At 33.9% G+C, this 67,592-nt stretch overlaps 1 protein-coding gene across 1 annotated transcript; it reads right to left on the bottom strand.

Annotated features, from left to right (window-relative positions):
• Positions 1 to 59,654: 59,654 nt before the first annotated feature.
• LOC140452756 (uncharacterized) lies at positions 59,655 to 60,557 on the bottom strand. The gene has a single exon (XM_072547082.1). The coding sequence runs from the start codon at positions 60,555 to 60,557 to the stop codon at positions 59,655 to 59,657; it is 903 nt and encodes a 300-aa protein (XP_072403183.1).
• Positions 60,558 to 67,592: the final 7,035 nt, after the last annotated feature.

Below are 67,592 nucleotides of genomic sequence, written 5' to 3'. Positions count from 1 at the left end.
TATTGAGAGAAAACAGCTCATATGGTATGGGCATGTGAGCCGAATGGGGGACCAAAGATTGCCTAAAAAAACGATGATGTGGCAACCCCCAGAGAAGAGGAAACGAGGAAGACCACCACAGAGCTGGAACCTGGGAGTTAGGAAAGCGATTAGCGCTCGAAATCTGGACGAAAACCTAACTCAAGACAGAATACAGTGGCGTTTGGGAGTCGGACAACGTCGTAAGACGTTATAAAAAACCGAATATATATATATATATATATATATATATATATATATATATATATATATATATCTATTAAATTGGTCTCTTCTGTTGATTCGCTTGTATTTTTTCTTAGCTTGACGAGTTCTTCTTTTTTCATTCTGTGAACTACTAGTGGGTTCTTTTTACGGAATTTTTTCATCACGTTTAGGTAATCATCAACGGTATATAAACGTTGTTGAAATTTTAGGGCATTTTCAAAATCTCCAAAATCACTACCATTGGGTAAAAGCTATGACTAGGAAAGAAATAGCGTAATGTAATATTTTCAATGGTAGGATGAGTTTCCAAAATCATTTTCAGAATCAAAACTATTTTAATGCTGCGGTTTTGGCCGCCACAAGAGTCTGACCACAAAATTACATGTTTTTCAGAAGTAACATTTTCTTCAATGTGTTTCTTAAGACAAATGCCTACGTCCTGGGCTCCCTGACCAGCTTCACCTTCTATCCAAATATAACAATGACTTTTTTATCCTTGGCGCTATGGACACAAAGGTTGTAAATACATAATTGACGCTTATAATATACAATATTTATTAGAATTCTCGAAAGGGGAAGAGTTTTTCTTTAAATCAAAACAAAAGATTTCCACTTCTGGTTGATCGTTGCTTATCTTCATGTCTAGCTTTCTTTCTTCTAAGTGCACATTTTTTCTTTTTTTAACGCTTAATTGTTCGTTATCTGCGCAATTTTTAATTTCTAATTCGAAACAATCACATCTACTACAGATATCTCTTTTCAACTTTTTTCTTTGAAGATTAAATCGTGTTAAAAACATTTTTTTGTAAAACGAAAATTTAACAAGATCATTGTCTGCTTCTTCAATATACAATTCATACATTTTACTTAATGTTATGTCTTTTGTTAAGTATTCTCTTTCTGTGTTAGCTCTTCTGTAATGTGAATATTATAGAAAAATTTAAGCAATAACTGCCACTACTTCTTAACCTAAACGCCTCAACAAGTTGCCAACGTCACCATTGTTAACCACGTTTATGTACATATGTTGCCAAATATTCGATTTACAATCATTAAAACGCTCGCAAGAGGCGCTTGGTCCAAAACTAATACACAAAAATTAGTCGCTTGCTCTAGTTATGCAAAATTCAAAATCCAAAATAAAAAGAAAGGTACTTAATCTTTTTAAATAAATCTGGTTATCCGTTACAAACAGGTTAATGGGATTTATTACGTAGATAGTTTATGCCTTTTTCTATCTTCTTCTTTAAGTTCCATCTTCTATCGAAGGTTGGCAATCATCATGGCTATACGGACTCTGTTGACTGCCGCTCTATAAAGTTCTGCACTACTGCATTCAAACCATTCCCTTAAGTTTTTAATCCAGAATATTCTTCGTCTTCCCACATTTCGCTTTCCTCGGATTTTGCCTTGCATAATAAGTTGTAATAATGCGTATTTTTGCCCTCTCATCACATGTCCTAAGTACTCAAGTTTTCGTCTTTTGATAGTTAATAATATTTCCGCCCCATTTCCTATCATTCTAGTTACTTCCACGTTTGACATTCTTTGAATCCATGATATTCGTAGGATTCTTCTGTAACACCAAAATTCAAAGGCGGCCAACTTATTCAGATGGACTTGTTTTAGTGTTCACGCTTCTAAGCCATAAAGAAAAGTAGAGAACACGTAACATCGAAGCATTCTCAGGCTCTAACTTTATATCCCGAAAACAAAGAAACTTTTAAAGTTTAAAAAATAATGCACGTGCTATTTCAATGCGTGTCCTAATTTCTTTTGTTTGGTCTACATCTGATGTTATCCTGTTGTTCCTCTTTTCCACCAGAAAACGCCATAATCCACAATTTAAGAAATTGGGGCTGGGTCTAGTGATGCATAACGCCGTTCATATAGCAATTTGTTGTCACATGTTTATAGTTTTTCAAAAAATGAACTTCGATTTAAAGATTAAAACTTAAAACAAAATATAAAAACCTATTGAACCTTATTCAGAAAATTTCAGAAAAGAATAACTTTTGTGAAAGATTGTGGGACACAGTCATATTTTAAGATAAAAACTTCAATTCAGAGAGTGGACATTCTTAATAAATGTATAATCTAATATGGAAGCATGTTTATGTTTTACAGACTTAGAAAGCACTGAGCACACAAGTATTTATTTTTTTATGTACTAGGTCGTAAAATAAGTATACTCAAAACAAATAAATATTATCTACCAAGTATTCTACTCCACTTTAATATCAATGCATCAGATATATTATAAAGATTTCGTCGTAGTTGTAAATTAATAGGAGATAAAGCCAAATGTAGAGCATGTGAAATCTGAATATCTTAGAATAACTATATCGAGCGGGAACATTATTGATGAGCAAAAGGGAGACCCATCGCTGAGAAAGTTACAAAGCAATTGACAAAAGCAAAGGGTACTTTGTACTAAAGTACCCATACTCTAAAGCATAAGCAGGTCTTTTCGTAATCTTTTAGTAAGTGATAGATTCGACCGTTACTTGATGGAAATTCATTTTATCTAACAATTAAACAGGTATGCGTTTACACGTCATATTTTGTAACTGAATAAGTTGAGGAGGGGATAACTGTTTGTCTCAAGTTGGTCATTCCGAATTATGTCTCTATTTTTTAATTTTCTAATTTCCATAGATTCTAATATTCATGGAATCTACAGATAGCTTAAGGCAATGAAAAAGACAGAAAAGATTTTATTTCACGTTCAAAGCGTCTATGTATCTATTGATACGTATTTCGCTTTAATAAAGCTCATCAGAGTAGTTATTCATAGAACGGCTATGAATAACTATTCTGATGAGCTTTATTAAAGCGAAATACGTATCAATAGATACATAGACGCTTTGAACGTGAAATAAAATCTTTTCTGTCTTTTTCATTTTCTTCGGATCTACTCTGTATGAGTACGAGAAACAAATTCGTTAGGATTTCTGCCTAGATGAATAGACATGTCGTGGAATGCAAATTTTAGATTCCCCATGTCTTCTTTAACATATTTATCATCGTCTGGTCATGTCTTGCAATTTTTAGAAGGCTCCAGATTAAAGCAGAAATCTGAATTTGTTTCGAAACTATCTTACCGATAGCTTAAGGCCTTTATTATAAATACACTTTTTTAGTAATAAAAATATATAAATAGAACCTAGAATACGCCTGTAAAAGTATGTAACCTTTGATCTTTGGGATAAACCCATCTCCTGAACAATGGTGCCGATATATGTAGGTAAAATTTTCTACACCTATTTTAACCTGATTATTTCCTCATTATCAATATATATGAGTTGTAACCGATACCACAAACTCATTTACTTATAGAGACTATATATTGACTATAGTTATTACTATACAAATCTGACTCGAAATATCGTCTTAAAATAACAGTAACAGAAAAGTGAAAGATTAGTCATTTTTTATGAAGTTTAAAGTAGAAGCGTTCACGAAAATTAAAGTACTAATAAGACCACCGCAATCGGGCGTACCCTGGGTAATGAATAATTAAGTAATCGTTAATTCTTAAATCAACCGTTTAATATGTTTTTTGTCAAATTGGTCCTTTTTAGGACCAACTATTCTAATTATGTGTATAAATATTAAGAGTATATCTAGAGATAAAGACACTCCACTTTATATATGCGCTTAACAAAATGCAGGAAGCACGTAGATGGCCAATCCTATGGTATTTGGTATTAAGCTAATCGCTATAAATTACATATTAAATGCAGGCAAAAAAGCAAAGAAAAACTTATAATGAGAGAAAACAAAACCAGTCAGCTGAGATAACCTTTCAACGATGTTGAGCTTGGATCCGCTATCCACGTATATAATGAACAATATTACGGCTCCTGGCTGAGGATCTGAGCACAAAACTAACTATAAAATTGGAACTAGAAATACAACAATGGCTAATATTCAAAGTCTTTAGACAAGCAAAGCAAAGACAAAGTTGTTGCCTTGGTTAAACCTGGCAAAAACTCCAACGACCACAAAAGTTATCGGCCAATATATCTATTTATTTTGTCAGCTATACAGAATACTTCTGTACATGATCCTTAATATAAACCGATAATAGAAGAAAAACTCAAATTAAAAGACAAAAGTGGCTATATATGACAGGTTAGATCATATATGTCACAAATACTAAATCTTGCCCAACACAGCGAAGAGAAGTACGAAAAATATCAGGTATGAGGAGTGGTATTTGTTAATCTAAATGCCGCTTATAAATAGTTATTTAAATAACTTATAAAATATTTAGTTATAAATTAGTCAGCCAAATTCAGGGAATATTAAGACTCACATCCATACATAAGCTCTACAATATCGTAGCTATCAATCCACCTAATATCCGAAGATAAGTAGCTAGAGAGCAAAAAAAAATAAAGTCCAGATTCGTGACATCCACTCCACGAATACCAGCCCATTTTATGACTAGAATCAAGGAAAAACTGGCTATATCAACACATCTGCAAGATATACAAACAAAAATAAGCTGCTCCTCTCCATCTGATCCCTCGAACGGAACTTCCTTATGGTAGTTATCTTCCTTAAATCTGCCAGGAGGACTCTTGCCTGCAAACACCGGTTAACTTGTGTGCATGTGGGGTGGTACAAGACTTATCGCACTTTCTTAGTTAACTTTACCGTTCAAATCGCTCTTTTTGAAGGGACAAGGTTTATTTATGTGAACTGAACATGTAAAGTACTCACTTGAACCTGAATTTTAACATGGGCGGAGTCCACTTCATGCCGTAGATATATATATAGATATATATATATATATATATATATATATATATATATATATATATATATATATATATATATGTTATGTATATAATATAGGCACCTCTAAACTGAACATTTGCTTCAGAGAACTAACGAACACAGAGAAGCGACACTTCTTTGAAGTTGCGTGGGCCTTCAAAATATTTTTTTAATGGACACTGTAGCTTAAAAATTAACGGAGTTATTCTAAAAAGAATTTGGAGCATGTTATTTATATTTTGGAGCCTCAACTTATTTTCTGTATATATAAATGCTTTATTCAAGTATATTTGAAAAACTGGTAACAGACACACTAACACTCACACAAATATGTATATAATATATATATATATATATATATATATATATATATATATATATATATATATATATATATATATATGTTATGTATATAATATAGGCACCTCTAAACTGAACATTTGCTTCAGAGAACTAACGAACACAGAGAAGCGACACTCCTTTAAAGTTACGTGGGCAAGCCGCCAATGAGTGCCAATGACAGGAGTACTTCAGATCTCGAAGACATTTTAGAAGCTGGGAGATACTGTACAATTTTGCTGTATGGCCTTGCCAAAGACACCCACATGAACAAAATGAATAAGGTCGAAGATTATTCATCATTACTTGAACAAATGCGATACGAATCGTTTATTAAAGCCACAACTAAAAATAGTGCAGTTCAATTATCATCTCTTGTACCAACTGTAAGTGCCCTGAATGAGCATATCAAAAGAGTTTATTTACAAACTCAGATATGGCTTGGAAACAAAGAGATTGATATAACGGATTGGGGATGGTTCAAGAGTGATGATATTTTACAACCAATAAAAATGAAAAGTTCAGCTGCACCAGAAGAACTATTGAAACTGATTTTTTGCAATTGCAAAAAGGGTTGCGGCTCAGCGTGTGGCTGTCGTAGACTAGGTCTGTTTTGCAATGCTACGTGTGGAACATGCTCTGGCGACAATTGTCAAAACTGTCCTGCAATAGACGAAGAGGTGGAGTTATTTATAGAACACGACGAGAATGACGCTTCAGACAATGAATAATTTGATAAATTGTAAATAATTTTTATTTTTGTAAATATATTTTGTATACTTTCTAATGTAAAGTATTTTCATGCATAATTTTTTACAATAAAAACATCATCAGTATACTTAATTTTTTTATTTAGACATTTACCAAAGGGGAATTTGTTTCGTGAGCATAGAGGTGGTTTTTAAGGGTTGAAAATAAGCAATCAATCAAAAAATATTTTATTGATAAGAAAGGAATTTTTGAATATAAATGTACATTAAAAACGTTTGAAGTTGTTTAAAAAGATTTTTTTATATACTTTGACATAGGGGGTAGTTTTTAAGGGTTGAAGTGTTGCAATTAACCAAAATTATTTTATATAAGCAGAGAATTACATTGTAGATGATATAAATGCACTACAAAAGCGTTTGAACCTGTTAAACGATTTTTTACAATTATTTTTATTAAAAGGGGTGGTTTTTAAGATTATTTAAGGGTTGAGAATGTACACAATATCCATTAATATAATTGACAATATTTCAATTACCTAATTTAATACGATTTAAATCCATAAAATGCTTTAATATAAATTTTTTTCATTATTTTCAATAAGTGGTGATTTCACCCCTTAAAAATAAAAAGCTCACCTATCGCATATATAACTTTTAAAGAGGGAGGTAAGATAAGCCTAATTCCAAATAATTAGCAAAATCGATTCAGTTATAAAAAATTTAGAGGTATTGACCTCTTTTCCTCCACAGTCACTGGAGTATTGCCATTTCAACGATTTCATTATCTGTCAGCAATCGATAGCCGTTTGCGCCCTCATCACAAATTAAATATACGTTCATGTCATCTTTAGGCAACGAAAACAAAACAGTTGATTCAGCCATAACTTCATTTGTTACCGCATCACGCTCGGTTGTCACGGGGGCATTTTCATCTTAAGTTGATTCAGGCCATAATTTATTCCACGCTCTTTTCAGCGTTACTTCCGAAACATCAGCCCAAGCATCCACAGTATTGTCGACTGCGTGCTTTAAATTGGATGCTTTCCCTTATTCTGGCAAAGAATATTCCTCTTCCATAACTAGGTTTTGAATAAAATTTTTTCTGTATCTTCTTTTGAATGTTTTAATGACCGACTGATCCATTGGCTGTATCAATATTGTTGTCTTCGCAGGCAGAAAAGAGCACGTGATATTTTCATCGTCACTTCGTAGCATACCGGCTTCAGGATAGGCAGGTGCATTGGCCAACATGAGAATCGCCATTGGTGGCAAATTTGTTACTTGCAAGTATTGTCGAACATCCATTATAAAAACTTTAAAAACAAGACGTTAGAAAAATAGATAAACAAATTTTGGTTTGCAGTAAATACCTTTTTGAACCAGTCAGCGAATATTTCCTGGGACATCCATGCATTATGTTGTGCGTAGTAGTTAACGGAAAGCGCGTTCATATTAATGCCGTTGTAAAAACGTGGTCACCACTTGCATTTGAACATATCACTGCTGTGATTCGTTGCTTTTGCGTTATAAATCCTGGTTTATATTTTTCAGCCAGTGCAGTGAGTGTTTTCGTTGGCAATGCTTTGTAGTTTAACCATATTCATCGATCATATCTTGAAACTTTCTTTTATATTCGTCAACGACTTCAATACTTGCGACGCCCATGTTTTCAACTTAAATTTTCATTTCCCGTATACCGTGGCGATTTTTGAACTTTTCCAACCAACCGCTGCTTCCTTTGAATGAAGGATCGCCATTCAATTCCATGTTGAAAAACAACGCTTTTTCGGTAACAATTCGTCCAGACAAAGGAACACCTTCGCTTCTTTTTTGAACGAACCACAAATACAGAGTGTGCCGTGTCGAGTGATTCATTTGTTGCTTTTTTTCATTGTCTATGTTTCATCCGGCCATCCAACGATTCCATTTGCGAAGCATACTTTTCAATTCCTTCAGCATTTTGCTTCAAATCATTGATTGTTGTTCTCGGAACATCATATTTGTTGCTCAATACGACTAAGTGACACAATCAATGTTCGAATTTGAATCAAACTGAATTATGTTGACACACAAATAATAACTGTAATAATTACTGTGCTCTGCGTTTTTATTTTCGGCTTGCGATTCTAAAAATGAAACCCAGAGCCCTAAATAAGAACAATAATTATTAACATCAAAAAATGCGGTGGTGGCATAACTTCACGTGTACATTTCAACGAATTTCGATTGACTTATCGCAATGCTTAAACAAAATGAATTGATGACTAAATTTTTACTTATGTTGTCAATATAACTTATGTATGGACCCTGACGGTTAACGAGATTCCACTGTATATATATATATATATATATATATATATATATATATATATATATATATATATATATATATATATGTGTTCGGATAAATTTCCGCGGTCAGATTAATAAAAATTACTTAGTTCTCGGGAAGAACCGCTTTGAGAATTTATTACTCGACGTTTCGGCACCCATTTTGGAGCCATTATCAAGAGTAATACGGTTCGGTTCGAGTTCGAGGTCTCAATCTGCCTACTCCCCTCACTCGAGACGCACCAGTATCGTGTTCTGTATTGCAAGAACTGTCTCTCGGCACTGAAGTCTCAATCTGCCTACTCCTCTATCTGTTTTTCTGCTTAATTTTAAGCAGAAAAACGTTAAAATACATTAAAAAATATGTCTTAATTTTTGACAAACAAAACAATTGTGTTACTTGGTTTTTGGCTGAAAATTAAGCAGTTACTGCTGTTGACCATAATAATCAAGTTGTTTTCTTAAGCAATAAAAATGTAGAATTTTCATGTTTATGTACTTAAATATCGGTTATGAAAATAAAACAAAAATGTAGATTAAAGCGGTAGTATAATCAAATTAAAAATAAAATGTAACTCACATTAATGGAAAAGAAAAAAAATCGTAATTAATTACATAATATTGAAAAAACTATTCGAAATTTATTAAGTCTTCTACATCATCTTCTTTTAATGAATGCCAAAAATGCCGTCTGTTTTGAGGCATTGCCGTCTGTTTTGAGGCATGAGGGGGCACTGTTGCGAAATTATACCTTGTTTCTTTTGCGTAGGGATACCTCTACAATTATCGCGTAGTTTACTAGGAATTTCTAGTTTACAATTTTTTTTAAGAAAATTATATTCTTTAAAATTTTCGTCGTTAATACTATTTTTATTTAAAAGTAATCGGCTGCTTCGTCTGAACTGTACTATAGATATATCGCAAAGCAAAGGTCTATCCGTTTTTTTGGATTTGGATTTTGAACCTCCAGATTTCCAATTTGAAACATCTTCGTTTTTTAAACAAATTACGTTCAGTTTTTTCCATTTGAATTTTCTACAGCCTTAATAAAATCTTTGAAATCGTAAATATTTCCTTCGTTTGTGATCTTCATGCTCGGTTCCGCACCATGATGAACTGAATCCTCACTCATGAAGGTGTGGCCTGTCTCAAAATATTTTAGGTTAATTTAAGAGGTGGCAATCATTTTTTTATTTACCATTGTAACAAACATGGTAAATAAGCACCAATTTTTATTTTGGGCTGAGCAATTGTCTGTCCAATACAATACTTTAACGGCTTCTCTTTCTTCAACTAAAGCTCTACAATCATCATCATCCAGCCTCAAGAGTCCACTGCTGAACATAGGCCTCTTCCTCATGTTTCCAACCCCGTCTATCTTGCGCCGCTTTTATCCAGTTTTTATTGAGTCTTCTTAAATCGTCAGTTCATCTTGTAGGTGGTCGACCGACGCTTCTCTTGTCTTCCCTTGGCCTCCATTCCAATAACCTCTTTGTCCATCGCCCATCTGTCATTCTGGCTATGTGTCCTGCCCATCTCCATTTTAGTCTGGCTATCTTCTCGATGATGTTAGTCACTCCGGTTCTTCTCCTGATGTCTCCGTTGGTTATTCTGTCTCGCAGAGTTATTCCTAACATGGACCGCTCCATTCTTCTCTGCGTGACTCTCAGTTTGGTAGCTGCTGATTTTGTTAAGGTAAGTGTTTCTGCTCTACAATATGCAGATGCAACTTCCTCTGCCTTTCTTGCAGCCACTCCTTCATGCCACAAGACCGATATGTTTTTTACCCCTTCTACTCTTCTTGTCTGCCATTGATGCAAAGATTAGATGAAAAGCCACAAGTCATCTTGTAAAAAATGTCTTCTGGCTTCCGAAAATCCTTGGTAGCATTATAACTTTCTGTAAGTCTACACTCCTTACTATTTCAGTTTCCACTTTTTTCTGTGCAACATCCTGTTTGTATTCAATTCTTTTTTTTTAGTCTTTTCAGAGTGCTGTAGCCATTTCATGCAAGATGTACAACATGTTTGAAACTTAATGCCTGCAGACTCAAGAGACAAGAGACTTAGTTTAGAACCAGCTGTTGTATTAATAATATTTGTTCCGTGTATTTTTTTATCTTCATTAAAACCTTCCACAATTTCAACAACATTTTCACCTGTTATGGCTATTACCTCATTATGAGATTTTACATGCTGAACATGCAACATACATTAGGCGTACTCCTCATTTCCTAATTTTGTAAAGCTAATATTCATGTCAGACACCACTCTCCGATAGGTGTAATAGCTAACTTTATTTTCCGAATATTTCTGAAGGTAATCAACATGCATACTTCGAATTGGGATATCGTTAGATAAAAACAAACGGTTAGGAGCATGTTCTCTTCGGTAGTGACTTATACATGGATGAAACGATGAAATCTGATGTACCAAAATTTGACGATTGCATTTATTAGATGGTGTTGCTGATCCCCATCTATCTTAATTTGGGGTATTGATTCCGGTCTTGAATTGCGTAACATCGTTGTGATAAACTTATCGTTTTTTTTTCGTCATAGCCAAGGTTCTTAAAAAAAAAATTTTACATATATGCTTTGTGTATGTGTGTTTTCATCTGGTAACGTGTAGATTAAAGTTCTACTTCTCTTTCTTACTTCCACCTTAGTGGTTTCACGTGCTTTATCTTTTTGAATAATACCACCATGTATCCAAGCTCTTCTTGCATTGTAATCCATTTTATACAATTCATTCCTAATGGCTACTCTTCTTTCCTCTTTTATTTTTTCTCTTTACCTTTTTTTGTATACACATGAACTCCTTAACTGATGACTTTTCTTATCTCTTTCTCTCCTTTCTGAATGTCTTCTTTCTTTTTTTCCTTTTCGGGTACGAACTTCATCACCTATGTTTTCAGTTTCATTACTTTCGGTATTATTTTTGTCTTCTGAACAGGGAGATAATTTGGATCATCAATTGAATTGTCGGAGTATCCACTAGTTTTATCTAGTATTTTTCTGTTGTCTTGTGCCTTGTTAACCGATGAACCAGGTGTTGAAAGGTCTAAAATATGAAAGTTATGTAGAGTTAAATCCGAATTTATTAAAAAACCAATGACTTACCTTCTTGATCCGATGCTTTTGGCACATACGTCTTAAAAACGAGTAGTTGTGCTTTAGTAGGTCGCTTTGTTTTTTGATAGCCGATACTGATGAGTTAAGTGCTGAGAGGTCTGAAATATGAAAGATATTAATAAATAAATTTGCAGTATTTCACGAAAAAAAAGTCAAATCAATGTTTTTATTTAGTTTAAATTAATTTAATAATTTTAATAATAATAATAATATTAATTGCTTGAAAAAACATCAAATATCAAGGGTTAGAAAAAACTGACTAAGACTAATAAATAAAATACAATTAACACAAAGAATTAGAGACAACTAGATATTAGACAAAAGTAAAAAAGAACAATACAATATACAACATCATTATTAAACAACAAAATAAAATTATAAATATAATAAAAATTGGTACTGTAGCAAAAACTGGTGTAGGCATATTACTCTTTTATAACAAAAAAGCGTTAATTTTAAAAACATATAAGTATCTACCGTCTTGAGCTGATACTTTTGCTTGTGTTACCAATGACACTAAATATTTATGCCATGAGGTAAATATGTTATTTAAACAGTTAGTGCACTCCACAAAATACACTCCAAACGGTCCTTTACTAAGTAGATACTGCCGTTTACATTCACATTAAAAATTGTGTTCCAGGTCTCTGTGTAGGCAAACAGCAGTAATTAGTTATTACGTTAGATACTGTCTGTTATTATACCATCACATTGAGAGATACTTTGGTAGTTACTGCTTTTTGCCATTGCTATTTCTGGTGTAAGTTGACTATCAATGTGCACCAAACCCTTTGTAAAAGCAAGAGCAGTTACTACTTAGGTAAGCTATATTAAAATCTCATTTTTGACAATTAAAGCCAAAAGAATCGCAGATGTGATTGTGTGTCTCAAGTTAACAGCCGAAGGTATCGGCTGTGTGCTGAACTCGGTACTCGGTACGATAATCTCTTACTCTCTCAAAAATGCGGTGAAAAAGTGCATTTAGTTTTCTCTATATTCGCGCGCCCCTAAAACGCCGGTATAAAAATGAACAATGTATTAAAGCGAACTCTTTCATTAGTAATAGTGCTTTTGTAAATATTCCAGTTATTAAATGTGTAGATTCGATTAATTACGCTTTATTTTTCTTTAAGTACAACCCCTATAAAACCAAACACATACGGAACCATCGCCGTGAAGTCTGCTTGCATATATCGAAGGAAACTCTTTTACAGTCCATGGTCCTAAAATATTTGGTACTGTACACGCACAGGGGAAAGAAATTTAATAAGCTTTCCCCCGAACAATTGGTGGAGATCAGTCGAAGTTCCACCATTGTTTTTGGTTAAGTTACAGTTATTAAACTGTAACTTAACCAATACGATCAAATATCTTAAGGACATTAACCTATTTCATAAAATCAAATTTTTCTTTTAGTTGATAAATTTTTATTTTACCTAACCTCATAATATGTACACTACCATATATATTGTAATAAACTTGTAAACGGTTGATGCGGCTTTTTGAAAATAAAAAAAAATGCCTTTACTTCTATACAGTTGACGCATAACTAAATAGCACTTTTTTACTAAAAGGGTGACATGCTCTTGAAAACGTAGCGTACAGTTATATATGACTCCTAAGTTTCCGCAAATATTAACATTTTTTAGAGGTTCATTTTTTATAATTAGTTTTAAGTTATCCTGAACAGTGGCTTTATAATTTTTTGAACAATATAACAAAGAATTATATTTTTTAGCATTTAGTTTAAGATTATGTAAAGTGGAATAAGTACAAATAGATTCCAAATCCTGATTTATTTTTTGTGACGCTTGATTTACAGAGTCAGATTCAAAAGAGAAATACAGTTGTGTGTCATCTGCAAAAGAGTGCAATTTCAGATTATTTAAAGATTTATACAGGTCGGAAATATATATTGAAAAAAAAAGAGGACCAAGAACCGAACCTTGAGGCACCCCTGAATTGACAGATGCAAATTCTGATGAACTATTATCGATTATGACCTTTTGATAACGATTTACCAGATAAAATTTGAAAAACTGTAAGCCGGTATCATCAAATCCAAAATATTTCAATTTAGCACACAGAAGAGCGTGATGAATAGTGTCGAAGGCTTTAGAAAAATCAAGCAAGATGACTGAGGTTGCTTTTCCTTCATCAAATGATCGAAGTATATTATCTGTTAAGTCAAGAAGCAGAGTCGTTGTACTAAACTCTTTTCTAAAGCCTGATTGTATATATGTAACTACATTATTTCTAAAAATATAATTGTATATCTGTTTATAGATAACCTTTTCTAAAATTTTTGACAGTGCCGGTAGAATGCTTATTGGTCGAAGATCATTATGTGATTCAGGTTTATTTGATTTGGGCAGTGGTTTTACCAAAGCGTATTTCCAAGTGTCCGGAAAATAACCTACCTCCAAACAACAATTTATAATATGCGTAATATAAGGAGCAATAATAGAAAGGGAGAGTTGTAGCGTCTTTGCAGAAATATTATAACATCCAACAGCTTCCGAAATTAACCCTAATATAAGTGATTTAATTTCATCAATAGTGGCCATTTTAAACGAGAAAATAATATCTGGGTTGAAAATATTTGACTAATACCATTGGGGTGTCTCAGAACAACAATTTACAGGACTAAAGACAGATGTAAAATAATTATTTATAGATATAGGATCTTTAAGCTCCTGAGGGATCTCTATAACTGGTTTATTTACAATTTTGAATAACCTCATAGCTTTCCAAAGATCTTTTTTATTGAAAGAAGCAGACCGATAATTTAAGTAACTATTCTTCTCCAAACGGATTGCGTTTCGAAGATCTTTATAGTAACTATAGTCTAAGACGGTTTTAGTTTTCTTATATTTGGCTAAAGCAGCATTACGAGTTTTCATCACATTCTGTATTGTGGGTGTTAGCCAAGGAGCAGGTGGCTTTGTAATTCTTGATTCAACATAGGGAGCATGTTTATCAAACAGCGAAACTAACATATCATTGAAAATTCGAATTTTATTATCTATAAAATTTTCGTACAGTATATTATCCCATGACATTTTTTACAGATCTGATTACAGATTACAGATTAAAAGAAGATATTGAAAAGTTTTTGTAATTTCTTTATATCTTTAAAAAGTTTGTTTTGTAATTATTAATATCTAAATCAAATTCACAGTAAGCTGCTCTATGGTCAGATAGTTCATAATCTAAAACGCCTGAATGTCTAATGAGTTCACTTTTATTTGTATAAATAACATCGAGCAGTGTTTGTGAACTGTTAGTTATGCGCGTAGGTTCCTCTACTAATTGAACAAAATTATAAGACTGAAAACAATAATTTATTTGATTATCTACTACCTGATCAACATTGATATCACCAGTTACAATAATATTATTAAATTGAGGTTTTATGTGAGAAAGAGTATCATCACAATACTGTATGAAATTTAGCATCCTGCACGCCTCAGTTCTATATATAAAACCGACTAACAATGTTGTTTTCTGTATTTTCACAGAAATCCACATTTGTTCGATACCTAATGGACAGGGAAGGTCAGCAAGTTCTGACTTTGAAATGATTGAATCGCGTACAAAAACAGCGATTCCACCACCTCTTGAACCACGGTCTTTACGAATTATTTTAAAACCCGAAATGTATACACTCTGATCTGAGATATCCGACTTCAACCAAGTTTCGGACAGGCAAACAATATCAAAGCTGTGATCATTTACCAGATCTAAGAAAACGTTAAATTTTGGAAACAAAGAACGTGTATTAAAATGAGCTAAATTTAGCTTTTTGTTAGACATACTGAATTCTAGTTTTAAGTTGCTCAATTTTCCTTAATAAATAACCACAAACTGAACTGTTTGCAATATGAACTGTATCTAAATTTATTTTGTATCTTAAGTTTAACGTTTTACAATTATTACAGCACATAGTCTGACCGGTACAATCTTTTATTTCATGAGATTTAGAACATTTCGGACATATTAAATTACTAAGACAATCTTTTTTCTGGTGACCAGCTTTGCAACATTTAAAACATTTTACAATATTAATGTGTTCACTAACATAACATTTCAGCCAGCCTATATACAGGAAACCTCTTTCTATTACCACTTTGTATAAAGCTGGTGAAACCTCCATCACGACGTTGAAACGCTCCTTAAACTTACCATTTTTATATCATCTTTATTTACGTTGAGATCATTTAAAGTAATAGGGTCTTGCAAAAAACTTGTTTTTTACAGAGAGGCAGCATTTACGCCACGAATCATTAATTTCGGATTTACCTTTTTTGGTTTAGTAACAGAATAAGTATTTCCTAGTTGTTTGGTAAGGCACTCTTTTAATTTTTCTAAAGACATTTCGTTGTTACAGTTAATTAAAACTCCATTTTTTTTCAACTTAGTACTATCAACAGTAGCTTTTGTAGAAGAAAGATTAATTTTCGATTTAATATCGCTATCTACCTGAACCTTAGCAATATTTTGGTTCGTTGACCTTACAAGCAAAACAGAATCACAGTCAGTTTTATTTACTTTCAAGGCACCCGAGTAACTTTTTGCTGGCCTATCACTAATTGGCAAAAATAAGCTGGTAGAATTAGAAGGTTGTGCTTGAAAATCGTCACTTACCGTCGTTTTTGATTTAACCAGTTTATTTGTGTATTCCAATTCAGCAACGTACTTATTTAAAACTTCCCTTTCTCGTGACAGACATTCAATCTCCTTCTCCAACACAACTTTTTCACATGATAACTTATCACACATTGGAGCAGAACAATGTCCTTTATTAACCGAACAGTTACGACAATAGAACGAGTTTTTATCGACAAATACAACTTTCGAAATTGCATCAAAATATTTGACGTACAGAACAACATCACAGGTATTACCCAAACATTTAATGTCATTTGTTGAAGTAAATTTAGCACAAAATTTACATTTGTCAGGAGGTTCACTGCTCGAACCACCTGCCATCGTGATCGAATCGATTAGTTCGAATCTAGCATTAAATGAGCTCTAGGCTCTTGTCCGCGCTAGCCGCAACTCAGAAGGTTTAGCACCGTCGGTATATTAATAGGTTTTACTCAGTTCGTATCAATATTGTATCACCGACAAGTTATCTAGTTTTATAGTTTCATAAATCAGCTATTGGCGGCAGCAAGTTATCGGCGTCCAAAATACGTTGTTGTAATTGTTTTAATAGACTTGTTAAAACGTTCTTTTCTAAACTTTCATTTGTCCTAGTTTCCTGGGTGGTCCTTCAAAGAAGTAAAGTAAACATATTTCCCTAATGACAAAACTTGTTCCCCAAGGAAAAAACCAGCGACCTATGACTGGTTGGCGAAACAATGGCATCAGGACAAGGTGTAAGGACAAACACACCTGCATCTTCGCTCATGTTCCTTCGAACCGGGTATCTTCACATTTCAACTTCAAATTAGAGATCTTCGCATGTCTCACCTTCAAGTTAGACATCAACGCAGCATCTTCAGGGTCTTCCAGTAGAACGCCTCCAGACTCCTTCATCCTGGTAGCTGATTTAACGCCTAGCATCACACTCACAACAAGCTGTAAGTTTTTTAATTTTAGTAACATTTGTGAAATGCATACTATAAACTCTTTTTGGACATTTTCGTTATTTCGCTATTCTTTTTATAATTATTGGACATTATCATATTTTAGAATTTTAGTGGGAATTCTCAAATTTTCGCTATCTCTCTGTGTTTATTACTATTCTTCTGTTTTTTAATTTAAAGATCAAATTGTTTCGCATATTTCTCGCTCATCATATTTTTATCTAATTCACTCAGCTAGTCATGAATAAAACGGTTGATGATCTTGTTAAAGTAAAAGATTACCTTGTTAAGGCAAGAGGTCGAAGTAAAGCTTCGAGAACTAGATTGGAGAATTGGTTTAAAGAAAATGAAAAAATTAATATTTCAAAAAATGAACTGATTTCTAAAAAGACTATTTATCAAAAGGTTTTGACAAATATCTCGAGGTTCAAAATGAATTAGAAACAATAGATGATGCATTTGCTGTTGACATGGCAGATGTAGAAGACAGATTTTTAACCTTAGAATCAGCTCTAAAGGATAAAATCGATAAAATTTCAGTAAGCTCTGTTGTGAGCACCTCAGCTCAACAAAATCATTCAAATAACCATCATATCCGCCTACCGGAAATAAAAATTCCACATTTCGATGGAAATATAGCAAATTAGCCTAGTTTCATCGAGATGTTTACAAAACTTATCGTAAATGATTCAAATTTTTCAGATATTGAAAAACTAATTTACTTAAAATCAATTCTCAAGAACGAGCCTTTACAACTAATTGAAAATTTGGAAGTTGTAGGCTCAAATTTTTCCGTTGCTCTCGATACACGTCACTTAAGAATAGATTTAAAAACAAATGTTTAATAATTAACACGTATTTAAAACAACTTTTGAACGTTCCTTCATTAGCAATAAATACTGCTCAAAACTTGCAAGAATTCTTAACTCACATTAAAAAGAATTTAAGTGCGCTAAATAATTTAAATATCTCCAACAATCTTACAGATTTAATTTTAATTCACATATTCACACAAAAATTAGACTTTAATATGAAACGATCCTTTGAATTGAATCCAAAAGAGATTTCAACGAACTTCCTACAATATATGAGTTTTTAAATTTCATTGAAAAGAAATGTAAGATATTGGAAAATTTGATCTTTGAAGAAAAAACAGTTTATAAATCAAAACCGTCTCTTCATACTACTGTAAATAATAGGGATACACCTTTTAAATGTTTCGTATGCAATTCTAATAGCCCAGGGAAATAAGCATTTTTTCATGACACTCGTCCGGCCAGGCAAACGACAGTTGTTTTGAGTAGTATGGACCTCTGTAACAAAAACCTATATGTTTCCTGCAGTCGATTTTTTGAACTTAATTAGTTATTAACAAATTAAGGTCAAAAAACGGAAAATTTTTGCTTTTTTCGTCCATCAGCAAAAAGTGAAGCATTTTAAACGAATTTTAGAAGAGAAGAAACTTATAAGTCTTATAAAAATCTTCAAAATGGCGTTTTCTAAATGTTTCTATCCTTATTTGTTGCTTGGAAAGTTGCAAAATAAGTCAAAATGTTCGGTTTTTTATAAATGTTAATAACTTTTTTGAAAATAAACTTATAACATATATATTTCATGGAATGCTGTGCCTTCTAGTGCTTAAAAGATGGTCGAAATTTCAAAGTAATAAGTCAAATAGTTTAAAAGTTATTTTATTTGTTATCCCAAATTAATTTTTTTTGCAACAATATAAGTCAGAAAATTATATAGTTTTAGCAATTGTAATGATAGTTTCTGGAAGAAGAAGACTTGTTCTATTATCAACATTAAAAAAAATTCAGAAAATTAATTTTAAATATTGCAAAATAATTTGGCAAGAACATGTCGCTTTTTTGCTTATAAACAATTAGAATAACTTTTTAACCATTGTCTGCAAAAATATTATTTTTTTATATTTAAGAAGCCTGAATTATTTCACAAATTAAAAAAAAAAAATTTTGTCCTAAAATAATTTGCGACAAAGTTAGCCTCTTTTTTTATTTTATTCATAGCAGCTTTGTTTATAGCAATTAATAAATCTAATTAGCGTTATTTAAAAGACCATACTTTATAGTTTTAACGTACCAAATTCTAAAAAGATTGCCCTTCAATAAAATCGTCCACAAAGCTTCAAAATGTGGTCCTTAAAATCGGCTGGCTTTGAAACTCACGGGAGCCGAAGGGAGGGGGAAAGGAGCTGTTATCTGTGTCTCTGGTTCTTATTTATGGATTTCGACGTTCCTTTTTTTAATTTGTATGTACTGTTTGCGTACATTACGAATATGCATTATTTCAATAAATAAATTGTTAAATAAACTTTTTTTTTATTTTTATTGTAATATTTGAGATAATTTTAATTTAAAAACATAAATATTTATAATTAATTTATACCTCTTTAATAAAATTGAAAATAATTTATTTATAATAGATTTTATGAAAACAACAAATTGTCGTAGTCAATTGTTTCTAAAAATAGTATTGCTTTGGAAATATTAATTAAAATAATTTTTCTAATGGCTATTCTTTATTATTTTATTATTATTCTTTTTAAGTTAATTTCATGTTATCGAATGAACTATCCTACAATAAAGTCGTCCCAAGAATGCAACTCATTAATATTGGGAATATCATTTTAAACTCATCTATATCTACCAAATTAGTACTTTGATGGAATAATAAAAATATCTAGAAAACTATTAACTTTAGGTACTTTATAAAATTTGAAGTACGATATTATTACTTTTCGATAATGATATAAAATACAGGATGTTCTATTTAAAATTACCAAGAAAATAATGTACTTGCATTTTGACTTACCCTGTATTTGATTTAACGAATATTATAAAAACGAATATGTTTTAAAATTTTTAAAAATTTTTAAAAAACTACGGTTGCAATAGATCAATGTTACTATACTCCTTTTTAATTATACAGGGAGTTAAACTTAATACGATTTTCAGGTAATATTGGTTATAACTTTTTAAATCCCCGGTATAACATAATAAAACTTTACATTGTTGTGATGTGAAAGTGAATCATATTTCAAATTTAAAATAAAATACAGGGTGTTCCATTTAAAAAAACATAAGTTTGGTCTGCCACCATCTTATGGAACACAATGTACGATTTTAACTATTTATAAAATGTGGAGTTTAAAGCTGCCTATAATTTTTGTTAATAACTTTTTTTTGTAATTTTTACAACAACAGATATCTTAATTGTTATAAACAAAGCTGCTATGAATTAAATAAAAAAAGAGGCTAACATTGTCCCAAATTATTTTAGGACAAATTTTTTTTCTTTTAAATTTGTAAAAAAATTTAGGTTTTTAAATAAAAAAAAACAATATTCTTACAGGCAATGGTTAAAAAGTTATTCTAATTGTTTATAAGCAAAAAATCGACATGTTTTGCAAAATTATTTTGCAATATTTAAAATTAATTTTCTTAATATTTTTTTTAATGTTAATAATAGAACAAGTCTTGTTCTTCCAGAAACTGTCATTATAATTACTAAAACTATATAATTTTCTGACTTATGTTGTTGCAAAAAAAAATTAATTTGGGATAAACAAATAAAATAACTTTTAAACTTTTTGACCGATCACTTTGAAATTTTAACAATATTTTAAGCACTCCAAGACACAGCATTTCATAAAATATGAATGTTATAAGTTTATTTTTAAGAAAGTTATTAACATTTATAAAAAAACCGAAATTTTTAACCTATTTTGTAATTTCCAGCAACAAATAAGGATAGAAACATTTAGAAAACGCCATTTTGAAGGTTTTTATATAACTCAAAAGTTTACTATGTTGTAAAATTTGTTTAAAATGCTTCACTTTTTGTCGATAGACGAAAACAGCAAAAATTTTTCGTTTTTTGACCTTAATTTGTTAATAACCAATTAAGTCCAAAAATCGACTGCAGGAAACATATAGGTTTTTGTAACAGAGGTCCATACTACTCAAAACAACTGTCGTTTGCCTGGCCGGACGAGTGTCAAAAACAGGGTACTTTTTTTGCTTATTTCCCTGGTCTATAACTCACACAAAGTATACTCTTGCCAACAATTTTTAAATTTGTCTCGAATTCGAATTAAATTCGAACAATCTACAAATTTTACTCACAACTGCTTTGGTAACTGTTTACGATGTTCAAAATAATCCTATCTCTGTTCGTTGTTTAACAAACTCTGGTAGCCAAGTTTCGTTCATAACAGACAGGTTAGCCAAAAGAATTTGTTATTCACCCTATACAAGAAATCTTCAAATATCAGGTATAGCTCAAACTTCTTCTGTTTCAAACAAGATGGTAGACCTTAAAATCTATTCAAACACATCTCCTGGTAAAAACTTTAATCTGTCCTATGCTGTCCTCGAAAGCATTACGTGCCAGCATCCACAAGTCGCTCTGGATTTAAATTTATTAAAAATACTAAAAAATGTAAAACTTTTAGGAGCTGATATTTATTTCGACCTAGTTACTTATGGCTTAATAAAATTAGGCCCCAACCTTTCTATTCTTCAAAACACTCATTTGAGTTATATTGTAGGTGGAAATATTCCATACGCTCGTTATGCAATGTTAGGATCAAACGCAACTCCTTCAACGAACAATGCTCACTCACATTATTCAAATATTTCATTACACGCACAAACTGTTAATCTTGATTTTCTTTTAAAGAAATTTTGGGAAATAGAAGAGACTAAACCACTCACTTCTATTCATGTAAAAACATTAACTCCCTCAGAACAGCGAGCTGAGGACATATTCAAATCCTCGCTTACAATTCTTCCTAGTGACAGATTTCAAGTAGACCTACCTCTGAAGATCCCTAATGAATATCAGAAATTAGGTGAATCATTTCATTTGGCAAAAAGACGTTTTTTCAATATTGAAAAAAGGCTCAATAGGCTTCAATATTGAATTACGGCATCAGTACACTGAATTCATATCAGAATATATCTCTTTAGGTCATTTTAAATACGTTCCTCTTTCTAAGATTAATGAATCGTCCGAACATAAGTTTTTTCTCCCACATCATTGTGTTTTCAAGCATGATAGCTTAACTACTCGACTCAGGGTTGTATTTGATGGATCAATGAAATCAACCTTAAATGTGTCTCTCAACGATATTATGCTCAAAGGTTATACTGTACAACCTGATTTTTTCGAAATTCTAATTCGCTTTAGACTCTACAAATATACTCTCATCGCAGACATCGAAAAAATGTTTAGGCAAATGGGAATTAACCCGAAACAAACATTTCTATTAAACATTCTGTGGCGCAATTCCCCGCAAGAAGAATTAAAATGTCTGGAACTTCAGACCGTGACCTACGGCACAAATTCATTAGCATTATCGGCATTAGCTGCTGAATCTCTAGAAAATTCTTGTTATGTAGATGATATTTTAGATGGTGCAAATGATATCAACACTTTGTACAAGACTTATAAGCAATTTTCTACGAGTTTAAATTCAGCTGGAATACTACTCCATAAATGAAGTTCTAATTCTTCCGAGTTTCTCGATTCTATTTCCTCTGAATCTCAAAAATCTAATTATGTAATAAAACGCGGTAATTCGTTAAATAAAGTTCTTGGAATATGTTGTAATTCTCAGTCTGACATATTCTCTAGGTCTAATAAATCCGATTACTCTATCTGCAAAGTTGTTAATGCAAAAAATATGGATAAGCAACTTAATTTGGAATGACAAAATTACAGGAGAAACATCATCAGAATGGTTGAATTTTTTAGCTCACATTCCTGATCTTGCAAAACTTACAATCTCAAGACCTCTGCTCAATCCGCTTAATATTTTTCGAATTGAAATCTATGGTTTCTGCGATGCAAGCATGAAGGCATATAGTGCTTGTATCTATTTACGGGTTTTACATAAAAATGGAGCCGTTTCGTGCAACTTAATCACTTCAAAGAGCCTTGTAGCTCCGCTAAAAACCATTTCCCTACCCAGGCTTGAATTATTAGGGACTGTCTTGTTTTCTACCCTGATTTCAAATACCGTTCTCATTATTTCACCAAAGGTTTCTTCCATAGCTTCGGTTAGGCTGTGGACAGACTCCCAAATTGTACTCGCGTGGATAAATTCTCATCCTTCTCGTTGGTCAATCTTCGAAGCAAACCGTATAACTCAAATACAGGAGTTAACGCGAACTTATTTATGGAATCACGTAGGTTCTAAAAATAACCCAGCAGATATTCTGTCTCGCGGTACCACAACGGCCCTGCTGGTAGACAATACATTATGGTGGCATGGGCCCCACTTTCTAATGAACAAAGCCACTAAATTTAATGAATTTGTTCCAAATGTTTTTTTTTTGTTTTTTTATTTAAACAAATATACCCGCATCAACCACTAAGGGTTATAAGCGGGGGGACATACACAAACAGCAAGATGCATATTGTTACATAAAAAAATATTTTTTACAATCTGGTATATAGTTTAGTCATTTTAAGATAACTTAATAAAAACTGTAAATTTGACGTTAGTATACTTTTTAAATTATCACTAAGGGCACACGCGATTCTTTCGTTCTGGTACACTGGACACTCAACAATTAAATGGGTCTCTTCTAGGCATATGACTAAAGGAAGATATTCGTGTATAAGAAGCTTAATGGATTCTATATGTGTAAAATAACCGTTGGGGTTCCACTGTAATATGAATGTGCTAGCCATTAACTCTTTATGTGTTAACTATATATTGTTGAGAACTTGATTCTTAGTCAGTTTCGTCAGTAGAAGAAGAACTGTTGAGAAGCAGTTTCTTCTTCAATCTGGTGGTATTGTTTTTTAAAGTTTTATTTTGTATTTGAGAATATATAAAGTTTAAAATTTCTTTTATTTTTTGGCTTGCATTTGAATAATTTTTAACAATGCGTTCAGGATGTTTTGAGTGAAGGGAATTTGCCAGAAAATCACGTATTTCATGAAAAGTAAGTGTAAAGGAAGGGTTTCTATTTTTAATTTTTTCTTTAATTTGATTTAGAATAATTGGAATATCTTCTTGGGTTTTAGGCTTTTTCTTAGGTTTTTGAGTATCGGGAGGAGGTAGGTCATTTTCAAGAATTTCAGAAGAGGATATTTGTCTTTTAGTTGCAGGAGTAATTTCAGTGGTTTTTCTATCGCTTTCAATTACTAAGGAATTATCTTGGAATATTTTTGGTTGATTCAAGATTTGTAATTCATTGTTTGTTTGTGAGGAAGTGGTTTGGTCCTTTGTAGCTGATACGTGATTTTGTATGGTATTGGGTTCTGGTTCCATTAATGTTTCGGTATCTTCTTAGTATTGGTTTTGTGGTTGATCTTGTAGCTGATTATATTTTTCATTGGTAGAGTTATGTATATTCACGTGATGGTCAGTTTCCATTTGATTAATTGAGTTACTTGATGATGATAAAGAAGGACAGTCAGAATCGTGATGTCCGACAATCTTGCATCTGGAGCAGTTTAGAACATCTATGGAAATGTATAGTCGATATGATGTATTGTCGAATGAGATTAGAAATTAGTCAGGAATTGATGCATTTTCTAAAGGACTTATGAACATTTGCCTCCTAAAGCTGAGTACGTGGCTGTATTCTGAGTCTTGCATACCTACTCGTAGAAACGTCATGTTGGAGGCGGATTTTATACCCATAGTTTTTAAGTGCTCTTCAATTATGCTATTAGGTATAGTAGGACATACATTAGATATGATGAGTCTCTGGGCAGGGGTTATAAGTCTTCTTACTTCAATCTGGTTACCATCAATATTTATATATTTGTGGGAGCTAAGAAATTGATCAAATATATATTTAGAGGAGAGGTAGATGCAGATGCGGTTGTTTGCTATTTTGGATGCCCAAACAACATTTTTGGGCTGTACTATTGATCCAACAACTTTTATGTATTCGAAAACTTTTATTCTTTGTATGGTTGAAAGTAGTTCACATCGATACTACAAACCGAGCTGACGTTAGGTGGTTCTCCGTTATCAACGTGCGACCGGTTTTATCGAATTGAACAGATAAGTAAATGTTAAGTGATTAAAAAGCAATCAATTAGTAATAGACTTAAAAACAATAAACTCATCAAATTAAATTTAAAAACAATTCAGTAATTTAATTATAATGTTTCCAACTGGGAATGGACCAGGATTCGACAACTACATAGTTAGCCAACAAATGCAAAATGTAAACAGCCAGCCATTACCAATCCAGTATCCATCAAACCAAATGAATTGTTACCCACAAATGCAGATTCCAAACAACACACAGGGTCAATCAAAAATCAACAATATACAGGGTTATCCACAAATCTCATCACAAACACCAGGTATGTACAATATGCAAATAAATCAACCAACCACCAATTCTTCGACGAATATGATATTTCCGCCCAATCAAGAACAATATATAAATCAACAAAACGCGCCACACAACAGCAATATAAATAACAGAAATAGCCATCAATACTACAGAATGTCATCAACAAGCGATGACGAACCAGAAAGTGCAAATGTGTCAACAAAAAACTCATGGCAAGTAGGTAAAACTACAAAACGCAGAAAAATCAGATCAAATGTAAAAACAGACAAAGAAGATGATGTCATTACACTATCGAACAAATATAATACACTAACGAATACCCAAGAAAATGAAACCAATCAAAATGAAACAGCGCCAAGAAAACCTAAACCACCACCAATATTTGTTTACGGTGTAAGCGACTTCCCAGAAATGAGGAAACAATTTACAGAAATAGCTGAAGCTGAACAATACGAAACCAGGACTATGGCAAATAATACAGTCAAAATAATTTGTAGCGATCCAGAAATATACAGAAAATTATCAAGATATATGAGAGAGAACAACATTATTCATCACACATATCAACCAAAGGAAGAAAGGGCCTATAGAGTCGTAATTAAATACCTTCACTATTCACATGCCACAAAAGATATCAAAGAAGAACTGACAAAACTGGGTCATAAGGTAAGAAACATCATTAATGCTAAACATAGGATTACAAAAGAGCCGGTAAATATGTTCTTTGTTGACCTTGAACCATCAGACAATAACCAAGATATTTATAAAATTCAGAAATTACAACACTGCAATATACAAATTGAACCACCCATCAAAAACAAAAATATCATCCAATGTATGAGATGTCAATTATATGGCCATTCAAAAACATATTGCAATAGACCATATGTCTGTGTGAAATGTGGAGGGCAGCACAGTACAAACAGCTGTAAAAAGAACAAGAACACACCAGCTACGTTTGCTTTATGTGGAGGAGATCACCCAGCTAACTATAAAGAATGCGAATATTATCGTAATTTAAATAGAAATAAAAATATAGCACAAACTACATATAATCGTCACCAAAATATGTCGCAAGCACGTAACAGAAACTTTATACCCAATACAGTAAGAATAAATGTAAGCTATGCTAATGCAGCGAGTAATAGACAACCTCCTGCTGCTCCTTCAGATAACCAAGATTCAAACACTATTCTTATGAAGTTTTTAGAAGAATTCAAAGCCATGTTTAATCAAATCTTGTAACAAAACAGCATGGTAATAAAAATGCTAAGTAAACTCGTATGCAAATAAAATTCTTTTTACGAATAGCTGAATGGAACGCCAATGGCTGCTGAATCATAAGGACGAGGTGATAATATTTCTACAACAAAATTTTATAGATATATTATTAATAAGTGAGACACATTTTACAGACAAATCGTATTTTAAAATACCTCATTATCTAACGTACCATACTAACCACCCAGACAAGACAGCCCATGGAGGTACAGCAATCTTGATCAAACAATCAATTAAACATTTCATGATGGAAAGTTATATAACAGACTGTATCCAAGCTACAGTAATTAAAGTGTGCTCATTACCTTACGAAATAACAATAGCAGCAGTATATTGCCCTCCAAAGCACAATATTAAAAAAAAACAATTTCGGATCCTTCTTCAATACTCTAGGTCCAAAATTTATCGCAGCTGGTGACTCTAATAGTAAACACACTTACTGGGGATCAAGATTAATAACAACAAAGGGAAGACAGCTCTATAGCTTATTGCAAGAAAATAAATACTCATATTTATCAACAGGAACACCAACGTACTGGCCAACGGACCCCAAAAAAAGACCAGACCTCTAAGATTTTTGCATCATAAAAGGAATATCTAACACCTTAATGGACATAGTTCCAAGTTATGATCTATCTTCAGATCATTCACCAATTATTGCAACAATTAGCACATGCGTTATTAACAAACAACCTACTCCAAAACTACATGGACCTAGAACAGATTGGAACCTTTACCGAAAAATACTGGATGAAAACATTAAACTAAATGTAAGACTAAAAAGCCCTTCAGAAATAGAAGCAGCTACAAACAACCTTATAACTTTATTGCAAAACGCTGCAAAAGAAGCGACACCGAACGATGCAGATAAAAATAAAATCGAGAAAAGAATAAATATCTGATAAGAAATTAAAAACCTCATTGCTGAAAAAAGAAGAGCAAGAGCCAAATGGCAACAAAGTCGGAACCCAGCGGATAAAACGTTTTACAATCGCTTAACCAATAAATTAAAAACACAACTAAAAATTGCAAGAGAATGGTCAGTCAAAAAATATGTAACACAACTTAATAGATACGACCATTCAATATGGAAACCAATCAAATCATTCTTAAAACCTCAAGCAATATCCCCACCAGTAAGAAAAACCACAGACACACAGAACCAATGGGCAAGAAGCGATAAAGAAAAATCAGAATTATTTGCTGAACATTTAGCAACAGTATTCCAACCACACAACAATGAAGAAGATCAAGAAATTATTAATTATTTAAACTCAGAACAACCATCAGTAAATCCAATAAAATTAACAACACCCAAAGAAGTTAAAGAAAAAATCTTAAGACTGAATATCAAAAAGTTACCAGGAATTGACCTAATAACACCAAAAATGCTAAAAGAATTACCAAAAAAAGGGTATAGTAATCCTTACATATATATTTAACGCAACATTAAGATGTAATTATTGGCCTAACAATCTAAAAATTGCAGAAATACTATTATTCCCAAAACCAGGAAAGGATCCAAGTGAAGTCTCATCCTATCAACTTATCAGTCTGTTATCAACAATCTCCAAATTACTAGAAAAACTTTTAATAAAAAGAATAGATCCAGACTTTACAGGCGCAGATTGGATACCAAATTATTAGTTTGGATTTCGACGAGAACACTCAACTATCCAGCAATGCCACCGAATAACCGATAAAATCAATACCGCATCAGAAGAAAAGGAATATTGCCCGATGGTATCACTAGATGTACGTCAAGCTTTTGATAAGGTTTGGCATAAAGGACTTCTTTATAAAATTAAACAAATATTACCACCATTCTTTCGAATACGTACATCATACTTGGAAAACCGACAGTTTAGAACAAAAGTAAATGGAGAAATATCCAAAACGCATCCCATTAAGGCGGGAATTCCACAGGGAAGCATCCTGGGACCTTTATTATATTGATTATATACGTCTGATCTACCAACATCACATAACGTAACAATTGGCACATTTGCAGATGCCACAGTAGCACTTACAAGTCACAAACACATTAACATAGCTACACAACAACTTCAAGACTATTTGTATGATCTTGAAAACTGGCTAAAACAATGGAAAATAAAAATAAATGAAAACAAGTCAACCCACGTAACTTTTACTTTACGACGAGAAACACCACCACCAATATATATCAACAATGAGGAAATACCCAGGACTAAAACAACCAAATACCTAGGGCTACACCTGTACCAAACCCTGTGTTGGAAAGAACACATCACCAAAAAAAGAAAACAAATACAACTAAGATAAAAAGAAATCAATTGGTTAATTGGAAAAAACTCCAAGCTGTCAATAAATAATAAAATTCTAATTTATAAAACAGTTATCAAACCAATATGGACATATGGCATACAGCTATGGGGCTGTAGTAGTAAATCTAATATTGCTTTTATGGAAAGATGCCAATCAAAAATCTTAAGAGCAATTGTTGATGCATCCTGGTACGTAACCAACCAAAGAATCTATGAGGATCTCAATATCTCAACAGTGAAAGAAGTATACCAGCAAAAGAAATTACAATACATTCAAAAAGTGAACACACACTCCAATCCATTAATTTCCGCAATACCTCAACATCGAGTTATCAGAAGACTAAAGCGACGTTGGCCAACAGACCAGTAACATGGACCCGTGATTCTCTCACTGGAGGGAACCACATCACGCCAGAACCAAGGGACAGGACCCAAACTCATCACATTAACTTATAGAATACATTGTTTTTAATTAATATTTAAATGGGAATAAGCCACAATCAAAGGTTAAAATACATTTATTGACGTTTCAATTTCCACTTCGGAAATCGTTCTCAAAATACAAACATTAGTAAATTAAACAAATTTTGTTTTTGTTACTTAGTGAAAAATTCTTCTAATAATTTAATTTTATCTGACTCATCTATATTGACAATTCAGACATACATTATACATTTTAAAGTAGACAACTTTAAAATGATATTGCCAATATTGTTGAGTTGCGTTCCTGGGACGACTTTACTTATAAGATAGTTCATTCGATTACATGAAATCAACTTTAACGTGAGAATATCCGTCAGAAAAAATCATAACATGTAATTCGTCTTTAAAAAGACAAATACATGCCATGATGACAGTAAAATTCTCCCGTTAGTGATTCCATAGTAAATTATGAGGGAAAAAAAAATTTAAATACACATTTAAATAAATTTAATATTCTATTAGAACAAAACAGTATACACACTTTAGATAACCTAAATAGAAATAATGACATTTTAGCGACAGTTGTCAATATATCAAATAGACATTTAAATGCAACGGAGAATTTAATACGGTCAAAGGGTCTAAACTTTGCTGTTACTCAGCCATCAATACCAAAATTAGACATAATAAGCTCAGTGGAAAAAATATCTCAATGTTTACCAACCCATGAAAAGGAAGAATACAGAGTATTATGTAAGCTTGAATTGGAAAAGTCTAATAAAATTGAACAAAACATAAGCAAAGAGGAACTAAAGTCTATAAGAACTTTAAAAAATGACGACTCCATAATCATCCTTCCAGCAGACAAGGGGAATGCAACTGTGGTAATGGATAGAATTCAATATGAAAACAAAATTAAAGATCTAATAATAAACGCACCTTACACAAAATTAACAAAGGATCCAACAAAACCTTTGGAAAACAAAATATATAGAACTTTTTTCAAGTTTAAAGATTGTTTACCCAGTTATCAGAGAAGATTAATTACACCTCATTATAGTAAGACCCCTCATTTTTATGGAGTACCGAAAATTCATAAAACGAATATACCACTTAGACCCATTTGTAGTACCATGAATTCTCCTTGTAGTGAACTATCAAAATTTTTATTAAATATTTTAAAACCAATTGCAAATAAAAATGACACATTTATAAAAAATACACAACATTTTTCAAATAAATTATCAAATATTGAATTTAATTCAAATAATACTTTAGTAAGTTTTGACATAAATAGTTTATTTACGAATGTGCCATTAGATAAGACTTTAAATATAGTCAAGACAAAATTAGAGAGTGATGATACATTGGCAACTAGAACAAGACTAAATATATCAGCTATAATGGAGTTAATAACAGTATGTACTGATAATACATATTTTCAACTAAATAATGAATTCTATAAACAAAGTTTTGGACTAGCAATGGGCTCTAGTTTATCTCCATTATTAGCCGATATATTTATGGAAGATTTTGAAACAAATATTATTTCTAAACAAAATTTAAAACCCTCAGTATGGTGGAGATATGTAGATGATGTATTCTCAATATGGCCTCATGGATCAGAGTTGTTGGACACATTCCTAAATGATATAAACGATAAAGAAGAGACAATAACATTTACCATGGAAAAGGAATATAATAACACATTACCTTTTCTGGATGTTTTAATCTCTAAGAACGATACTGGATACGAAACTCAGGTGTATAGAAAACCAACACAGACCAACAGATATTTAAATTTCAAATCAAATCACAATATTAATATTAAAAAGGGAATCATTAAATCCTTATACGATAGAGCCAAAATTACTTGTTCTAACGAAAATTCGTTCTTGGAGGAGAAACATTTGTTAACAACTGTTTTATTAAAAAATGATTATCCTTTATCGTTTATAAATAAGGAATTTTCAACAATCGATCGAATAGAACAAAACAACTTAGAACGAGATCCTACAGCATATACACGGAATAATACGAGGAAAATAACAATACCATACATAAAAGGATTATCGGAAAAGCTTAAAAGGATAGGAAATAAATTCAACATTTCAACAACATTCAAAACAACAAACACGTTGAGATCTATTTTGTCCAAAACCAAACCTAACAATGAACAAGAAAGGACAAAGAATTGCATTTATAAAATACCTTGTGAATGCGATCAGTTTTATTTAGGTGAAACATCAAGGCCATTAAATGTTAGAATAAGTGAACATCAATCCTATATTAAAAATAGAGAATTTGATAGATTTCAAATATGTAAACATGCATGGGATAATGAACATAGGGTTCAATGGAATGATTCAAATATAGTCCTAAAAGAAACTGATGGTAAAAAGAGAAAAATCAAAGAAGCGGCTCTAATTATGCTAAATGAGACCAATTGCGTCGCGAATTCCTCGGCAGAATGTAGTAGGATCTGGTTACCCATATTGAAAGAGGAAGTTATTAAAAGGAAAATACCAGTATTGGTAAGTCAGTAACATATAGAGAATACATCATTTATATTTTTTAAATAACAAACATATAAAGTCGGAATTTGGTATTTATTGAAGGTAAACTAAATGCAAGATCAAATACTTACCATGTCGGGATAGTATTATGAGGTTTTTTCCTGGTTTTTCCCTCATAATTTACTATGGAATCACTAACGGGAGAATTTTACTGTCATCATGGCATGTATTTGTCTTTTTAAAGACGAATTACATGTTATGATTTTTTCTGACGGATATTCTCACGTTAAAGTTGATTTCATGTAATCGAATGAACTATCTTATAAGTAAAGTCGTCCCAGGAACGCAACTCAACAATATTGGCAATATCATTTTAAAGTTGTCTACTTTAAAATGTATAATGTATGTCTGAATTGTCAATATAGATGAGTCAGATAAAATTAAATTATTAGAAGAATTTTTCACTAAGTAACAAAAACAAAATTTGTTTAATTTACTAATGTTTGTATTTTGAGAACGATTTCCGAAGTGGAAATTGAAACGTCAATAAATGTATTTTAACCTTTGATTGTGGCTTATTCCCATTTAAATATTAATTAATTTAAAATACATTGTTTTATTCTGATTGTTAATTTATTAGTTATAATAAAAAAAATGGTTGAACGTATAATACCTTGGTCTTTTGAAGGATATTTGAAACTGTTTAATGCATTGGAGTAAGATATATGTGACGTAGTGGGTATATTTCGTGAGGTAGTAGCTGATTCCGGTTCATCCATCTTCCCGCTGAGAATTTACGTACATTGGCACAGAGAATCTGAAGCCGGACCTGGCCACTTAATAAAATTGAACAGCAGCCTAGCCTAATTACTTGTTAGAAGCAAGAACCAGCAAAAAGTTGTTGTCGATAATCGATAAGTTGAATTGAAATCAATAAAATATTTTGCCTTTTAAATTTCCGCTTTTTGTAAATTCTCATCTTTCACTCGGTTACAAAGAGTAATTGCATATTGCAATAGGTATATTTACAACCTTAAAAATAATCAAAACATTAAAGTCAATGATCTTGTACTCCTAATCGATGACAACGCTCCTCCTCTAAAATAGCCACTGGCAAGAGTAATCGAAACAATGCCAGGTAAAGACGGCAGGGTTAAAAACTAAGAACTAAAGACGGAGCATATAAAAGATCTATTGTTAAAGTATGTCCTTTACCTCATACTCATTTAGATGTAGGTCACATCAACCGGGGGACTATGTTGCGTAACAACAATATCTAATATTTTTATTTTATTTTTGTATCATATCATTATATCCTACTGTATATTAGTTTAAGATTTATAAAATTCTCTGTACCATCCAATAATCTGTACGGCGCCGATAACTTGCATTCAAATAACTTTCTAGACATAAGCTTCTAAAATCGTCAAAGAATCATAACAATGAAAGGATTTGCAATTCCAAATTATCGGTTTGAGTCATTTGAAATTTCCCAACATTAACGAAAATTACCCTTCTTAGGTAATTGTAATAATAAAATGAAAGTCGAAGGTATTTTAAATGTAAACATATCCTTTAGATACGTCGAGGGGTTCAGGGGGAGATTTCTGTATGTTAAGAAACGATTACTAGCCGAGTGATTGAAATCAGTTTTCATCAGTTTGAATCCAGCATTGGATGAGCTATAGGCTCCAGTCCGCGCCAGCCGCACCTCAGAAGGTTCAGCAAAGTCGGTATATTAATAAGTTTTACTAAGTTCGTGTCAATATTGTATCACCGACAAGTTATCTAGTTTTGTAGTTTCTTAAAGTTTAGTTTCATAAATCAGCTATCGTAAGCAAGTTACCGGCGTCCACAATACGTTGTTGTAATTGTTTTAACAGACATGTTAAAACGTTCTTTTCGAAACTTTCATTTGTCCCAGTTTTCTGGGTGGTCCTTCAAAGAAGTAAAGTGAACCTATTTCCCTAAGGAGAAAACTTGTTCCTCAAGGGAAAAAACCAGCGACCTATGACTGGTGCACGAAACAAAGGCATCAGGATAAGGTTTAAGAACAAACACACCAGCATCTTTGCTCAACTATTAAGTGCAAAACACATTAAAGACAGTTGTTTGGACTATCATCAAGATATTACGGGTGAACTTTTCAAATCGTGGTTTAGAAATAACTTATTGCCAAATTTAGCAGACAACAGTGTTATTGTTTTAGAAAATGCATCATATCATTCTAGACAACTTAAAATTCCGAATTTCAAGATTTTTTATTATCACAAGATTTATATTTTGAAGATTGGTACACTAAAAACCAATTAGTAGAGGTACTTAACACAAAATTATTTGTAAAGGAATATATTATTCATGATGCAGCAAGAAAAAATGGACATATAACTTTAAGACTACCACCATATTACTGCGTTTCAAATCCAATAGAGTTGTTATGGTCTCAACTGAAATATAATGTGAGACAAAAAAATATAAATGCAAAATGTTAAAACACTGTCGTGAAACTAATAGATTCTGAATATAAAAATATCTCTGAGGATAACTGGAAGAAAGCAATAGAGCACGTAAAAAATATCGAAAAAGAATATCTTAAAAACATTCGTGTTTTAAATAAAATTATTATCAATGTGAAGAACAGTGATTCAAAGGAAGAAAGTGACGAAGTGTAATACCAAGACAACTTTCTCTCAATACTGAGCTTATCCGGAATATTTTCTTACATAATCAGATCTAGGGATTATCGACATATGTTCAACACCAAACTACTGCTTCAATTTTTTAAGAAAAACGTGGCCTTATTATGAAAACTTCACTTATTGTTGCAATATCTATATCTTTGAAAATCAGTTCTTAGGAGAAAATAATAATGTAAGTAAGTGTTGACTAGAAAAACTTTTAATTTTTACTTCAAGGTTTTATAAATTATTTAAATATATATTTTTTATCTTTAAGTGCCTACCGTTCGCTCAATTATTAATTAACCAATTATTGTTTGAACATTTTATAGAAAATGCATTGTAGAAATATGATTAAAGTAATTTAAACTTACACAAAATCATCAATACATACAATTTTCTAAGAACCTATTTCTTATAAAATATACCATATTATTATAATTCTTTTAGGTCGGTACTATTGTTACGATAAATATACTGGCCTAACTTTTATGACTAATTATTCTGTTTTATTGTAGAAATTTCGGTGGAAGTCTAGAACCAAAATTATGGTGAATGAGCCGGCTAAGCTTCTCGATCTTTCGATGCTGTTCTAGTATATCAGGATTTCGTATATAAATACAACATTTTTATATGGAGGGCCAGTTAATACTCAAGACCCGCGCTCGCGAATTTGTACGTACGGATATAATAAATTATTGTCAGATAAGTTAATATAAATAAAGAAATAAATTAAATCCGTAAGTGTTATAAATATTGAACCTTTTAATAAATTCACAACAAATGGTGTCAGAACAGTGGAATACTTAAGATAAATTGCGAAAATAAATTACAAGTGAATATAAAATAAATTGTGAAAATGGCTACGATTTATGAGCTGACAGTGACTAATTTAAGAAGACATCTTGAAGACAGAGAATTAGCTTCTACCGGAAAAAAGGCTGAGTTAGTCCAACGACTAAAGAACGCTTTGCTAGAAGAAGGACTAGATCCAGAGACTTATATATTTGAAGACAAACATGATGCTGTCCTCTCGTCGATTTCGAAAATTTCTGGTGACATCGCATCATTAGAGAACAAAGTTTCCGGCGACATCGCTTCTTTGGAAGACAAAGTTTCTAACGAGATTTCTTCGCTGGAAAGCAAAGTCTCTGCTAATATCTCTTTGGAAATCTCTAAAGTCACTTCTGAGATGTCTGCCCTGGACGATAGAATGTCTTCGTTAAAAAACCAAGTTGCTGCCGATATGTTGGCCTTCGAAGAAAAGATATGGAAAGAGATGGAAAAGAAGCTGGAGGAAACAGGGACGGCAGAGAGAGGAAACAATCCAATTACAGTGGAGATAAAAGAAGACGAGACGAAATGTAAGTTGGAAACACGGCCGAAATTTGAAGGAAGTGGAGGTTCTATTCATGTTAAAGTCCCAACTTTCGACGGAAAATCATCATGGAACAACTACATGAAACAGTTCGAATCAGCTGCAAGAGCAAATGGATGGTCTGAAAAAGAAAAGGCGGTAAACCTGACTATCGCTCTTCGAGGAGATGCCTTAGATGTACTTCAGACCATAGCAGTAGAGGAGACCGATGATTTCGAACAACTGAAGAAGAGGTTAAATATGCGATATGGCCACGAACATTTGGAGCATGTATATCAGTCGCAGCTTAAAAATCGTAGACAGAAGAAAGATGAGGCTCTTCAAGAATATGAGGTAGATATTGCCAGATTAGTACGATATGCTTATCCAACAGCTCCCGAAGACATGATGGAAAAATTGGCCGTTCAAACGTTTATTGATGGTCTTCGTGATCATGAAATGCAGAGAACACTACGATTAGCTCGTCACAAGACGCTGGTTGATGTCTTATCCGCCGCCCTCGAATACGAGTCAGCTACGCAGGCCTCTGGCGGGTACAGTAAAGTTAGGACTGTAAAAGAGGAAGGAGATGAAGATAAACTTGACCAGCTCGTTAATATGATGAAAAGCATGACATATAAGAAAACGAAGACCATCAGATGCTGGAATTGTGGCGAAATAGGACACGTACGAAGCTCCTGTAAACACCCTAGGTACGACGCAAATCAAGAAACTCACCATCAGGAAAACTAGAACGGGTCAGCCTTAGGGGGGCAGCTTCGACCCAAAACTTTTCCAAAGACCCTCTCATACTAATAGCTTCTTTGAAGTGTCGTGAAGATAGTGTATATGTAGATGGAGAAATAAATGGTAAAAGACATACGTTGTTGGTGGATACCGGAGCGACCAGAACCATTATACGTCCAACAGTTATAAACAGCCGTAAGAAACTGTTACCAACGAGGTTGCGACTTCGGACCGCTACAGGTGAAAATGCCAACATTCATGGAGAAATCCAGGTACAATTGGGAATTGGAGCAGAAAAGTTCGTCCATACTGTTATAGTTGCTGACATCGAAGAGGATGTTATATTAGGAATGGACGTAATGAATATGCATGGATTCCAATTGGATTTTAAGAATAAGGTAATCAAAGTTGGCAACGAGGAGGTATTTCTCCATCCACATAATGACAACACTGTGCAAGCAGCCATTACAGAAGATACAGTCGTGCCTGCGAGAAGCGAAACGATCATAGTAGCGCGGCTACAGGGATTTGTGGACGAAGGGAGACCTGTTATGATGGAGCCTTGGAACCACGACGATGAGGTTGGCCGTGGAATCATAATTGGAAAGGAATTGGTGACTTCGGCTAAGGAAATTCCTGTGAGACTTATCAATGTCAACGACTACCCAGTGACCATAAAGAAAGAGACAAAAGTAGGAACTTGTGTACCTGTGACATCCATAATCCGTCAGGCGACAACATCTGATAATTCCAACGATAAATTCGACCAAATGGTTGCAGTTGCAGGACAGTCTCTAAATCAGATGGAGAAAAGGAAATTAAGGGAATTTCTTCGGCAGTATCGTGATATTTTCGTACCGAAAGGAGGAAAGACGGGAAGGACTACCGTTGTTAAGCATAAAATTGATACTGGTAATGCTAAGCCAATTCGTCAAACAGCTCGACGATTACCACAGGCGAAGAGAGAGGAAGCTGAAACGATTGTTCAGGAAATGAAGAAAGACGGGGTGATAGAACCTTCTACGAGCCCATGGGTCTCTCCGGTGGTCCTGGTTAAGAAGAAAGACGGAACGACGAGGTTCTGTGTGGATTACCGTTTGCTGAACAACGTTACCAAGAAAGATAGTTATCCTCTGCCTCGGATCGATGACACATTGGACACATTGGCTGGAAGTAAATTGTTTTCTACTTTGGATTTGAAGTCTGGATACTGGCAGGTAGAAATGGACCCAGTAGATAAAGAAAAGACAGCCTTCACCACAGGATCTGGATTGTGGCAATTCAATGTTATGCCATTTGGACTCTGTAATGCTCCTGCGACATTTGAGAGGCTTATGGAAAATGTGTTGAGAGGGTTATCTTGGAAAACATGCCTGGTTTATTTAGATGACATAATCGTCTTGGGGGAGACATTCGAAGATCATTTGAGGAATTTAGAAAACGTTTTTAATCGACTTAAAGCTGCCCAATTGATGCTAAACCCCAAGAAGTGCCAGCTATTTCAAGGTAAAGTCAATTATCTGGGTCATATAGTCAGTAAAGAAGGAGTGGCCGTGGATAAGGGGAAAATCGATTCCATTAAGGAATGGCCAAAACCAACTGACAAACATCAAGTGAGAAGTTTTCTTGGACTATGTACTTACTACCGGAGGTTTATTAAGAAGTTTGCAGATATCGCTAAGCCATTAACGCGACTTACGGAGGAAGCAAGAGATTACCGCTGGGATACAGACTGCCAAAATGCCTTTGAGACCTTGAAAAAGCATTTAATAACAGCACCAATTTTGGGGTATCCACTGCCAGAAGGAGAGTTCATCTTAGATACGGATGCAAGTAATGTGGGAATTGGAGGAGTGCTGTCTCAGATTCAAGGAGGACAGGAACGAGTCCTCGGATATTTTAGTAAAGTTCTTTCAAAACCTGAGCGGAATTATTGCGTCACGAGAAGAGAACTTCTAGCAGTAGTTAAATCAGTAGAGCACTTCTATCAATACCTCTATGGAAGGAAGTTTTTAATCCGAACCGACCATGCCGCCCTTAAGTGGTTGATGCAGTTTAAGAATCCAGAGGGTCAGATAGCCAGGTGGATCGAACGACTCCAAGAATACGATTTTAAGATTGAGCACCGAGCCGGAGTTAGCCACAGAAATGCTGATTCTCTTTCCAGAAGGCCATGCCCCGCAGAGTGTTCCCACTGCAACAAAACGGAATCCAAGGAAGCAGCAGTGCTAAGAACGACGATTGTCAACGACGACTGGACGCCTACTAAGATAAGGGAAGAACAAGAGAGAGATCCAGTTATACAGAAAATCCGAAAATGGAAAGAGGAAAACCGTCGACCACCTTGGCAGGAAATATCAAACCTATGCTCAGTAGTTAAGACGTATTGGGCCCAGTGGGACTCATTTATCATCGAAGATGGCTTGCTTAAACGAGTCCTGGAAAATGATGACGGTTCAGAGAAGAGAAGACAGTTGGTGATCCCAAAGAGCAGAATAGCCGAAGTACTTCGTCAGTTACACGACAGTCCATCGGGAGGGCATTTTGGTGTAAGGAAAACCCTTCAGCGAATTCGGGAACGGTTTTATTGGATGAACAGTTCCGACGATGTAAAAGACTGGTGTAAGAAATGTACTATTTGTGCCACGAGTAACGGGCCTTACCGAAAAAGGAGAGCTCCTATGAGACAATATAATGTTGGAAGCCCGTTTGAAAGAATAGCTTTGGACATCGCTGGGCCATTTCCAGAAAGTGAAAATGGAGGCAAGTACATGCTGGTAGTAATGGATTACTTCACTAAGTGGGTCGAGATTTACGCACTTCCAGACCAGAAGGCCGCCACCGTTGCAGATAAGTTGATCCAAGAATATATCAGCCGATTTGGAGTGCCTTTGGAGATCCATAGTGACCAAGGCAGGAACTTCGAAAGCGATCTATTCCAAGGAATATGTGATAGACTAGGCATGAAGAAAACAAGAACTACAGCATATCATCCGCAATCTGATGGTATGGTAGAACGGATGAATAGGACAGTTGGCAAATATTTGACAAAGATGGTGTCCGATCATCAGCGAGACTGGGACCAATACCTTCCGTTCTTCACAATGGCCTACAGATCTGCTGTTAACGAATCAACAGGCCAGACACCAGCGAAAGTCCTATTCGGACGCGAAATGCGACTACCTTGTGATCTAGAGTTTGGGTGTCGACCTGGAGAAGATGTAGCAGGTGAAGATTATGTGATCGAATTACGAAGAAGAATGGACGATGTACATGAGTTGGTCCGTTCCCACCTTCAGATCGCTAGCGACCGAATGAAGAAACGGTACGATACACAAGCCGAAAAGGGTTGCTTTAAGAAGAACGACAAAGTATGGCTGTATAATCCCAAGAAGCGAAAAGGTTGTTCTCCCAAATTGCAGCAGTTTTGGGAAGGTCCATACCTCATCATGGAGAAGATCAACGATGTCATCTACCGAATAAGCAAGATTCCGAGGGGAAAGCCGATGATAGTACACCATAACCGGTTGGCATCTTTCGAAGGTGACCACGACGTAGATGAAGAAGTGGAAGTAAACCAAGTCCAAGATGTGTCTGACCTCACGTTTGAGGAATTCATGGGTGCCTATGGAGGTACCGGTAAAGCGAGACATGGTGTTACCACTGAAGAAAAGCAAGATCTACTCGCGCTCCCTGATGACTACTCGCTGGCCCTTACCATCCCGGCCAGTATCAAAGACGCACCAGGGTTGGCATCCGTCTTTCGAAGGAAGTTTGGTCGAGTTGCAGAACTTCAATGCCAAGTGCCAGCTCCCGGTAAAACCTTGAAACTCCAAGATGCATCACGTTACCTTTTCTACCTGGTAACAAAAGACACTGCCCGTGACCAACCTACCTACCGAGATGTATGGGAAGCCTTACTTCAATTGAGAGGGCACGTACTAGAGTCCGACGTGCAAAAGTTAGCCATGCCAAAGTTGGAGTGCCGCCAATTAGATTGGAGAGTTATCCGAAATATGGTGGAGGAGATCTTTAAAGACACCGAAGTCCAGGTGTTAGTCTGTTGCAATCCGCATAGTTACTGGTGCGGAGAGAAAACCGTCCCTTGTCATTTTTATACAACTGGAAGTTGTAAAAGAGGGTCCAGTTGCCGATACCAGCATACAGTTCCGGTTCCAGTCCCGACAAGGTTCCAGGAGGAACCATCTTTTAAGAGGGGGGCAATGTTACGATAAATATACTGGCCTAACTTTTATGACTAATTATTCTGTTTTATTGTAGAAATTTCGGTGGAAGTCTAGAACCAAAATTATGGTGAATGAGCCGGCTAAGCTTCTCGATCTTTCGATGCTGTTCTAGTATATCAGGATTTCGTATATAAATACAACATTTTTATATGGAGGGCCAGTTAATACTCAAGACCCGCGCTCGCGAATTTGTACGTACGGATATAATAAATTATTGTCAGATAAGTTAATATAAATAAAGAAATAAATTAAATCCGTAAGTGTTATAAATATTGAACCTTTTAATAAATTCACAACACTATTCTGTTCCTCACTGATCATAGTGCTGCTTATCGCATTTTTCTCAAATAAATATAACCGACCTATACAAAATACTACATTTAATGATTAAACGTGACTATTGAAACGTAATAATTACAATAATGATAAAAATATTGATTTCTTCCTTTTTATAACATCGGACATCGGAATCTGCTGATTCTTAATAGTAGGGGAGCTTATTTCCCCTCCCTCCATTGGTTGGGACTTCGTCCTCGAATTTTTGGTTACTTCGGCTATCAGCTCGTCCAATATCTGGATCTGGGCAGGATGCAATTTTTCTCCAAATAGGATTTTGGATTTCTTTTCTTAATTAGGAAGATTATCAGGAAAGCTAAAATAGGTAAAAATATTATAACAGAAGTGGTGCTCAGTCCTATTGATAATCGGGGTAGTACTTCTATGGTATCTAGTGGTTAAATTTGGCCATGTGTCTCTGGGATTGTTAACTTTTCGATTTTCATCTCATGGTTTGGTATCAATGTTATTGGAACAATTTTTGGAATGGAAATGTCTCGTGACGTCTTCAATCATTATTGGCACATCTGTCGTCAAGAGGCTGGTTGAATTAATTTCTATCTGCTGGATTCTCATCGGGTAAACTATTCCTAGCAATATGACTTTGCTGGTCTCTTGGAAAAAGTTCTATGTGATTAATGTTTTTGTGTAATTATCTACATTGAGTATGTTACATTTGGATTGTACATAGTTGAAACAAACTATGTTATCGCCTTGTCCTATACAAGTGTCGAACCATTTATTATTTGTATAGTAGCTTGCAGGTGGCAGAATCATAACATGATCTTTTTTTGGAATGGGGTAGATTTTATAGGTAGTGTAAGGAATTTCATGAAGCATAGGGATTTTAATTATTATGAGCATTGTATTTGAAGTTACACAAACTAAAGTTTTTGTTGACTCAAAAGTGAATTAAGTTCATAAGGGTGTTCCCTACTATTGGGGATTGAATTTCTGGGATAAATTTTGAGAAGGTTTTGTTTAAGGTATATTATTTCTTTTAAAGTGAATAATTCTATATTAGAGATATTAAGTTCAGATAAGGTAATGGTTTTAATAAGTTTCATTAGAAATTCGTTTATATTTTGGAGATTTATTATCTCATTGTGTAGAATGATATAGCTGTCGAAATCAGCTGATAATTTGTTAAGTGCAGATATGAGAATTGAATTATCAGAATTTAGTTTTTCTAAAAGTTTATCGAATCTCGTGTTAAAAGAGTTTCAATAAGATATTTGGTTATTAAGTTTTTTAATAATTTCATTTTGTTTATTTTCTAAAGAGATTATGTGTGATTTTAATAAGTTAAGTCAGAGTCGTCTGGATTTCCAGTCACGTATTTGATGGCTGGACCTAGAAAATTAAAAAGTCCGCGTTTCTGTTTTCGCGTAATCTTGTGTAGATCTTTTGTTTGTTCTTGTATGTGAGTGTATTGGGAGTACAGTAGCGAGAGAGGTGCATTTTTGAAGTGATCTCTGAAATAGCTTGTCGGACTAGCGTCAATAGTGTCAGATAGCTTGTCTAGTAGAATGTGAAGAGTGTCTGTGGTAGTGGGAGATTTCTCTTGATTGCCTATCTCTTCAGCATAGTAACCGTTATTCTCCTGAATACTGAGTGGATGGACCAGGGCGAGGATTGTCCTGTGAAAAATTTGGGTCTTGAGTAGGTTTGTCCACATGTTTTCGTATTCGTTTTACATATTTAAGGTGAGTGCTTGTTAAATTTTGTTTATCTGTTTTACCGATCATTTTTGTTTTGTCTTGTTTTTCTGGATGAATAGTGGAGAAAGGGGCTTGTAATTTAGACTTATGTTTTTTCTTAGAAACATATTGGGATTTTGTAAGGTCTATTTCCGGAATATCTTCGGCGTTTTCGTTTTATCCATCTAAAAGTTATTGTATTTTTTGCTTTTGTTTATTATATAGTTCTGCAATAAAGGGTTGGAGTTCTTCTTCATGTCTTTGAATACATGTTTCGTATATTGAAAGATCAAAGTCGAAATGTATTTCTTCTGCATAGGGTCCATACAGAATTGAGAAAGGGGAATAATCTGTGGAACTGTGGATTGATTGGTTTTAAATGAGAATGGCAAGTGTTAGAATGTCATCTAACGAATCATTTGGATTTTGGGAAGTAAGGGCCTAAGTTTTTCAATAAGAGTTGAATGAAAGCGCTCTACTAGAGAGTTTGAAGAAAAAATGTTTACTGTTGTAAAATGTATTTCGATTTTGTGAATATTTAGGAATTCTTTAATGACTGCGGAATTGAATTCGGTGCCGCTGTCGCATACAATCTTTGATGGATAATTGTGGTGCAAAAAGTAGTGTCTAAATTTATTTAGAATGGAAATGGAAGTTTTGTCGGTAAGCTTACAGCATTGACCGTATTTGGAAAAAGAATCTATTATTGTGAGATACAGGTTTTTATTGCAGTGGAATAGATCGATATTTAATATCAAAAGGTTTTTGACCTACAATGGTCCTAATTGGGGAAGTGTGTAAGGACGTTGTTCGTATTTATTTTTTAGGCAAATTTCGCATTTTTTGATAAAATTAGAAATAGTTGTCTGCATTGAGGGCCAATAAAATTTTTGTTTTAAATATTTGTAAGTTTCAATCATTCCGTTGTGGTTTTCTACGTAGAATTTCTTTATGCATTATATTTGTGGGTTTTCTTCTTCTATGTCGTGAAATAGTATATTGCAAAATATTGCTTTGACTGTGGAATTTATTTTTTCTTTAAAATAGTTACCGATAAAAGGTCTAAATTCGTGAGAGATTGTTATTGCAAATTTTTGGTTTGGTCTAAGGATATTTTGGAAGGTATTTGCTATTACTGTTTTCCAATTTTTTGTTAAAGTGATAGTGTAACGGTGTTTGTTAAAAATTCTTTTGTATTTTATTTCAAAATTATTTGACTCTGGTTTGAAAATAATTTGGTTTGAGGATAAATTAATTTGGTTCAGGTGAAATCTCTATTCCTGTGATAGGGTTCTCAACTGATATATGTTGTGTATTAATACTGTTTTGTAAGTTAACAAAGTCGGCGAGGAAATCGTCAATGTCGAAATTGTCTGGTCGTTCAGCACATTCTGAACCATAGCTTGGGGCATTTATTTGGACTCGGCTAAGAGCATCAGCGACTTGATTCTCTTTGCCTTTTTTATATTTAAACTTTAATCAGATAAAAGGCATATATCGAGCACAGTTTAATTTAATCTTGCCCAAGTACTTTCGATCCCTAGATCATCTTCACATTCTGTCTCCGGCTTCTGCACGTAATGTAGCCTTTCTTAAATAATTTTAAAGTGTTTGTTTGTCCTTTTGTAGTGTAGTGTGATGTACATTTATATGTTTATGACATTTTTTTCTTGTCGGATAGGCCGCAATTGACGAGATGCCCCTGAAGATGATCTAGGGATCGAAAGTACTTGGGCAAGATTAAATTAAACTATGCTCGATATATGCCTTTTATCTGATCAAAGTTCATTTATTCGAGCACTCAACCTTATATTTATTAATTTTTTTTTATATTTTACTTCAAAACCACATTATTCTAGTTTAAGTCTCCATATGGCTAGTCTAGAAGTTGGATCTGTTTCTACAGAGAATTTTTGATTGTATATATACATACGGAAGTATTTACAAGAATCTAGTATGGCTAAAATTTCTTTTTCGATGGTGGAGTAGTTTTGTTCTGCGGAATTAAAAGTTCGAGAATAGTAGGCAATAGGGTGGTTATTTTGAGATAATACTGATCCTATAGCTATATTAGAGGCATCTGTAGTCAGTACAAAAAGCTTTTCGAAGTCTGGGTATTGTAAATCTAGGGAATCAGTTAAAAAATTGTTTGCATTTTGCAAAACATTCTAAATAATTTGGATAAGTAGGGTCAATAGTTGCTCCTTTTCGAGTACACCTCGAAAATGAGGACGTTATTTTTGCAAAATTTGGTATAAATCTTCGGTAGTAACCGATTAAACCAAGAAATGATTTAATTTCTTTTACTGTTTTTGGTAGAGGGTATTTTTGTATAGCTTCGATTTTTGCTGGGTTAGGTTTGATTCCTTTGGTTGTCACTACGTTATCTAAGAAAGAAAGTTCTTTCGTGAAAACCTCTGATTTGTCTAACTGAATTTTTAAATTATTTTTTCTGAAAGTGCCAAAAATAGTTGCAATATGAACTTTGAAGCGTTTTTGCAGTGACTTAGAAAAAATAATGACATCGTCCATGTAGACGAAGCAAAACTTATGAATAAAGGGGCTAATTTCTTCATTATTTAATTGAGAAGTGCGTATCGAATTTTCATTGAAACCTGAGGCAATGTTTGCTATTTCATAATTACAGAAGTTCTCAACTTCAATTCTCTTATTAAATTTCATAGGCCTCGGTAATTCGATAGTCTCTATAAAACCATTTTGCAACGTGAATAGAATGGGGAATTTTAAAACCTTGAAATTGTCATTCAGGGAAAATAACGTCGCCATTATAAATGTTTACGGGAAATTTCTGATATAGTGTTTGAAATGGAATACTGACATGAGGATTCTCAAAGGTTAATGTATAAGTCGCATAATTAATAGTGGCATGGAATCTTTTTAAGTCGTAATTTCCTAGGAGAATATCAAAATATTGGCTGAAATCGGCGATTTTTACGTCGAATGTCTGTGGAATTCCATATTCCATAAATAGTGGCGTCTTAATATTTAATTCATGCTTGGAAGTAATTTTCATTGATGTTAGCGAAAAAGGTTTTCGATAAATATGTTTTTTATGAAATAGTTTGAGAGCTCGCGGGTTTATAATTACATGCAAACCGCCTGTGTCAATCAAAACGCGTAGATGTGTTTTGGGTGTGACGAAGCAGGCAACCCAGGGGAACTTTCAATATTATGTAGGTTTATAGAGGGGGTGGATGATCGTGTAACGGGATGGCTTGAAAATCCTGATGATTTTCATCATGCAATTCGGGCTCTTGTTCGGATTCATAATTTTCGAAATCGTTTTCAAAATATTGGATGTCATTCGAGTCTATATTAAAATTGTGGCTTCTATTAGTTGTGATTGTCATGGGCTGATGGTTTCTGGTTGTCGTAGTTTGAACACCGCTCATTGGAGTCTCAAAATTTGGTTGGGGTCGAGGAGCTTTGTATTTGTTTAATCTTTGTTGGGCATTTTTCGGGACATTGTTTCATTGGAAGGATAGATTTTGTTTGTAAGAACCGAAATTTTGTCTCTGAAGAAAATTGTAGTTCTGTTGTGGAGTGAAGTTAAAGTTGGGCTCTGTGTTGTGGAAAGGTGTGTTGTGAGTCTAGGGTCCCACATAATTTGAATGCATGGGTTGGAAGTTTGAGTGTGTGGGTTGGAAATTTGAGTGTGTGGGTTGAAAGTTTGTGGATCTTTGATTATTCGAAGATTGATGGGGTTTATTTTTTATTGGGGGCTTTTTGTTTTGTTGGCTCTTCAGAAAGTTCATATATCGTTGCTGATTTTTGTGATTATCGTATACAATACACTTTTGAAGGGCTTCCTCTAGGGAATTTAGTTCAAGATGCGATAAGTATTCCCAATAAGGCTCATTGATTCCAGTACAGAAGGTCTTAAGGGCAATGTTTTTAAAGTATGGAGTTTTAAAATTTACTGTCGCGGGATTGTCGTTTAGGGTGGTGTGTTGGAGTAAGTCATTCAGATTTGTAGTTATTCTTTGATGATAATTGTCGTAGGATTCACTATGTTTTTGGACGGTGGTGGATAATTGTGTTACTAATATGTCTTCGGAACGTCTCTCCGTATTTGGTTAATAAGGCTGGACGAATCTCTGTGCAATTGGTTTTATTAGAATAATTTAGGAAATTTCTAGGTTCTCCTTTACTTCGAGATACGATATGGGAGTTTAAGATAAACTCTTACGGATTTACGGAGGGATTTAAATCTTGGGTGCCTAAGAAAACTATTAAATTATCTACTGCTTTAATAAATGTGGAGAAGTTGTCTCCAGAAGAGATTTCGGGCAGAGTTGAGCAAAGGCTAGCGATATCGCTATTGGTCATCGGCATTTTGGAATGTGATTTAGATGCAGGCTGGGATTTAGAGGTTTGTAGATTTTTTTTATTTTTAAATTCAAATTATCGAATAGTAAACTTAAATTTTCGATACTATTTTGGGAAGTATCATTCAATGTACTCATAAAATATATATGCAAACATGTAAAAATATTAATGCAAATATACATAAAAATTCGTTGAAGTAAAAATGTTTTAAATAATATAAATTTAATAAACAATAAGTAATAAATTCAATGTAAATGTTTAAAATTCAATACAAATAATAAATGCTCATAAACAATGGTAAAGAAAGGAAAAACTTACGCAAGGATGATCGTGTTTTATTTCGAATACATTTTTCTCTTCTACCAGGTTCTTTAGAATTTCATCAAACTAATTTAGACCAGGAAACGACCAAGTTTCTGTATGAAATATCGTGTTCGCAGCGCCAGAAATGTTTCTTCAACGTTAAGTTTCCCAAAAGAAAATCTTTATTTCGAAATCTTTACAATTTTGAGAAATACTACAAACTACTACATTTAATGATTTAAACTTGACTATTGAAGCATAATAATTACAATATTGATTTCTTCCTTTTTATAACATCGGACATCGGAATCTGCTGATTCTTAATAGTAGGGGAGCTTATGACTACATTTCTATATATATATTTGATTGCCTATATATTTGATATTAAGCGACTAACAGGGCAAGCGAACTTAGATTTTGATAAACACACACATATATATATTTCCCTTTATCCATTTTCTCTTTAATGTAATATTTTTGCAATAAAGAAAAATGTTTTAAAACTAAAGACCAATTTACAATGAGGCCGTATTAAGTAGCGCAAGTATGTTACTCTGCATAATGATGCAATATCCGGTGCTTTACAAAGATTTCAAGAAACTAGAACTTTCTCAAGAAAATCTAAACAGGAAATACCAAGGGCAATAAACGCCGTGGAAGATGAGTTTCTCAGACTTTCGTCTGTGTTTTCGAAGTGTTTCGAGAGCGGACAGTAACTGCAACAGTTTTGACTAAAAGACTGAGAGATTTTAAGGGTAGCAATTGAAGAAAGGTTATTTACAGACGAGCCTTCATTTACAAGATATTTACATATGATGGTCGCCAAACAGTATGGAGAAAGCCTGAAGAACGCTATGCCCAATGTTTTTTCTCACATAACTGTACACAGAAACTCATTGCTGCAGTTAGTGATGTTAAAGTAAATGCCTACTGTAATGTTATTAAAAGTTGAAAAAAAACGCGAAAATTGAAAACTACGATGTTTCAGCAGAATATAGAAAGCCTGAAGAGAGCTTGCTGGATTTAACAGAATCTAGTTTATGTGTGGACGAATCCTGCTCGAATAGTGCGTTAAAATCTATCTTTTTGGATTTTCTTTACCTAATTCTTCAATTTTTGGTTATTGTGTGGAAAGTTTATTTACTCCTAACGCAAAAAACTAAAAACAAAACCGGCCCAGGTAATTACCGCTAATATATTAGTTTTAAAAGCTAGAGGTGGGCGTTGCTACATCGAACCGTTCCAAAGTAACTGACAATTATTTTAATTGTAAATAATTTACCCAGGAAGAAAACGCGAAGATAAATTACTACAAGCTACTGCTTAAGGGAACCATCTTCCTTTGATGCGTTGAGTGGGGGGGGGGGTTGGCTCTATAACGACTAGTAGCAGTAGAAATATGGATTCAGGTGATAATACATTAGATGACAATCGGAAAAGAAATAAAGAAGAAGAGGAACTGTTATTTGGTCCCAGTAAAAAAGTACAAAGAAATCCGGTTAAAAGTCACAGAGATGAAAACAAAATAGATCAAATACTAAATATGATAAAAAAATTTAACAATAGAGTTAGAAGAATTAAAAACTGATATAAAAGAAGTAAAAACGGAACAAAAACAATACAGAGAAGAAATGAGGGAACTGAAAACTGAACTAACAGAACTAAAACAAGAGAATAGTGAAATCTGGAAATAAAATGAACAAATCAAAAAGGATCTGAATGATACAAAAGGACGGCTTGAAAGGCTTGATAGAATAATAAAAGAAAATAATGTGATAATACAGGAAATGACAATATATAATGGAGATAGGAGAATACTAAAAGAAGTAATAGATTTTATGACAAAAGAGCTAAATATTACCGTAAATATAGAAGAAGCAGTGAAACTAGGAGATAAAACATGTTTAGTCAGACTGCCAAACAAAGAAGAAAAAACAAAAATTATGGAAAACAAAAGTAAACTTAAAGAAGTGAAAAAAGAAAAAATATATATATACAATGATCTAACGACAGAGGAATTGCAAATACAGAAGGAAATACGAAGAATAGCAAAAGATGAAATAAAGAAAGGTAAACGTGTCCAATTAAAAGCCAACAAGCTTATAATAGATGGTCTAGAAAGGAGATGGAATAGAAACACCAAACAGCTGGAGGACCATCATGGAGGTGGTTCAAAAAACTAGCAAGGGATGAGAGGATGCATTATTCGTTAACGGACGAGGCAAAGAAACAGGAAATAACTGCATATAAACTCGAGTACAACAAAAGTGAAATAAAGAAAGATAGACAAGAAAACAAAAATAAAAGACGAAGACAACAGAACAAAAAAAATAAAGAGTGGAAAATAAGCACATGGAACATAAGATATGCTACCTCCAGGAAAAATGCTAGAAATAGGAAAAGAACTCAAAAAGTATATAATAGATATTACAGCACTGCAAGAATTACGCTGGGAGGGACAGGGACAGATTGATAAACAAGACTTTACAATGTTATAATCAGTAGGAAAGAAGCAAGGACAAAAAGGCGTGGGATTCATGATACTAAGGCATCTAAGAAAGAAAATTATAAATTTTAAGCCAATATGCGAAAGGATGGCCTATGTTAGAGTCAACAGCAAACCATTTAATATATCAGCCTTGAATTTATACGCCCCCACAGAAACAAGCAATGCAGACGAAATCTTTTATGATAGGGTCGAAGAGGAGATAAAAAAATACCCAAAGAAAATGTCATATTTGTACTAGGAGACCACAATGACCCGATTGGAAAAGAGAACTTTTTACAACAAATTGCAGGAAAGCATACTGTTACACTTCTTCAAAATTAACTTTATTTAACACCAACAATATGACAATACAATATAACTAACTGACAACTATATAATAATTTTTTGACGTTTTAAACTTCACTATCTTTTTCATCAATGGACTTTTCCTATGTGGGATAAATCTTTCGTAACAATACAATACACGAAAACACGAATGACAATGGGCAAAGACTATGTGACCTATCAAGAAGAACAAATTTGTTAATAAGCTCAACAAAATAAGAGAAATGCTAAGAAAGTGATAAAAAAAAATAAAAGAAGATGGGTAGACAAAAAATGCAGGAAATAGAGTAGAAAAGAACAAACAGAAATACGAAAAGTTTTTACAAAAAGATTAAATAAAAAAACAAAAAATACAAGGGCAAAACAAACGGAATAAAAAATAGAGAGGGAATAGTGATAATAGAGGACCAAGAATACAAGCAAGTACGGAGAGATTACTACAGAGAGCTCTTGACGGGGGAAACAACAGAAGAAGAAATGCATAACGAGGAGAAAACGGTGCACGAAGAAGAAGCAGATGAAGTAGATGAAGTAGACATCGAAATTTCAAAAGAACCAACATTAGAGGAATTGGATGAAGTAATCCGGAGAAGCAAAAATGGAAAAGCCACTGGTAAAGATGGAACTAATATGAAACTAATAAAATACGGAGGAAGGGAACTAGAGGAAAAATACTGGCACTATTGAAAAATATATGGAAAGAAGAGAAAATGCCAGGGGACTGGGAGGTGGGGCAGATCATAACAGTACATAAAAAGGGACACCAACAAATCTGTAAAAATTATAGAAGAATAACGTTAATAAATACAACATATAAAATATTGACATCAATAATAAAAAAGAGGTTATCAAAGATCACAAAGAAGACAGTAGGAAAGTACCAATGTGGATTCACAGAAGAAAAATCTACAATAGATGCAATAAATACAATAAAACAAATAATGGAAAAAGCAAACGAGTATAAATTAGAATTGGAAATGTTACTCATAGACTCCAAACAGGCATTTGATTCAATTAAAAGGAACTGATTAATGATAGCACTTAAAAAATTAAAAATTCCACATAAACTCAAAAAATTAATAGAAATGACAATGAGAACTACAAAAATAAGCATAAAGACACAAAGAGGAGAGACAGAGAAATTCAGTATAAATAAAGGGATGAAACAAGGAGACGCCTTATCAACAACTCTATTTAATCTAGCATTAGAATATGTACTACGAAATATAAATAAAGGAAATCTCAGAAGAGGTGGTCAAATAATTGCATATGCCGACGATATTGCTATTATTGTAAAGAACAGAAAAATAATGAAAGAAATGCTAGAAGAAATAAGAGAGAAAGGGGAGGTAATGGGGCTAAGATTAAATCAAGAAAAGACAAAAATATGAAGATTAGGGAAAAAACCAATGAAAGAAAAAATCAAAATAGGAAGTTCTGAGTTTGAAGAAGTAGAATACTTCAAATACCTAGTAGTTACAATAAGTAAATCCGGAGAAAGGAAATCCGAAATAAAAGAAAAAATAGCAGCGAATAAAGCTTATTTTGCAAACAAAAGATTACTTAAAAGCAAAACACCGACTAAAAAAAGTAAGATGAGTATTTATAACACCATAATTAGGCCAATATTATTATATGCAAGAGAAACAATGACGATGGTTAAAAAAGATGAAGAAGACTTAAGAACAGCAGAGAGAAAGATTATGAGAACCATACTAGGACCAATCAGAACAGAGCAAAATGAATATAGAAGCAGAACAAATGCAGAAATTAAGGAAGAGCTTAAGGAAGATCTTCCTAACAGATTGTTAAAATAAATGGAGTTAAATAAAAAACATATGAAGCAGAGTAGAAAATTCACAAATTGGGTTCCGATTACATGGCCTTAAATTAAAATTTTTTCGGCGGCACAATCTTACAGTGTACACTCAATTTGTTGATTTTAGAAGAAGAAAGGGACTGTATTTTGGGAATAAAACACAATGATTGTAACTATATTAAGTTTTGTTTTTGATTCATTCCAATTTAGAAATTGTTCTCAAAGAAAAAATGATGAAGACACGTTATTCCCTATTCATTGTACAAATTTCCAATCGACAATAGAACCACGTGTAAGCCAAACAGGGTCGTACTGATGTACGACCTATGTATCATATGATTTTTAAAAATATTTACTTTTGAAACTGTTAGTGTAAGAATTTCTTGAAATTTAATCATTATATCACAATTAAACTAAACCCAAAAAAATAAGACGACCAGTAAATAACTTAACAATAACTATAACATAAATATAACACAATATATTAACTTAAAAATCAACACGATACAATTTGAATTTAAAATGCTGGCAAGTTGGGATCTGTAACTTGAGAATCTGTCTCGCTTGAGGTAAGAAATTATATTTATTAGCCTCTTGACGAATGAGACGGCGAATATCAACACGTGTTTATGTTTAATGATGGGAATTTGGTAAATGAATGAACTTTATAAATAATTGATATACCCGTTCTGTAAAATACCGTTTTTACTTTATAATTGTTTTAGAAACATCCTGTATACAGTGATATAAGTCGTATGATTTTAGAGAACAGCTTACTATACATTTTGCTTAAAATCAATAAATTTGTGTACAAAACTAAGGTTTGTTTACATTCCCAGACCATAAATTATTTTAATTACGTAGCGTGAGGTAATGAATTTCTTTTCCGTGTTATCATAAGGGACTTTTACCATTTAAATTTTTTTTTTAAAATACTTTTTGTTCATTGTAGATAACAAAAGAACCCGGAAATGTTCAGGTTAATTATGATATGATGTTATTCATGAAATCGATGCTAATTTTAAATTAAATCAATTAATTTAATTTAAACGATGCTAATGATATTTATAATAGAAATATAATATTCATTGCCTAATAGACGTCGATGTAAATAGAAATCACAAGATAACAAAGAACATGTAGCTAAAAATGAAATAGACTATTTGATGATAAATGACAGATAGAGAAACAACATCACATCAATTAAAACATATCCTAGAGCTGATGTAATATCCAATTACATCAATTAAAATAAAATTAAAGAGAACCACGAAAACAACTGCAGAGAACACCGTCGATATTGGTTGATTATGGGAATTGGAAATTAAAGAAAAGCTAAGAGAAGAAATCAATGAAAAACTCAACGCAATACAAATTACGTAAGAAAGATTTAATAAGGAAAGCATCAACGAAACATGGTCAAAACTTACGGAAACACTAACCTAACTATGTAAAATACAGCGCAGAAATAACGAAAAAACGAGAAATAAAAACTGGAATACTCAGAAACTTTCTAAACTTGAGAATAAAAGAAGAATATACAAAACTAAAGAAAACCAAACAAAACGAACTAGCTAGAAAAAAATTGTAGTGAAATAAAAATCTTACAAAATCAACATGATAGCTTTAATATACAAACATTAATAGAAATATAGACTTACTAGAAAACAAAGAAAGATAATCACAGCGTATTGGCCGTTAAAACGGAGATAGACATAGAAGACAAAATGAAAGACAAGCTGAGTTCAGATAAAGCCAACCCTATTAGAAGTCGGAACCATGGATTTCAGAGTAGCACACGGAGCGGTGTTGTCGCCATACTTGTACACAATTTTCACAGCGAGCACCCCAACTATACGCAGATCAATCCTGAGCCTATATGCTGACGACACTCCAATAGCAGCTAGTAGGAGCAATCCTGACCCAGCAACGAGATACAAACGGCAATCAACCGTATGCAATCCTTGTGTATTAAGTGGAAAATAGCGGTCAACCCGGATAAAATACAGGCCGTCAAGTAAAAAAAAAGAAAAGAGTACGCTAAGAGAGTACTAACCCTGTTCAATACACCAATTGAATTGGCGAATAATGAAAATACATTGGCATTACGTTGGACAAAGGCTAACATTCATAGGACGTTAATCAAACGGTGCACAAGGCTAAGCTTCTTAGGAGTCAACTCTCATAATTACTAGATTGCACTACAGATTGGCAAATTCTATAATCTTGCCAACTCTTACATATGCCTGAGCGGCATACGTGACAAATCGGAAGAAAATTCAGACCGCACAAAACTTTATAGTTAGCGAAACACTGAATCTGCCAAAAGTCCTAACAATGATGAATTCATGGATACACGACATCTTTAACAACCTCAGGAACCATCCGAGCCGAACTTTAAGAAAGTTGACAGATTATGATCCAAAAGTGAGGTCGATACATAGACGGCCCAAACAACAGCTTGCTGCATATAGGGAGGACTCAGAAGACCTGTAATGAAAGAGATAGCCACAAGCTACCAAGAAGGCTCAAAAAAACAACAATACAAAAGAAAAAACAAAAGAGACTGCTCTCCAAAAAAAAAATAACCTTTAACCACTCGTAATTATTTTATTTTTTTTTCCTTCATTTAGTTATGTATATTTCTATTACTAACCATTTACACAAAAAAAAGTCATTACTCTTTTCTTCCTAGTATTATTTTATCTTCACCTTAACTAACAACCTTTTGTCTACTTTATTCATTGAATTAAAAATCAAGTGAGTGTTGATGACTTTTCACAAAACATGGGCTCGGTGACCAGACCTTTCGGGTTCTCAGCCGGCGAAGAGAACAAAATTTATTTTGTCAATTTGAACAATTGCGCACCCATATATTTTAGACACGGAGACACCAACGTAGGTTGGTAGCTCTCTGTTCGAAACACACATTTTTTATGGATACAAGTCCCAAAGTAATGATATATAGTATATATATATATATATATATATATATATATATATATATATATATATATATATATATATATATATATATATATATATATATATATATATATATATATATATATATGAAAATTACTGAGTTCTCGGGAAGAACCGCGTTGAGAATTTAAAACTCGACGTTTCGGCACCCATTTTGGAGCCATTATCAAGAGGGATACGGTTCGGTTCGAGTTCGGGGTCTCAATCTGCCTACTCCCCTCACTCGAGACGTACCAGTATCGTGTTCTATATTGCAAGAACTGTCTCTCGGCACTGAGGTCTCAATCTGCCTACTCCCCAGTGTCGAGTGACAACCGGTCTTACCCTGTGTGGCTGCTTTTATACTCGCTGTATGCGCGGGAACGGTATGCGCTGACGTGGTCTGAACTGACGTGGCCTGAGCGGTGTGGGCGGGAGGTCGCTGAAGAAGGGGTCGCCATGTTGCCGGCAATCGTTTCGCGTCATCGCGCGTGTTCAAGCTGTGAGGCCGTTTTTCGATTTCGATAGCTTCACGAATGATTCTCGCTTTTAATGAGCGGATGGGAGCGATGGTTTTTGCTTTTTCGAAATCTATTTTGTGGCCTGTCTGAATATGATGTTGGGCTAGGGCTGAAGTGGTATCGGAATGTTTGACTGATAGAGAATGTTCGTAAATACGGTTATGGATTCGTCGGTTTGTCTGTCCTACGTATGTACGTGGGCAACTGGAACAAGCTATCTCGTAGACACCATGGTCTTCATTGGGGATTTGGTCTTTTACGGATCTAACGAGATTGGACAATTTGGAGTGAGTGGTGAAGATGGTTTTGATATTAAGAGGAATAAGAGTTCTACTGATCTTGTCAGTGACACCTTTAATAAAAGGTAGAAAGATTTTGGGTTGATCCGGCGGCAAGGTTTCTTTTTTGGATGGAATGGGGTTTAGAAGTTTTTGAATGCTTCTATTGATTTGGGTTTTGTGGTAGCCGTTTTGTAGGAGTGTTTGTCTTATTGAATTGATTTCGGATGACCTGTGATTGTTGTCGCTAAGTCTTATGGAACGGGAAATAAGAGTGTTGATGACTGAATTAAGTTGGGCGGGGTGATGATGTGACTGGGCATTGAGATAGCGGTTTGTATGAGTGGGTTTCCGGTACACGGAATAGGAAAACTGTGAGGTGGATTTTTCTGAATAAGAACATCAAGGAATGGCAAAGACGCTTCAGACTTAACTTCCATCGTGAATTGAATGCTGGGATGTATTCCATTCAGGTGGGAGAGGAAGAGATCTAATGTGTCTTTACCATGGGGCCAAATGACAAAGGTGTCATCAACGTACCGTAACCAGCAGGTGGGTTTGAGATTTGACGAGGACAAGGCTACTGTTTCGAAATGTTCCATGTATATATCTGCTATTACGGGAGAGAGGGGCGATCCCATTGGGGCACCTTTGATTTGACGATAGAAACGATTTTGGAACGTGAAATATGTATTAGACATGCAGTGTTTTATAAGAGATAATGTGTCTTGGGGAATTTGATGTTTAGAGTCCAAGATGGAAATGGTTTCATCGATGGGAATGTTGGTGAATAAAGAGACAATGTCAAAACTGACTAGTATGTCTGAGGGCGAAATAGAAAAGTTTTTCAGAAGATCAATGAAATGAAAAGAGTTTTTGACAAAGGACGAGGCGTTTTCGGCTAATGGTTGTAAGGATGAAGCGAGATGTTTTGCCAATTTCTGAGTGGGGCAGTTGTATGCACTGACGATAGGTCTTAGGGGAACATTGGGCTTATGGATTTTTGGAAGGCCGTATATCTTTGGAATTCGGGATGATTTTTCTCTGGGTATAAGAGATTTTTTGAGGTCTGGAGATAGAGTAGACTTATTTATAATGTATTTGGTCGTTTTTTCTAGATATGTGGTTGGATCATTTGGGACATGTTTGTATTCTGTGGAATTCAGAAGTTCGGACATTTTGTCGAAATAGTTAGAAGAGTTGAGAATGACGGTGGCATTACCTTTGTCGGCCGGAAGGATGACGATGTCAGGGTTGTTGTAAAGTTCTTTGAGGGCACGTCTTTCTGAAAGACTGATATTTGAAGGTGGCGGTTTGGAAGTACGGAGAATTCTGGCGATATCTTGTCTGGCAACTTCGGCTTGGTCGGAAGGAAGATGGGAAATAGCTTCCTCAGTTTGACAAATAATTTTCTCAGTTGGAATGGAAAGAGGAGTGACAGAGAAATTGAAGCCTTTTGACAGAGCTTTGGTAGCTGAATCGGATATGTGAATATCTGAGAAATTATGGACAACAGTAGAAGGTTGTTGATTTGAAATTTTAAATTCTCAACGCGGTTCTTCCCGAGAACTCAGTAATTTTCATTCATCTGACCGCGGAAACTTATCCGAACATATATATATATATATATATATATATATATATATATATATATATATATATATATATATATATATATATATATATATATATATATATATATTATATATATATATATATATATATATATATATATATATATATATATATATATATATATATATATTTATATATATAATCAATAACCCTTCTACCCTAAGGTGTTGGGTGTAAAGTCTCTTTATAGGTTTCAAATACAAACTTCCTCCATTTCTTCTTGTTGCTTGAGAATTTCTTCGCTTGCTTCTTGGTGACTCCTCTCCTGTCTAGGAAGGCGGCAATTTCATCATCCCAGGTCTTCATGGGTCTGCCCCTCGGTCTTTTCAAGGTTCTTCTCGCTTCCCACACTTTTTTCACTTGGCTTTTTTTATCCATCCTTACCATGTGGCCGTACCATCTCAGTTGGGCTTCTTCGATTTTCTTCTCTATTGATTGGACTTTAAGGCGTTCTCTTATTTCATCGTTCCGTATCCTGTCCATTCTAGTCACCCCTAGTACTCTTTTTAGATACTTTATTGAAATACTTTGCAGTTTATTTTTTAGTCTGGTGGTGAGCGTCCAGCTTTCACATCCAAATGTTAAAATAGGTACAAAAACTGTGTTGTAGATAGCTATCTTTGCTTTTTGGGATACTTCTTTTTTCGATAGGAATGTGCTCTTAATTGCGTAGTATATCCGGGAAGCGTTTGCTATTCGATTGTTTATCTCTGCTTCTTGTGTACCCCTACTCTCTAGTTGCAGTCCTAGGTATTTGAAGGTTTCGACTTGTTCTAAAGTATAGTTATTGATTTTAATGTTTGTATGTTGGTATGTTTTCTCATATACCATGACCTTGGTTTTACTTTCATTAATTCTCAGGTTACGTTTTTCAAGTTTATCTCTCCAAATCTGGAGGTTTCTCTTAAGTGCGTCCTTGTTTCTTCCAAATACGACGAGGTCATCTGCAAATGCGCACTCCGCTATCTGTATCATTTCCAGGTTTCTATGCCCAACAAATATTCTCGATGTTTCTTCTCTAGTTTCCTTCATTACATCATCTAGTACAATATTCAACAGAATGGAGCCTAGTACACCTCCTTGTCGTAAGCCATCATTGACTTTAATCTCTTCTGATTCCATATTATCTGTTCTTACTCTGTTTCTTGTGTTCTTGTATAGGCTCATAATAGCTTTTCTGAGTTTGCTGTCTACTTCTCTGTTTCTTAGGCTTTTGTCTATTTCGGTTCGCGGGGTTCTATCAAATGCTTTTTCGATGTCTATGAAGGCTTGGTATAGTTCCGTGCTTGTATTTCGTGCATTTTGTATTAGATGCTTGAGTGTAAAAACATGGTCATGGATGCTTCTTCCCTTCCTGAAACCGCTCTATGACTGCTCCGGCTTATGGTCTACTTCTTGTAATAGTCTTTTCTTCAGTAGTCGTTCGTAAACTTTGGAAGGGATATTCAGGAGAGTTATACCTCTGTAGTTGCTGCATTCTCATCTGTCACCTTTTTTGAAAATGGGTAGAATAACGCCCACTTTCCAGTCTTTTGGGATCTTGTTCTCATTACATGCTTTATTGCAAACTTTTCTAAGCATTTCATTTCCATTTTCTCCCATATTTTTTAGCATTTCCGCAGTTATCTTATCATAGCCAGCTGCTTTTCCTCTTTTGAGCCTAAGTATTATTTCTCTTATTTCTTCTATTGTTATTTCGTTTTGGTTTGGGTTCTCATATGACTTTTCTTCAGTGTTGTCTATTTCAATATTATAGTCTTTTTGAGTCAAAAGGTCTTCGAAATATTCCTGTTCATAATATTTTCGTTCTCGCAGAGGATGTGGCCATCTTTGTTTTTAATTTGTTTTGGTGTTTGTTGTCTGTTCTATGTTCTTAGGCTTCTCAGAGTTTTGTAAAATAGTTTTTGGTTAGTGTGGTAGTCCTTCTCCAGCTTATTCCCAAAATCCTCCCAGCTCTTCTTTTTTGCTTTAATCACCATGTCTTTTACTTTTGCCCTCTGTTGCTTATATTTTTGATAGCTTTCTGCATTCTGGTTCCCTAGATATTTCTTCCACGCTAACTTCTTGGATTTGACTTCTTCTTTTATTTCATTACTCCACCAATTCGTACATTGTCTGTTTTTATTGATTTTAGCTATTCCGCAGTTTTGTTTGCCCCCATCTAGGAGGGATTCTTTAAGTTTTTGCCAAGTTTCTTCTAAGCCATAGTTCTGCTTTAAGTGCTTTTGTAGACTATTATTCACATAGCTTTTGTATTTCTGTGCTATTTTGTTATCTGCTAACTTGTATGACCTAATAACTGCCTTGGTGAGGTTTCTTGGGGTTATGTCTCTTTTTATTGGTACCTTCTGCGTGCGTTTTTGTTCCACACCGATATTAGTTCGGGATACTACCAGATAATGGTCGCTATATATTTCTGCTCCCCTTCTGACTCTGACTTCTTTAATACATTGTCTTAAGGGTCTGTTTACCAATACATAGTCAATAATGGACTTTTCTCCTCTACTCTTGACTTCTCTGGTATATTTGTGCACATCTTTGTGTTGAAAAAACGAATTCATAATTATCAGGTCATTCTCTCTACAAAAGTCTATAATTCGTTGACCATTATTGTTTCTTACTTGTTCTCCGTGTTGTCCTAGTACATCCGAGGATTCTTGGTCTTTTACGCCTACTCTACCATTGAGATCGCCAATTATTATTATGTTACTTTCTCTGCTATCTATGATCTCCGTCGCCTTTTCCCAAAAAATGTCCGTTTGGTCCATATATAACAAAGATGTTGACTGGTTTCTTCTCTTCGGTTGTCATTCTAATTTTTAGGATCCTTTCGGTAATACATTCCCAATATATAATGCTACTAGTCAAGTTTCTATTGATGAGACAACCAACTCCTTCACGTGATCTTTCTGACGAGGGTGCTCCACTGAGTTTTAAAAAATGGCCATTTTCCAGAAACTGTGTAATGTTACCTTTTCTTTTGGTCTCTGTGATTCCTAGTATGTCTATTTTAGCCTTATTAAATTCTTCTACAAGTTCAGCCTCCTTGCCGTTGAGACGTTCCTACGTTCTTACGCTCTTACGTTCCATGTTACTATTGTCCATATTTCAGGTATTCTGGTTTTTTGAGTTGCCGTTGTTTTCACACTTTTAGTCTCATTGATTGCAGTTGCTTTGTGTATTTGTAAGCGTTTCTCATCTTCCTTCTTTTTTAAGTTTCCATACTGGTCTTTGTATAGTGCTTTACTACTACTCATGTCCTTGTTCATTGTCTGTTTCGTCGTCGTTTTTCCATTGCCGTTTTTTATTAGTTTTTTGGTTTGTCTATCTTATTTTCTTTATTATTCCATTTCCATTCTTCCTTATTTACCCACAATTTATTTATGCCAATCTTTACGTCGTTGCCTTTATCTACGTCGTTGCCTTTATCTGTCTCTTCTCGTGCAATCATTCTTATAGTTTATTGTATTTCTCTTTCTTTCATTGTGGTGTCGTTGTTGATATATATTTTTTCTTCCTTGTGGTTTTTTAGCTTGTACTTGTTCTTCATGACTTTGATTTTTGCTTCCTGATCTTCTAGTTCGATCGGACAGATTTTTGTTCCCAACTTGTATGCATCTTTGATTTTGACCTCAATTCCCATATATGTTTTGAATATATTCAGCATCGCCTCTTTTATTACTCTTTGATCATAGGTATCTATTAATTCAACACTACATTGTTTTTCCTCCTTTGTTTTTCCATAAATTCCATATTTTCTTTGATTTCTTTCAATTCCTCTTTGATTTCTTTGTTTTCTTGTTTTAGGTCTTTGTTTTTTTTCTTTAACTTTTTATTATCTTCGATGAGCTGTTCTATTGCTTCTTTACTGCTCTTTTGGTCGTTCTTTATCTCTGTGACATCTTTTGCCAACTTGTTCATCATTTCAATTATGGTATCTAGTTTTGATTCATGCTTATTCCGTGGTGAGTTTGTTGAGAGCTTTCTATTCTTCGTATGCTCTCCTCTTTCTTCATCTTTGATGTCATCCTCCCTCATTTTTCTTTTTAGTCCGTCGTCCGTTACTGAGCTAGCGCTCTCCCAATCTTTTCCTTTCTTCAAAAACTTTTTCATTATTCGGCGCCAAGCTCTATCTTCCACCTCAACGGTCCAGAGAAAACAGTGTCTACCGTTTATTTATTACAACCAGCTAAAATATTGTCGCCTGGGATATTTTGCTCACAGTGGCAACGTCGCATAAAAATTGGTGAAGACTTCAGTGAATGTTTTGCTTTTTATCGTGCTTATCAGTTAACCTCTTCGGTGTATTTTGGTTAATTCCTTATAATTATTTCACTGACTCACCTTTTAGAAGTCCACTTTTTATACTGCTGATTAGTTTTTAACTTTGTTTTGCACTCTAACTAATTTTGATTGTTTATTTCTCGTTGTACCTTTCGATAAATCAGGTTAATTACAGCCGAAACAACAAACGTATTTATCTAATCGCTACCACGTTGCCAAAGTAATGATACACAATTAAATTCAGTAATTTCATAGGAAGAAAAGCTGTTTTTGAGCAACCCCTAAAGTTAGGTGGCCTAACCACAACCAAGAAAATCAAAGGACGCTCCTTTACCCAGGACATCCAAAGTAACGATCAGTACAAGCCTCCCCATTCGTAAGTCATACGATACGGAGAAGTGGTCGCACTGTTCAATGGAAAACATATGTTTCTAGGGGATGGGTTGTACGCGCGCGCGTGTGTGTATGTGGCAAACTGAAAGTACGGAGAAAGTATATAGGAGAGTTCGTTGATAATCAAAGAGGAGAAGCGAACAAAAAAGATAAGAAATACGAATTAGAACCAGACATAACAAAATGTTAAGTATAGCACACTTAAAGAAATAAAAACTAGTAAAGCCATTTTCCAAGCAGATATTTAAACACGGTGGAGAGCAAATCGTCAAATTGGTGCAAAAAGTAGTTTATACAATTTGGTCTGGGAAGCAAATGCCTTAAAATTATTGGAGCTTAAGCTTAATATGCCCTTTACATAAAAATGAGAACCAACTAAAATGTAATAATTACCGTGGAATAATTCTCCTGGACCCACCATAAAAGATATTTTTAAACTTCTTGCATGAGAAATTAAAGCCTTGTACGGAATTTCTATCAGCAGTAAATATTCAGAACGACTCGTCAACCCCATTAGATAAAGTTGACGAAATATATAGAAAGTTTAGACAAGGATACGTGCTGGCGTGTCAGATGTTTAAAATAGCCTTAGAAAAAGTCGTATGAGAAACTAATGTAGATAGCGGGGGGACTATATTTTAATAGATCAGTTCAAATTCTAGCATATGCTGACGACGTGGACATTATAACAAGAACCAGACTGAGAACCACAAAAATCCTAATAGAACTAGTAGCAGCAACAGAACGAATGGGATTACATATAAATCAAAATAAAACCAAATCCATACTATCTAACACAAAACTCGAGAGAGTCAATAACTAAAACTTCTAAGCGGCCAATGAGTGCTTATATCTATGGACATCGGTTAACTCCAATAATAACAGATTAGGAGAAATAAAAAGCTTAACCGTCTGCAGTAGGTAGGGCATGTAGATTAGCATTAGGCACCTGCACAGCCGGTGGGAATAAGAAGACGAAGCAAACCAAAGCTAAGGTGAATAGACAAGGTAACACAGAATGCTAAGAAGATCGTTGTTGCCAATTGGAAAATCCAAGCAAGAAACAAAGCAGAATAAAGCAGAAATCTTGAGAATGAACAAAGAAGAGCTGTAGTACAGTGATGATAATGATAAAAGCCATTGTTCCAAGTAACTTTTAAGCAAAGTTGCTTCATATATATATTTTCGTCGATAAACATGCATATGACTCAATAAACAGGGCACATTTATACAAAATATTAATTGAATTTGAAATACCGTCCAAACTTGTTAGGCTCATCCGAATGACGATGACGGAGACAGTGGCTCAGGTACAGATACAACGTGAGATGATATATCCATTTCAAATAACACAAGGAATAAAATGGGGTGATGGGCTGGCACCAACAGCGTTTTATTTAGTACTGTAATATGTAGTTAGAAAAACGGCAGAAGGTAGAAATAACACACTTATCAATCAATCAGTTCAACTGGTAGCATATGGAGATGGCAACAGTAAAAAATATGTATACGAAACTTTAGTTACTTGCTAAATAAATAGGCATATCAGTAAACATATAAAGGCTTAAATCCTAGCACAAAGTCAATCGTAGAGAGCAACACGACCCTAAGAGTAAACATCACAGAGGACAACATTGACGACGCAAAGCTTAGCAGAAAAATCATCGTTAGCCAATATGGCATACTTTACTATGACCCAGATATTTAAATCACGTGACGTACATCGAAGGACTAAAATACGAATGTACAAGACCATAATCCGACCGATATTAAGCTAAGGATGTAAAACGTATGAAGGAAGAAAACAGACTTCCAATAAAAACTGTTGAATGTAAGAATCAGGGGAAGAGACCGAATGGAAGACCAAGAATGCGATGGAAGAATTATGTAGATGAGTACGCAAAAAATCTTCTTGGTAGTCGGTCTAGAGGAGAATGGCTACAGACTGTAATGATTAAAGGTGAGCACCAAGTTCACAGAATGGAGACCAAGAACTCGTTTGAGACTGTGTCAAGCACTTTAACTGTCCCAGTAGTGTGTTCGTACAGTTCAAATTTGACTCTGTACAATACTTTGCGCTAGTCTATAAAACAAATGTCTTCTTCTTCTTCCTCCTTTTCTGCTTGTTTATTGGTGGAATAATACCTCTATAGAAGGATGTCACTCCATCTTTTGCGCAGTCGTTCAATACTTCTTCTGCCGATTGGTAACTTATCTCTTGCTATTTTGACGACACGGGCCTCCTTCATTCTGCTTATGTGGTTATTCCATTCTTTTTTCTATTTTGTGTCCATTCATTTATACACTGTATGTTACATTGTCTTCTAATGCCTTTACTTCTCTTTCGCTTTCTCAGCGTATTTCCTGTAATTCTTCTTAGTACTCTCATCTCTGCAGTTTCCAGTAGCCTTTGCGTTGTGGCTGTGTCGGGTCGTGTTTCTAAAGCATATGTCATTATTGATCTTACACTGGCTTTATAAATTCTTGACTTCACTCAGTGTTAATATGTCTGTTTCGCCATATAGTATTATTAAGGCATTCTGCCAGCCAATTTTCTTTTTGTACTTGATCTCTCACTTCTTTGTCCAGGTCTCCATAGCTATAAAGTGTAATTTTCAGGTATTTTATTTCCATTACTTGTTCAACACTGATGCCACCAATTTCTATTTTACATCTAGTTGATTCTTTGCTGACTACTATTGTTTTAGTTTTCTGAGATGAGATTGTCATATTAAATTATTTTGCTCTTATGTTAAATCTGTGGACCAGTCTTTGCAGACTTTCTTCATCTTGGGCTATTAATATTGCGTCGTCTGCGTAACAGAGTATTTTTATTTATTTTTTTCCCATTCTGTATCCTCTTCCTTAGTTAATACTTTTGATGATTTCATACATGATCAAATTGAAGAGCGTAGGACTCAATGAATCCCCTTGTCTTATTCCGCTAACTATTTCTATAGGCTCTGTAAGTTGTTCATCTATTCTGATTTTTATTTTGTTGTTTTGGTAGATGTTTTCGATAGTTTTTATAATATTTAGGGGAACTCCATTATACAGAAGATTGATTACATCTTTGAGTCTTACTCTGTCAAACGCTTTCTTTAGGTCAATCAGATACAGAAATGCTGGTCTATTATACTCTAGTGATTTCTCATTAATTTGCTTTATAACGAATATTAAATCCGTACACGATTTTTAACTACGAAAACCCTGTTGTTCATCTGATAAACTTATCCTCTAATTAATTTATTAGCACTTGTAAAATTTTAGTTGAAAGTTTTAGCGTAGTATTTAAGAAGTTTATACCACTGTAGTTTTCTAGTTGTTTTTTTATCTTGTATAAAACAAATGTATAGCGGGATATTAAATTCCATAGATTTTTCTATTATTTGTCTTATGTTCAGAAGATGTTCTCGAGTAAATTTGATAAATCCAGTTTGCTCTTGGGGTATTTCTCGTTATAGGAACGTTTTAAGTCTCTCATTGATTATATGTAGCATTATTTGGCAGGCATGTGAGATAAGAGAGATGGTTCTATAGTTATCGCATTTATGGAAGCTGCATTTTTTATGATTTGTCGGTATTGTAGATTTTGTTCCGGTTTCTTCTGTAGCTTTAAGCATTTCTACTGTTATCATATCTGGACCTGGTGCTTTGTCATTCTTAAGTTTACTGATCGCCAGTATTATTTCATTCTCGAGTACGTTAGGTTCTTCTTCGATTTCTTCAGGAATTTGGCAAACAACTTCCTGGAATTCATCATCTTTATATAGATCCCGGCAATATAATTTCTCTGCTATATTTTCTCTGTTGGTTCTTAGAGTTCCTGTGTGGTCTTCAACGTCCCAAGCTCTGGCTTTAATGTCTCTTGTTATGTGTCGTATTTTTCTAGATAGATCCCTTGGCTGATTGTTTTGATTGTTCAAATCACCATATTTTAAAAATTTAGCACTGAAAACATTTTGTACAGATGTAAACAATCCTTACTGCGAATGACCTTAGACAAAGTCTTATAAAAATGTATAGCTTACGATAACCATAGACGTCAAGTTTAATATGAACTTACTTAAAAATCAAAAAGTTAAAGACAGAATACCATAAAAACATTTTAACCGACAAATTTCTCAAATTTCGAACGCAAATTTTAATAAAAATTCTACTACAACCAACAATAGGAAGAATAAGTTCAACTTAATACTTGTATCTCCTCCAACAAAACACTACAAAAACCCGACCAATAAGTACCAAAACTCAAATCAACCTTAAACATCACAAAAAACACTAAAAAACAATACGAACAGAAGCACAACAACGTTGAATCAGAGAACTGCCCTTAACCCCTTGAAAATTATCACGAAACACAATACTATAATCCCCAAGAGACAGAATACTATGATGAAATTGACAATACCCAAGAGTTTCCCTAAGAAGAAAATTTTCGCAACACCTCATTACAAGAACAATCTCCACACCAACTGATTAATATTAAAATCCATTTAAGACACCCATTTTTTATACTTATTACCTAAAAGTCGACCAAAAATTCTCACCGATACAAGGGAATCTGATACAATCATTCCACCCAAAACTTCAAACTTATTTAACCCCCAACATATTTATAAAAAATACTTTAAGCGCTTACATCAATGAAAAAAGACCAAATATTTAGATAAAATCAAAATTCCCCTACTTAAAGAATTAAATATAGCTGATTTCACCAATATGAACACCGCTGACTGGAGCTAAGACATTGTATTAGACCATATTATGTACTACTTTAAACCAACCTAATGCACAAAAACTTACCATAGTATCAAAAGATGATCCACTACACATAATTGCAGAAATTCCTGGTCAAATTCAGTTGTTTGGTAGAGGATCCACGGACCGAGGCGACGCAGAATAGATCAACAACACTGCTTATATTCCTCTTCAGTCTACAGTCTACAGTCTTTCAGTATTCCTCTGTATACTGAAACAAATCTTAATATTATTCTTTGTCAATCTCCAAGAAATCATCTTTGCGATAGAAGCAATTAAATAGATTTTCTGTTATCAAATATATTTCTCTGATTCTAAAGTATAAAATGTCAATTTTAAATAGCTATGTTAGATATGGAAAGAAT

The sequence above is a fragment of the Diabrotica undecimpunctata genome, chromosome 11 (genome assembly GCF_040954645.1).
Source record: "Diabrotica undecimpunctata isolate CICGRU chromosome 11, icDiaUnde3, whole genome shotgun sequence".
Taxonomy (NCBI): Eukaryota; Metazoa; Arthropoda; class Insecta; order Coleoptera; family Chrysomelidae; genus Diabrotica; species Diabrotica undecimpunctata.
The sequence above is the reverse complement of the archived record's forward strand: the minus strand, read 5'-3'. Positions and strand labels throughout refer to the sequence as shown.

Excerpts from the sequence above, each read along its gene's own strand:
- LOC140452756 (XM_072547082.1), bottom strand. The coding sequence starts at position 60,557 with ATGGACCAAACGGACATTTTTTGGGAAAAGGCGACGGAGATCATAGAT.